General features: G+C 39.0%; 7 protein-coding genes and 1 non-coding gene across 10 annotated transcripts in view; 3 read left to right on the top strand and 5 right to left on the bottom strand.

Moving 5' to 3' along the window:
* Positions 1-13594: 13594 nt before the first annotated feature.
* LOC104420468 (methylesterase 10) lies at positions 13595-14706 on the bottom strand. The gene is made up of 3 exons (XM_010032308.3): positions 14431-14706; positions 13958-14080; positions 13595-13876 (listed from the first exon to the last, which is right to left on the bottom strand). Exons 1-3 carry the CDS (start codon positions 14704-14706, stop codon positions 13595-13597), a joined length of 681 nt encoding a protein of 226 aa, XP_010030610.3.
* Positions 14707-15752: 1046 nt separating this feature from the next.
* Positions 15753-20089, bottom strand: LOC104418616 (L-ascorbate oxidase homolog). The gene is made up of 9 exons (XM_010030001.2): positions 20001-20089; positions 19709-19892; positions 19253-19362; positions 18877-19147; positions 18631-18730; positions 18169-18514; positions 17001-17366; positions 16550-16628; positions 15753-16147 (listed from the first exon to the last, which is right to left on the bottom strand). The coding sequence occupies exons 2-9, from the start codon at positions 19853-19855 to the stop codon at positions 15950-15952; spliced, it is 1617 nt and encodes a 538-aa protein (XP_010028303.2). The 5' UTR covers positions 19856-19892; positions 20001-20089; the 3' UTR covers positions 15753-15949.
* A 14097-nt stretch (positions 20090-34186) lies between these two features.
* Positions 34187-37958, bottom strand: LOC104418615 (L-ascorbate oxidase homolog). 2 transcript variants are annotated; one of them, XM_010029999.3, is made up of 9 exons: positions 37801-37958; positions 37532-37686; positions 37317-37426; positions 36593-36863; positions 36026-36122; positions 35557-35902; positions 35113-35478; positions 34950-35028; positions 34187-34524 (listed from the first exon to the last, which is right to left on the bottom strand). In XM_010029999.3, exons 2-9 carry the CDS (start codon positions 37673-37675, stop codon positions 34321-34323), a joined length of 1617 nt encoding a protein of 538 aa, XP_010028301.1. In that variant the 5' UTR covers positions 37676-37686; positions 37801-37958; the 3' UTR covers positions 34187-34320. The 2 variants fall into 2 exon arrangements, with proteins under 2 accessions (XP_010028301.1, XP_010028302.1); XM_010030000.3 differs by having other exon boundaries at positions 37774-37840.
* Positions 37959-43411: 5453 nt separating this feature from the next.
* Positions 43412-44388, top strand: LOC104420467 (reticulon-like protein B13). Its single transcript, XM_039302449.1, has 4 exons — positions 43412-43460; positions 43552-43738; positions 43896-44107; positions 44204-44388. Exons 1-4 carry the CDS (start codon positions 43412-43414, stop codon positions 44386-44388), a joined length of 633 nt encoding a protein of 210 aa, XP_039158383.1.
* A 224-nt stretch (positions 44389-44612) lies between these two features.
* TRNAW-CCA lies at positions 44613-44684 on the top strand. The gene has a single exon. It is a non-coding gene; the product is annotated as a tRNA-Trp (tRNA).
* A 3661-nt stretch (positions 44685-48345) lies between these two features.
* Positions 48346-52627, top strand: LOC104420466 (probable disease resistance protein At5g66900). 2 transcript variants are annotated; one of them, XM_039301497.1, is made up of 5 exons: positions 48346-49291; positions 49823-50223; positions 50434-50795; positions 51332-51546; positions 52040-52627. In XM_039301497.1, the coding sequence occupies exons 1-5, from the start codon at positions 48643-48645 to the stop codon at positions 52207-52209; spliced, it is 1797 nt and encodes a 598-aa protein (XP_039157431.1). In that variant the 5' UTR covers positions 48346-48642; the 3' UTR covers positions 52210-52627. The 2 variants fall into 2 exon arrangements, with proteins under 2 accessions (XP_039157431.1, XP_039157430.1); XM_039301496.1 differs by having other exon boundaries at positions 51635-52627.
* A 5975-nt stretch (positions 52628-58602) lies between these two features.
* LOC104418614 (probable disease resistance protein At5g66900) lies at positions 58603-62959 on the bottom strand. Its single transcript, XM_010029997.3, has 5 exons — positions 61886-62959; positions 60947-61350; positions 60417-60772; positions 59719-59933; positions 58603-59613 (listed from the first exon to the last, which is right to left on the bottom strand). Exons 1-5 carry the CDS (start codon positions 62616-62618, stop codon positions 58772-58774), a joined length of 2550 nt encoding a protein of 849 aa, XP_010028299.1. The 5' UTR covers positions 62619-62959; the 3' UTR covers positions 58603-58771.
* Positions 62960-67929: 4970 nt separating this feature from the next.
* Positions 67930-69759, bottom strand: part of LOC104420465 (probable disease resistance protein At5g66900) — a 4481-nt gene continuing 2651 nt past the window's right edge. The window contains exons 4-5 of the mRNA XM_039301522.1: positions 68960-69174; positions 67930-68852 (exon numbers count right to left, since the gene is read on the bottom strand). Of these exons, the coding sequence (XP_039157456.1) occupies positions 68017-68852; positions 68960-69174 (1051 nt within the window). The 3' untranslated portion in view covers positions 67930-68016. The remainder of the gene's footprint in view (positions 68853-68959; positions 69175-69759) is intronic.

Here is a 69759-nt window from a genome sequence, read left to right as displayed (position 1 = left end):
GCTCGAAGGTTTCCGGGATTAGTCGACACATCGGAAATGGGACCCGAGAATTGAAAACAACATCGTTGCATTTCTTATATTTCTTTTATTGGAAATGGGACCCGCATTGCTTCGTTTTTTTTTTTTTTTTTTTTTTGGTCGGTCCTACTCTATTCCTACTCTACACTCACTTGCAGACTTGTGCCCTGCCTCTTGCAGGGCGTGGGAGTCGCAACCCACTCTCAAACTTACACGTCCCTGCTCCCTCTCAAACTTCGTTGGAGGACATACATTTTTATTGAGTTCTCCATTTCCATTCCCATGAATCTATAATTTTATGCCAAAGTAATTTCATCCAATTAATTTTGGTCTAAAATGCTGATCTAAGCACCGGTCATCTTATATAACACTGCTAGCATTGACATTGATATTTTTAATAAAAAAAAAAATTGGTTTTTTTTTCTTTTTATTCTTTATTTATTTTATCTTCATTTTGGCTGGCAAGGATTGCGACCCTAACCCGAAGCCAATGGGGCCATAAAGGCCCTAGGCAAGGGCCTTCGAACCCTTGCCCGCTATCGGCAAGTCCATCATGACCTTATTGGCCATGCGCAAGGGCGTGAAGGGCCTAGCGCAGATTTTGTGAGGGCTTGCTAGCCCTCGATGACCAAAATAAAAGGAAAAAATAAAAAAATAAAAATTCATTTTTTTAAATTGTAAAAATTGTTAACATTAATATCGGTTGTGCCATCTAAGACAATTTACATTAACATCAATGATTTCTAGTCAAATTGGTCACAATAATTCAATTGGTAAATTATGAAAAGGTTTATAAATAAATTAACACAATCAAAAGATTTATAAATGAATTAGGATAAATATAATAAGTCTATGACTTTTTGTTACTTTTCCTTGTGAAAATGATCAATGCATGTAATAAAATTAACACCATAAAAAAAAAAAAAACACAAAGCAGTAAATAGTTATAAAAAAAAAAAAAAAACTAAGAAATCTTAGTTGCATGAGCAAGCCTAAGAGAAGCCTCATTATTGACATTTAAATTAAATCGCAAGTGTAAAAACTTGATACGGGTGGAAAATTAAGCACCAAAAGTTTCAAAAGATACACTTAAATGTCCTTTTTTTTTTTAAATTGAGACACTTAAGTGTCAACTCTAGCGAGCTTACCGAAAATCTAATATGCTTACTAAAAGGACATTGTCTTTCATGTTCACTTAAGCATTGTCATAGTTAAAAAAGAATCATTTAAGTGTCAAGTTATGTTGTAAGTGATTACTTAAGTGCTACTTGTGGTTAAAAGTAAATGATCATTTAAGTGCCAAAAATGACGTCATTTAGCGTATTCTTAGGGTTGTGAAAAATATCATATTTTTGGAAAATATTTTCTAGGAAATCATTTTCTAAGAAAATAACTATATTTCCTGGTGTTCAATTGAAACTTGAAATTTGAGTGAAAAAATGTTTTTCATTGTTTGTTGTCTAATTTGATTTTTTGGGAAAATTTACCAAAAAAATTAATTTTAATATATATTTTTTAAACAATTTTAATTTTTAATTATTTGAATTTTTAAAAATCGAATTTTTATTATTTTTAATGTTTCTTTCTTTTTCTTTTCCTCCCTCCGACTTCCTCCTCCTTCCTCCGCCGCCGCATGCCTCAACGTGGCCGTTGCCCAAGACCGACCAAGACGCAATTGCCGGATCCAACGAGCTTGAGGCTCGGCTAATCCGGGCGAGTTGCAAGCTCACTAGCAAACCAACGCGGCTCACCTAGATCAGCCAAGCCTTGAGCTCGTCGACCTTGGCGAAGCTCGGGCTCACCTAGTTCGAGTAAGCGCAAGCTCACCAACCTGATCCTAGCAAGCCTAAGCTCTCGAGGTCGACACACTCATTGCTTGCCATATCCGACGAGCTCGAGCTTCACTGAAGCTAGTGAGCTCACGGCTCCCTGATCCAGGCAAGCCCAAGCTCCGCCAAGGTTGGTGAGCTCGCGGCCCGCCGAATCTTGCCTTGGGCAAGGTTGGAGTTGGCTTGTGGCTGGTTGCCAACTGCCACCGTGGCTGGTGACCGGCCAAGGAAGAAGAAAAACAAAAGGGAAGAAAATCAAAAAGAATTAAAAACTCAATTTAAAAAAAAAAAAGGAAAAAAAACATAAAAATAAAGAAGAAGAGAGAAAACAAAGAAAATAAAAAAATCAAATAAAAAAAAAAGGAGGAGGAGGAGGAGGAACTGAGGGCTTATAGGGGTGTAAGACAAGAGAAATCAAGTGAGGAAAATATTTTCTACTTTCCAAAAGTGGAAAACATTTTCCTCTAGCTTAGAAGAATTTTTTCCCCTCGTGGAAAATGTTTTCCTCAAACAATTCATTTTCCGTGAAACATATATTAGAAAATTCAAAAAAGTTTTCTCAAAAGTTATTTTCCATGAAATGAATGGAGTCTTAAGGTGTGCATGATAAAATTTCTATTTCTCAATTTCTCTATTTTTCTATTGCCCGGAACAGGTTTGGAATAGAAATCCGTTTGGTAATGCAATTTCATTTTTATTTATTTCTAGAACATATTTTTTTTCCAGAAATAGATTTGAAGTAGAAATTAGAAGTTAAAATTTTTAACTTTTCTATTTCTGAAACAGAAATGAGAAATCAAAATTTTCTCATCATTCACTCTCGTCACCACCCATCGCTCACTTGTCGCTTTGTGGGATGCCGGATGCCCGTCGATTCTTGACCGCCCGCCACCAGCCCGGCCACCGTCACCAACTGCCGGCCACCAAATGTCAACCGCTGGCCATCGAACTTTGGCCACCCGCCGCTGATCACCGAACTTGGCACTAGAAGCCGAATATCGGACTTCGGACTTCACCACCCGCCGCCGATCACCGAACGTTGAACGCCCGGTCGCCGAACGTCGGACTCCGACCACTGAACGCCAGTCATTGCCGCTCCTAGAAATAGAAATTTTATTCTATTATCAAACAAATTTTTATTTCAGAAATAGAAATTTTGAATTATTATCAAACGAGTTTCTTTACTTAGAAATTCGTCCATGAAATAAAAATTGAAAAATCAATTTCTTGCCAGAAATTTATTTTTGTTCCATAAATTTTGTCATGTGCGCCCTTAGTGTCTACGTGGACAATCTTTTTAAAAGAATCGTCACATTAGTAACAATTTCATCGGAAAAAGCCACATAGCAATTTGATTGGAATTTCTCATTATCAGCACTTAAGTGTCACTTTCCTCTCCGATTTTGATACTTAAGTGTACTTTTTAGAAGTTTTGACATTAAGTGTTCATCCATGCTAAGTTTTGACACTTGGGATGTCTAGCACTCATTATTGATCATCGAAGGAGGAGCTTCTTGGCTAGGACTATGGGCACCGAGTGAGATCACAAAGGGGTGGTGACCGAAAATGAGAGACATCAAGGGGGCGACGCCGCTGGCAACATTGAGTACCCTTAATTCTAATACGTTGTCAAGTGAAGTCAATTAACTAAATAGGTCATTTTTATGTATTTTATCTTCTTCTCTTTTGAAGACACTGAGATATTTATAGTCCCTTCTCTGGTGGTTCTATTTTCTATTTTTTAAACTCCTCATTTTTTTAAATTCTGATCATGTGCCTGTCGCGACCAATTTTTTCGGGGTGTGAACCACCTAGGGTTTGGCTAATGGATTGTTAAGCCTAGACTTAACGCGGCTCTCCCAAGCCCATACCAATTCGCGACTTAGATTCAAGTTTTTAACATGCAATTGATTTTCAATTATGAGTCGCCACTAATCAATTTATGGTAGGTCGATTAGACACCTAAGTAAAATAATGGGAGAATTATTTTACTTCTACGAACCAGAGATTCTGGGTTCGATCCCCAGCAGAGTCGCCAAGCTGTCGCGACCAATTTTTTCGGGGTGTGAACCACCTAGGGTTTGGCTAATGGATTGTTAAGCCTAGACTTAACGCGGCTCTCCCAAGCCCATACCAATTCGCGACTTAGATTCAAGTTTTTAACATGCAATTGATTTTCAATTATGAGTCGCCACTAATCAATTTATGGTAGGTCGATTAGACACCTAAGTAAAATAATGGGAGAATTATTTTACTTCTACGAACCAGAGATTATGGGTACGAGGACTTGGTTACACTAGATTTCTCTAATGCCCTTTCGGTACCATTCTTTTAATTTTGAAAATGTTTTTGCAGGCAGCTTGAATTAATTTTAAATTCTAGCATATGAGGTGACCATGCAGGTGCGCAAACCATCAATTTAACACACAAGAAAGCAAATGAATAAATTGCAGGACTTACCTTATAGCAACGAAAGCATCTGCGTTGTTAGTTTAGAATTCACATCAGAGTCCTAGATATGATTTTTAATTAACACGCAATTTTTGTTTTGTTTTCACTTAATTAATGAAAATCATGCAATATGCAATGCATGCCACTAATTTAACATGAAATGATATGACATGGCAACATGACTTAGTTATATGACCTAAGCAATATGACATAACTAAGCATGTAGTCTATCCTAAGCATGAGATGATTTATTCTAAATAATAATTTTTTTGTATTTTCTATGAGATTCGAAATTAAAGAAATGCAACATTTAAATATGCAATCTAAATTAATCTAATGACCTAATTCTAATGACAGGCAATTTCTAATTAAATGCATCTAACAAAAATCACTAAATGACGTGCATTGTATGAAACTAATTCTATATGACGTGCACATGATTTTTATTTTCCTAATAAGCATGCAATCTATTTAGGAGAAATTATCTAAACCTATAATATGCAATCTTAGCATGCAATGACGTGCAAAGAATGCTCTAATTCTACATGACATATGCATATGACATTTTTTATTAAAAAAAATGCAATCTATCTTAGAAATTGCAACTAATTTATCCTAAGACAAAATTTTATGAAATTTTAAATTATCTATAGCTAGATTAAGATTCTATCTAATTTAAACTAGGGATTAAGTCATATTAAATCCTAATTTAAATCATGATATATCTTAACCTAGCAATCTCTAACCTAAGATGCAATTTATCTAAAAATCAATTTAAACTCAAAATGAGACATGCAATATTATCCAATATGCAATGACGTACCAAGAATGTCCTAATTCTGCATGACATATGCATGATGACCTTTTTTGTGTTTTTGTTTTATTAATTTCGAAATTAATAATTATCAAATTATTAAACCTGCAACCTAAGTCAAAAAAACTAGCAACCTAAATGGATTGATTTGATTTTTTATTTTTTTTTTTTTTGGATTCGAAATAAAATCTCTATTCTAAATATGTAAGATAACAAGAAATATTCTAAAACAATCCTAATCCTAACTCAAATATTTTTTGGATCTTTTTTATTTAACAAAATAAAATTGATTCAACTAACGTGACGACAAATTAGATAAGATAGTATCGATATCTACAAACCGGCAAACCATATCTCGCGCATGAGATCGGGCGGCCATTTTTAAATAAATCGCGAATCGAATCTCGGGCGAGAGATCGGATTGACGATTTTTCAAGCGGTGCGGTGCGAGTCGGATTTCGGACGCGAAAATCGGACTATCAATCACAAATTTCACATGCTGTTTCATATCGAACACCTCATCATCAAATAAAGAAACAAAATGAATAATAAAAACTAAATAAATAAATAAATAAAAATAAAATAAAATAAGAAATCTACCTAATTAGGGTTTTGGCCTCTAAACTAGGGTTAGCCGGCGGCTAAATGGATTGCCGTTCGGAGCTCCGGTGAGGGCGGCGGGTGGACCGGCGGCAGCAACATTAACCTGCGGGCAGGGGGGCTGCTGTCCGGCGTTTTGGGAGCAAGCCGCAGCTGGTTCGTCGCTCGGGTGTGCATCGGGTCGGATATGGCAGAGCAGCACGGCGGCAGGGTTCGGGGCCTGCTAGCGTCGAGCGGACCACCGGATCTGCAGCAGCGACTGGTCACGGACCGGCGCGGAGGTGCGGGCTACAGGGGACGCCGGGGCATCGGATGGGCGTATAGTGGCTCGGGCTCCAGATCTGGAGCGGTGCTGCGAGCAGGGGCGGTGGGTCGTGCGGCGGTGGCGTCTGCGGAGCTGCGAGCAGAGATAAAAGGCGGGGGCGCCTTGGCCCGGTGACGCTGCAACAGAGGGCGAAGCGACCCAGGCGTCGCGGATCGACACGGCGACGGCTTCGTCGGGCTACCGGTGTCGCGGCTTGCGCGGGTGGCAGGGACCAGCGTGGCTTCAGCAGATGACAGCGAAGGAGATCGGCACTGGAACAGCAGCAACGAACAGGGCAAGTGACGTCGGGTCGTCGGGGCAAAGGCGAAGCGGCGACGGCGCGGCGTCGTGTCTGGACCTCGGGCGGAAGGCGCGGTGGCACAGTGCTCGCGGTTGAGTGATGTGGGCGCAGCTGCCGGCGGCGGCGGAGGTTATCGGTGACTGGAGAGGCGCCGGCAGAGGGTCCAATGAAGAAGACAAACAGTGGTTCCTCTTTCCCCTCAGCTGCACGTCCGATCACTTCTTTCTGCAAAGCACTGTTGCAGCTGTACCTTCCCTGTTTCTTTTTCTTTCTTCACGTTTCCTATAGCTTTTCCCCTCTGTTGACTTATCAATCGGTTTTTTCTTTTCTCGTGATCTTCTACGAAAGAAAAACCACGGTAAAGACTTCCCCTTCTTCCTTTTTGCGATTTTCCTTTTTACTCGAGAGAAAACCAAGAAGAAGTCCCTCTCTTGTGTGGCCGTATATTCAATGTGTGTGGCCCTCACTGAAACCCTACGCGAAAACCTTTTTATAGGCTGAAGATTAGGGTTTTATTTTCCTTTTCAAATCAGCATCCGCGAAGATTTCTTTTTCGCACGCAATATCACTTTTCTTTTATTTTCCACATCTCCCGATTTTATCACCTAAAGATAAGATTGCAACCCGATTTTCTTAAATTCCAAAATCCACCGTAATATTATTTCAAATCTCAATTTAGGTAATTCTTGTCATTAAAAGAAAACAGGCTCGGGCCAATTTACTTGCTTCGTGGGCTTAGTCCGACCTGCCAAATTAAAGCTTAGAACTACTAAATCAAACCCATTTGTCACCGACCCAATGTAAATGCAAATTAAGAAACAAATGCACCTAAAACTATATGCTATGCAATTAACTATTTTTTTCGGAATAAAATTAACCCTTAATTTTTTTAATGCAATAAATGACTAAGCGGGTCGCCAAAATTTAGGTGTCAACAGCGCCCTTGTCAATATAAAACGCGCAGCCACCTAATTCGATTGTCTCACCAAGTGCTCATCTTTTTCTTCAAGATATCTGACCGAGTCCCTCTTAAAATTTTCAGTCTACAAAATTCCTTCCTTAACCAGTTGTGCATGGAGGTGATCCCGGGTGCGCCGGTCCATGGGAGCAATCTTGGAAGCCCAGGTGAGAGCGCGTGAGGCGCCGAATGCAAGGCTTCTTGGGCGCGCGCAATCTTTCTGGTTGATGGACGGTCAAGATTGGGCCAACTGCTGATGCATCTGCTATCTTATCCACTTTATCCAAATTTGAGCAATTTCCCATAAATTTAGAATTATCATTTACCTTATCCTATGAAATCCCAAAACTCTAAAGCTATGTTTTACAATTTTTATAGGATAATAAAATATCCTATTCAGTGTTTGACAACATCCTCCATATTATATATCCAGATAAAATGCCGGATGAGATATCTAGACTAGAGGATGAGATAAACCCAGATTAAATAATAATAATAATAAATTAATAAAATAACTTAACATTTATCTTCCAACGATTGAGCAATGCATCCGGTTTTGCCAATCACCGCATAAGGACCACCTCCACGACAATCAATCATTATTGCCTCCAATTGTCGCCGATCGTCTTCATCAGTTGGCTAATCTTGTTCCAACAACTAAAGTAAAAAGGAGAAGTCATCGCCGATCATTGTCCACAATGCATGTCTACTCATAAAACGTGACAAAAATAATATCATCTCTATTAGCTCTAGCGATGCAAATAGATTGGTCACCACAAATTACAACAACGAATTGTCGCTACCATTGGTTATCCATGGTGGTACAACAATGGTGACTTTTTGTCTCCGACAAGGAATAATCATATCGTAATTGCATTATCTCTAAACCTCAACTTGCCAAAATGATCTTGTACCGGCCTGCAATCTGGTCCATTAAAACCAAATCTAAGATATTCAGCCTAAGTAAATTATAGATCAATAATCAAGAATTTTTGAAATTTTTGGTGCCCCTCGTTACCCTCAGATCGGCTCCAATGTCAAGTGGCGTCTGAACTTCGCATGTGGCATCCACCACCTTATTGCCACCCTTTACCTCTACATCATTTCCTCCTACCTCATCCACTAGATCAGTCACCTAGACACCTACCGTGGTCGCTCTATGAGGCCCTCGGCGACTCGAGGCTTGTCCTTGCCGACGTTTGAATCGCCTCCAACACAACGATGTTAGCGAGGAGTACGGCCAATCAATGGATATGGCAAAGTCAACGGCGAAGGATGCAAATCAGAGGGAGCTGAAGAGAGTGAGTTTGATGAGCTGGTGAGGAAGCTTAAGAGGTAATATCTAAATATCACAGGAGATTGCGCTTGGCAAATGAGATTTTCAAAGATTTTCAAATGTTTTTAATCCTACCTTGGATTACTAAACATATGATGAGACTTTTTATAATCCGGAGAATATTTGGAAAATTTATAATCCTATTTTATCGTATAATTTCTTAATTTTAATCTGAATGACCAAACGTAACCTAACAATTTTGAATAGAGCTCATCGAGCCATATTTGAGCACCCAACCTAATGGAGATTTGATTCATGATTGGCCTCACCTCTCAGTCTCAAGTTTAAGCTTCAAGAAAGTTGGAAATTGAAGTTTGGAGGTTACCTCTCAACTTAAGCTCCAAAAATCTTGGAAATGTCATTTCGAGCTTATCCTCCTCACATTAGTCCCATTTGAGCTCATATCTTTCATTACAAATTGGATTTGAAACTCTCATATCATGCCAAGTGACCTCTCGAGCTCACCTCTAGATTCCTTCATATGTGTTGATCCTAAAATGCAATGAAATGCATGCTAATGCGAACTATGCAACATTGATACTTTTATTAAGGGTCGAATCCGATTCCTAATTTCTTATGCGATTAGTACTAAATGAAATGTCCAAAATTTAGTTGTCAACATTGCCCATATAATTTTTCACAGGCCATATATTCCTCCATCATTGATTAGAGAAAACTTCCTCCAACCAAGTCAAGTGATTGGAAATTTACAACTACAAACATCACCCACATTTAATTTACAGTAAGTTTGTATGGGTATGATGTCAATAACTTGTAACCCATTTATTATAGGCATCTTCCTTCTATCGAAAGGAGAAAAAGCCAACAATTTTCAGTGTCAATTAACTTTATAAGGACATGTAAGCCTTTCGTCTGATAAGTCTTCTCACTTTTATTAAATGCATTGAACCCAATTTGTTGGCCATCAAGAGGTCTCTAAAATGTTAGGGTTGATTGCACGATCACAAGAAAATAAAGCCTGAAAGTGAGAAAGAGAATATATATATACCCATTAGCTATTCATGGGCCTAAGCCTAAACTACTAATAAAATATAGGCTCAAACTATAAAAGTCCTCTAGCAGCTCAATTCAGGATTTGCGTGTCATCCTGTTGATGGAGAGTATAAACCAAACCCCCGCATAAAAGTTTGTTGGGTAAGATGAAATGCCTCTCACAAGGACTTGTTTCTCTCAAAAGCTGAAGGGGAATAATAATTCTAGTACATTTATCTTACTCTTCCATGCTTGAATGCTTCATAGCATTAATGCTCTTGGAGATAGTGGCATGATGGGCAAAGGAAGGCATTGCTAACTTAGCAAGAAGAGCCTTGTGTGAGCTGCCATGATGAATCCAACTCAACGTTGTCTTAAATTTGCTCTCCATAAGTCCTTGTAACGAACATAGAAGGAATCCTAGAAGAGAAGTTGAGCATAGATTGAGTGGAGCTTATTTTCAAGAATCTTCGCTAATTAATGAAGATTAATTTTCTTATGCATATGTTAGTTTCAACCCATTGCTGGTGTTGAAGATATTTCTTGAGTTTGAATTGGTAAAATAAACTTGATCAAAATAGAAAGTATTCTAGTTTGAGTAAGTTTCCTATATTGGATCAAAATCTTTTATGTATAAAAAGTGAGTCTTTTTTATGAAGAGTATCTACAAGAGCTTTTGGCTATGATAATTAATTGCACGGCATGCTTATGAATTACATCCTGAGTGTTTGAAGCAGTGAAAAATCTAGTATTTGGATCTTGTGTAACTCTTTTGTGAGATTAAGATATTGTTTCGCGAGAAATTATGAGGTCTAGACACTGTGTAAATTGTTGGATGTAATTGGGGGCTAGAAAATATTGAGAGTGCTTGAGTAACTCGAGTATGATTGTAATTATCTCCGTATCATTTAATTTATAGTAAAATTTTGTATTGCTTTCCCCGTGAACGTAAGTCACATTGATTGAACAATGTAAATCCAATATACAATTTATTTTATTGTTTTATTTGATTGCTTGCTTTTCGCAATAGTTGGAACCCTCTAAGATCATTACACAACAAATCCAACTCCATTAAAGTTTAGCAAGTCCAAATCACAATCAAGGTAGGTTTTGCTGGAAACACTTGGTTATAGTGATACAAATGATTTTGATTGGGATGAGTCCCAAAACTTACACATCGTTAAGTCCTAAATTTGTAATTTCGATGCACTTAAGTCCTTCCATTAAATTTGTCTGCTTTAACTAGACGGAATATTTTTTTATGACTTTTTACATCATACCTAATCATGTCAAATTTCCGTCCATTAAAACCTAATGGAGTTAACCAAAGGACTAAAATTTTAGGACATAAATCCATGAAACGAAAGGTTTAGTATACAAACACATCATTGTAAATACTTTTAGGAATCCTGTTGTAATATTCTAGATGGTTTTGGCAGAGGAAGGTACAGTTTAGCATACTATAAATCTGCTTAACAGTTTGCGAGTCTTTTGATTTGAGTAATTGACAAGATTTAAATGAAGAATAGAGCTACAAAAAGCAAATGTAAGCAATTGTGAGACTTTAGGAAATACTACCATTTTATTTAGTTCACAGAATTAGAATAGTAACAGTATTTTGGCATATTGTAATGGGGTGAAATGCGAATTGAACCAAATCACTTCGTACTCTATATCTCAAATGTAATTCTTAGCAATGTCCTCAAAGCATTGACAAAGCTCATGGGGCTTGGAGAGCACGGCCAGGTGATTGGTTTCTCTGATCGGCTTCACCGCCTTTGGAGGACTCTGTCCGATCATCCGTCTCTAGAACTCCACCTCGATGGCTTTGTCCTCTCCACATACCACGAAAACTCTTTTCACTCCGTCAGGAGAGATTCGTTCACCAAGTCCTCCATGCTGGTGTCAGTAACATCTTTGCTAATTCCAGGTGCTGTAGTTTATGTGATTCCACAATATACATCGTTAAAGAGTAAATGGCACTTGGTCCAGTTACCTTAAATTGACAAAAATGCCTCCACACTTCATGAAAATTAACACAAAAGAAAGCGAAAAATGAAAAATTTTGATTAAGTTTCTTCCAATATGTAGTGAGAGCAATGCAAAGCAAAGAGTATGCATTGGCCTTAAGAGACTGATTGATTGATTTTGAAGGAAACACTTGAATTGGCAATTAGCCGTGATGGAAGCTAATAAATATGAGTAAGTGTTAAATGCATCCATGTTGTCCAAACGCTTACGCCGGCTGGTACACACCTAAATAACCGAATTCAATAAGTGTATGATGCCAAGACAATTATTATATACCAAACTCTTATGCTGAAGAAGGTTCCTCGGTGGAGAATTTCATATGCCATCGCCAGCAAAGCCATTGATTTTCACGGGCACTTACCTGGCTTTTCCTAGTCAGGTTGCCTTAGGAATCAATGACGCACTATACTTTTATTGCAAAATTGCAAACGTATGCTTGACTTGCTTGCGGCTCTTTCCCTTCGTTTTGTACTAGTGCAGGACACCGTCTCCAAATATGATGATCGGAATTCACTAGTGTACCTTCTCCGTGTGAGAAATCAACAGCTACAATTTCTACTATTTATTGTGGGGTGCGTTTAGGATTGCATTTTAAAGCAGTTTTGAGCCCTTAGATCTCTAAGTAGAAATTTTGGCATTTGATTAAGCATATGTCCGTTTTATCCCGTTGTTGGACCCCGATAAGATTTTCAAGGAACAAATTTTAGCCGATTACAATTTAACAAGTCCAAATCACAGTGCCGATCAGCGTGTGCATGGGTTCCCCATTGAGAATGTGTCTGAAATTTAAGCACGTAAAAGAAACCCGATCCAAATAAGTTTTCTAGTTTGAGTAAGTTTTTTAGCCTGAATAGGTTTTTAAATGGGGTTCCAATTTTTTTATAACAAATATTATATATGTAAAAGATGGAATTCTATGATTTTTATACACTAGGGCAAACAAGAGAAGTGTTAGGTTTTTCTCTTTGAGAGTTTTCTTATTGAGCTTTCGGTGAGAGATTGTGATTTAACAGTGGTGGGTTTTCCTTTAGTGTAATTTAGGATTGGGAAACACTTTAGCAATTAGCCATCATAAACTTTGTATTTTCCATATTCATGGTGGATTCGTTGACGGTTGGAGCTCCCCATGAATTGGTATTGACACTTAGATGAACCACATAAATTATTATCGTTCCTCGTCATTTTTTTGGTAATTTCTTCTTTTCCCATTATATGTAAATTGTAAAGTTTGTTAACTTCCACATTCTTCATCAACAGTTCCCTCTAAGAAAAGGCAAGTGTAAGCCAATGAAGAAGGTGCTGGTGCAAATGCTTGATTACAATGATATTAAGGTTTTTTTTTGGGGTAAGTCCTAAAACTTGTCTAAATTTTAGAATTTTTGTTATGTTTTTAAATCCTAAGCACTTGTAACTTTGATGCCTTTGGGTCTTTCCATTAACTCCATCAGTTTTAAGTGGACGAAATATGTCACTGGTCTTTTTTATGATTTTTTAATTCTACATGACCATTAATAAAAAAAAAATGTCACGTAGATATTCCGTCCACTAAATCCTACAGGAGCCTAAAGAGGACTAAAGTATACATCTGTGACAAGTCTTAGAACATAAATGCACAAAATTAAAATTTTAGAATACATAAAATTATTTAGGACTCTTGCGTTAATTGTCACATCCGGTTTAGGACTCCTGTGGTGATTGTCCCATTCTGTTTTGGCAGAAAAAATGGTACAGTTTAGGATTTTACGAAAGTGCTCAATAGTTTGCGGAGTCTTTTCACTTGAGTAAACAACAAGATTCAAATCAAGAATTGAGCTAAGAAAAGCAAAGGTAAGCGAATGTGAGGGTTTAGGAAATACAATCCTATTATTTAGTTCCTAGATTTACTATAGTAACGATTAATGCGGCAGATCGCTAATGGTGCGAATGCAAATCGAACCAACTCAGTTCATACTCTTTTTCTCAAAAGCAATTCTTTGCAATGTCCTCCAAGCATTGGCGGAGCTCATGGGGCTTGGAGAGCATGGCCATGTGATCGGCTTCTGCGATCAACTTCACCGCCTTGGGAGGATTCCGATCAATCATCCGTCTCTGAAACTCCACCCCAATGGCCTTGTCGTCTCCACATACCACAAAAACCCTTTCGACCGACCCAAATCTCTCTTCCGTGAGGGAGGATTCGTTTGCCAAGTCCTCCATGAACATCCTCACCGGTCTTGGTAACAGCCTCGCTAATTCCAGGTCCTGTTGTACATGTGACTCCATAGTATACATCGTTGTTAACTTAGTTGTTATGTGAGAAGAGTAGTAACGTGCGAGTCTCACCTCTGGTGGACAGTTTTGGTACAGCTTCTCGGCCAGGTAATCGTTTCCCTTCCCACGATCGTGGTTATGATCAAATGTATAGTTTTCACTCATTGACGTCTCCAGTTTGCTTTCTCTGAAGAGCTAATTCGAACAAAAGCGTATGAAGAACTTCCATCACTAGACTGTATTCCCTATAATAAAGCTCCTAAGAAAATGTTATTATTCACGTTGATCGACATGGTCTTTTTTTTATTTTTTGGAGAACCCAAAACAGTAAAGGAACGGCATTAAAGTGCAAATTGGATACGCATGTGCGAAATCTTTCAAAGTCCCATCAGGTATAGATAATGTTAAACCTATGTAATTGCAAAATGGTTCGAAGTCATGAGCTCTGTCCCGAAACCATGCTAAATAAATGAACTTCTCCCAGAAAAAGTTGTGCTATTTTTAGGACAATGCCAAAGATATTAGACATCTTTGTGCCGTCGTACCTCTTGCATGAGAAGTGCAGCCGGGATTTTCGGTCTAGGGATGAATGCTGCAATATAAACTGCCACTTCGACTTTCTCGGGAAATCTCTCCATGGCTAGCGAAATGCAAAACCCTCCGTAGCTGTGACCTACCAATATAACCTTCTCATCCTGAGGAAGAGAGGCCATCAGTTCCATCAGTGGTCGCATGAAGTCATGTATCGTCGAGATCGTGTCCAGCCCTGCGCCACTCAGATCTAGGCCGGTAACACGGTGGCCAGCTGATTTGAGCCGCATCGCCACCTTGTACCAATACCAAGCTCCGCCTCCGGCACCATGGACCAAAACAAAATGTCTCTTCCTATCCATATGAACCTGAAGATAACCCTTGAAGCTAGTAAATATGAGTGTTTGTCAAATGCATATATATTGTCCCAAACACTTATGCCGGCCGCCACACACCCAAGTAACCGAATACAAGAAGTGTATGATGCTAAGATAACTATGATATGCCAAATTCTCATGCAAAAGAAGGTTCCGGAGTGCAGAAATTCAGATGCCATTGCCAGCGTAGGCTTCGATTTTCACGGGCACTTTCCAAACTTCTTTTTTCAGGAAAATAAAATAAAATAAAATAAAAATTGGGCAGACTTGTAAAGGTAGAAAATTTATTAAATCGCAGCATCTATGCATATCGGGCTTACCTATTCTTTTTATGACGGATTGTGCCACGCTTATTTGGGTTTCCTCATAGGAATCAATGACACTACTTTTATTTTGAGATTCTAAAACGATCTTGACTTGCTTTCGTCTCTCTCTCTCTCTCTCTCTCTCTCTCTCTCTCTCTCTTCGTATTCACAGTGGGATATATTTAGGAATGCATTTCAAAGCAGCTTTGAACCCTCAAAGACATTAAAGTAACAATTTTGGCGTTTCGTTAACGTCTGTGGAATGACGCTACATCGAGAATACTCAAAGCCCATTGCACGTCTTCCTTGCTTTAAGCTTCTCAGCACTCCAATTGCTTTTTAAATAAAAAGAGATATAACATTTTAATTCAACTTAATAATTGCCAAAACAATGAAACAGTCCAATTACATTGGCAACATCCGCATCATAGCAAAGAAAACTTTTCCAAAAATCCAAAGCCTTAAATTAGTGTATTCAAAGTTCAAACTTCCTTAACCAGTCAAGATAAACAAGTTCCCTGGACACACTTATTAACACACAACTCTAATTTATCGTCATAGTATAGCACAGTTTTTCGAAAAGAATAGGTCCGGACATAAATAGTATCACGAAATGCACAAAGATGGTCATTGAGAAAATTATTTGAATATTGTTTATTTTCAAGATACAATTGGAGAGAAATCAATCATTTCAAACTATCAATCATTTCTTTCCTTCCGACACCAACATTTACAGTCACCCCATCGTGACTGAAAGCTGAATATACCGAGTCCATATAATAAAAAAGTGGAACCAGAAAGTAAAAAAACAACGAAATTTAAGGGACTAAAAATGGGAAGGGAGATTCTTTCTAGGAGCTCTTGGCTTTGCCGCAAAGCAACACGTTTTGTGGGGCGTCGTATTCGGTGTAGGGGCTCTTCTCGTTGTTCCAGACCCGGATGTAAAGCTGCTGCCCCAGGTACTGCTTCGACCAGATCGCTGACCTCAAGTTCCACATCCCCTTGTTGTCCAAGGACACCAGTATTGCACTCCACGACAGAGGGTATACCTAGTAATTCCCAAGCATTTTTCGTTTACTAGGCTAAACAACAACAATTTATTCTAAACCTCAATCGTAATTGGTCCGCAATAAAGCCGATTTCATGGCTGGACCATGAAGTTGAGGCTCACGAAGTAATCGGTTGAGCTTCACGAACATGATTGCCTGGGCTCTGATTCAAGATCGAGCTCTACTAGGATGAAATGCTTAGGCTTAGTCTACACAACAAGTGCATTGGTAGAAAAATGTCGGAAGTGTTTTTCTATAGTAAACGTGAACGTGAACTCGAGTTTTAATGTATAATATAAGTCGAGAATATATTGTATTCACGTCTTTTACCTGTAAAGGCTGCTCACACTTTATTTAAACCTAATGGTAGATAGTGTATGTTTCTCAAGTAGGTCATTGTACCTGAACAGTGTCTCTAGAGACCGCATCGGCCATGTTGTACCTTTTCCGCATATCCGGCGTCCACTGGCCGGAACCATATCTGTATAATCAAACATATCAGATGGTGTTAGAAATAAAGCATACAAATATTCTCATGCATCAACCATGGTCGACTAAACTTAATTAACAAAACAGTGGGATTCACAAAGGATCTGCTATCCATCATCCTCTAATTGATTCTATCACGTCGCTTATTTAGTTGAGGCCACCTTGTAGAGTACTTTGTAATTGGATGTTGTACAAATAACCAAGCAGGAATTTAGTTCGATCATGATTCGTGACAATGATGAATTTACTATATTAGGGATCGTCTATAATTGACTTACATATCTGCGAAGATCCAATCTATTCCTTTTAATCCAGACTAACATAAAGAGAAATTATATATTAATATATACGCATAGCATCATACCCAACAGTATAGAAGCTGTAGCCATCCAAGTGCCAGGACTGTATAGCCTTCTCAGTGTTCTGGAAGATGATCTCTACAAAGTCGTGGAGCGTCGTCCCGACAACTGAGGTGCCCAGCGCGTCCGGCCCTGAGGGAGGAGTGTCCTTGATGCTGTTCAGCGTGAAGACCCCGGGAATGTTGAAGTAATCGGCCAGCTTGAGCGGGGTGTCCGGGTCAACGTAGGAGACGTTGTTCACAGTGTACCTGAGCGTGCCATTTATTTTGGTAGGGGCGTTGGCCAGGATGAGTGTCCTATTCACTTGGATTGTGCCGTAATGGTAGGAGCCTTGTGGGTTCGGCCTTGCGGCATTGGCCGTCAAGTTCGTCCTTCATCACAAAAAAGAAAGAAACACCAAACAAAAGAAAACCGTTAATGGATGCGCCCCATATATAGTTTATGTAAGTCAGAATTTCTTATGTGGCTTTTGAGTACATGATACATCGAGAACATAAAAAAGTTACAGAAAAAAACAGAGAATTTAGAGAGACTCGCGGGCATGGCCACCACCACTGAGGCCCGCCACCACCTTGCGGTGGTCGGTGCCTTAGCGCGGTGGTCGTGGCGAAGATCTTCGCGGATCTCGGATTCCCCAAAGCCTACTGGTTCTTTTGCCGAAAGATTTCATGGACAGAGCATAGATTAGCTTGGCCCACTGCTTCAATCTCGATGTGTGAACACCAGATCCGAGGTAACAATTAAGGTCTTTCAATTGAAATTGAAATTCCCAAGAGCCAAAAAGAATAATTTCCAGAGGGGTTGACTGACTTATTTTATCAAATTCCTGCAATTAATTTTGAACCAATTTGCTTTGCCCGCTTGAAGTCTCACCGTGTAATTTTAAAACAATAGGTTTCGAGAACACCAAACCTTCTAGATCGACTTTTCGTACTTCATTATTCTAATCTGGCCGAGTAACATACACTAGTTCAGATTTTCCTCAGCATCTGGCTGGCCGGAAATTTCAAATCTGGCCCGACAATGACCTAGCTAACACTAGCCAAAATGTGCACATTTTGGATTCTGATCTGCAATCTTTAGGTTCTCTTTTTGCCTCATGGACGGCATTGGCATCATTATTGTTATGATTTAAATTAAGGAATCACAAGAAGTTTGTGAGAATTAATTTACCTGAGGGTCCTAGCTTGTTTCATGGACCAGTGGATTTGGTAGGTTGGACCAATTGGCAGAGGCAACGAGGCTGGGGTGTTAGATCCGTCGTAGTGAAGCAGTGCGGTGGCATTTAAGATAGGCTTTGTGAACCGGGACGAGCAAACCACAAAGTAGTCCTTGGGCGACCATTGCAATGTGACCAGAACCGTGACGGATTGCCCCACATGGACATCCAGCGATTCGTACACCTCTTGCAGAGTGTGACATCCCTCAACTTCGACCAAGGTGATATTGTGGCCTTGAATCCTGAAGTTGATCGAAGTAGCGATTCCCACATTGGAAACCCTGAACTTGTATGTTTGTCCTGAAATGTCCGTCAAACATTAATTCCGATTATTCCTTTCTCATTCATTTAGATGTTAGCAGATATTTTCCATTTTCGAAGGTGCATAACTTCAAATGATGCAGATGTTTTTTTACCTCTTTGACCGGTGAATGTGAAACCATTAGGACGTCCATTGATGATAATACCGTCAGGAAGAGGAAGAAGATTGCCCTTGTCGAGGGTTTGCTGTAGGGCCTAGAACGGCATGGAGTGAAAATAAATAAATAATTTAATTTAATTTAATTTAATTTAATTTAATTTAAAAAAAAAAAAAAAAAAAAACATAGGCTTATAAGTCATAAATTTTTCCATTAAAAAAAAGTGAAAATAATGCAACATACCTTGTGGTCGCTCTTGTACCAATCACCAACAAGAAGAGTGAACTCTCCGAATGGCGTGGGATATGGAATTGGGATGACTGATCTCTGCGCGATGTTCAAAGCTCCGAAACCTCCGTCAGCTCTCTGAAGCCCGATTGAAGGGAAGTACATGAAGGTCCCGATCTGATCCTTCAACTGGAACTTGTAGGTCCAGTTCGTGCCCGGTGGGATCGGGCACTGCGTCCCGAGCACTCCGTCTTGCCATGAGTTCTTCCGCTGCTGGACCCCCTTCCTGATAGTCAATGACACACGGACATAATTAGCATCATCATCATCATCGTTTTACGATTAATAATTGAGATATAAATCGAATGCTGAGATTTATTTGCTACGTTACCACGTGAGGAGGAAAGGTTCATCTAGCTTGTTAACCACGTTTAAGACGATGTTGTCATTAGTGATAGCTTCAATGGGTGGCCCAGGAAACTGACCATTGATTAGGATGCCCTGCAAGAATTATTGGAACTAATTGATGAACAAAGGCTAACTTATCAACTTTCCAATGCAATCTTTGACTCTCTAATATCGACCTCACAACAAGCTCATCACTATTAGATATTGCTATTATCACGTCGTACATAAGATTTTTGTGTAAACGTAATGGCCTAATTTTAACTTCATGACAGCCCATCTTAGCGTCAGCAGAGGCTAGATAGCTCTAGTCCGGGGCATGAGCTAACTGCACAACATTACTGTTTTTGCAATGGAAAGATGAGCAGATGTCAATCATTTGGTATATAACAAAGGTTTTTCTTTTTTTCTTTTTTTTCCTTATTGCTTTGTAGTAAATTACCTGTTGAGATACACCAAGAGGAGAAATTGTTCCGTAAGTGACCTCCCAATTGAAGTACCTATACGGGTCTTCAGCATTGGCGAAGAAAGCACCGAGCCATGCCAAGGATACAACGAGAAATATGTGCAGGAATCGGGCCTGCCTCATTCCTGCCACAGTATTGTATGCTCAGCTGTCCAGATATCTGCAAAGTCCGATTATAACTCCGTAGTCAAACCTTATTCTCCTAGAACTTCCATGTCAAGAACAGGAGGCAAATGAGAAGCGCAGAAAGCCTAGTTCTGAAACGTACCGATATGGAGAGAAGCAATCAGAACTTTCCTCCACCAAATGGAGGGAAAATGGAGCAAAAGGGTGCGAACTCGACGATTTGTGCGGTCACTGTGTAGTATCAAGAGTTAAACCTATGCACGTCTTTATATAAAATGAGCCTTGCATGAAGAAGAAGAAGAAGACTGACAAACGTAATAATCAAATTGAGCTCGAAACGTAGGATCGACCCGGTGACACATGAAAACTCGTTTGGCGGCGCACTTCACGGTCGAGCTCGAGCTGGTTACGCCCTCGCATCACAGCTCACTCAAGCTCATGCATACCCTAATAAATTTAAACAAGCTTAGTCTATAAAGATTAAAGTAAACAAGCTTTGACTCGGCTTTTCTCGGGAATCTTGATTCCACACCCAATTGGATGCTTTGTTTATTTGACTTTGTTGCGTCCGAATCAAACTGCTTTTGTTAAAAGCATAAAAACATGTCAACTGTTGGGGCTGGAGTCCGGCTTGTCGGTGGCGGGAAGGGAAGATTCTGGGAGAGACGCGATCGCGTCGCAGCCGAGAACGGATCGTAATTTAATGCGTCGGAAGGTTTATTCGAGAATTGTTATACATATACTACTTAGACTCTGTTTACAAAAATGAGTATACAAAACAATCAGAGAGCCTTTGGCTGTATGTTAAACATTGCCAGCTTATTTCAAGATCTAATTATATTTGACCGGAGAAGTGTGGAAAAAGTTCTAAACCTTTTGTATTTATACCAATTTAATTATAAACATTTTATTGATGCAAATTTAGTCGTAAACATTTTCATTTTGTACCAATTCAGTCATTTCCGACTAATTTTGGTCAAATTTTGCTGACTACACACCGGCTGACTGACGTGGCACAATCGACGTTGACGTGGACAATTTTTAATAATATTTTAATATTTTTGAATTTTTATTTTTTCCATTTCATTTTCTTTTTCTTTCTCCTCCTCCTTCCTCCAGCTAGTTGCCAAATCTCGGCAACCAGCAAGAGGCGACAACCAGTGAGATTGAGGTCAACCTCGCCGGAGGCTACGATGGCTACCTCACATTGGGCGACGAGGCTAGCTCGAGGCTGGGCAAGGCTCGAGCCCTCGCCAGAGGCTGTGAGGGCTCCCTTATATTGGGCAGCAAGGCCAACTTGAGGTTGCGCAAGGCATGACCTCATTGGATCTAGCGAGGTTGAGCCTTGCCCATGGTCATCGAGGCTGTCCTCACTGCCTAGGCAGCCTCGGTAAAGGCCAAGTGAGGCTTGACCCTCGCCAACCCAGCGAGAGGCCGCTCTTGCTACCTAGGTGGCTTCACCAGAGGCCAAGCGAGGCTCGACCTCGCTAGCCCAACGTGAGGCCACCCTCACCACTTGGGCGACCTCACCCATGGCCTAACGCGAAGCCGTCCTTACGGCCTCTGGCGAGGACTCGAGCCTTGTCAGTGGCTGGTGAGGTGGACCTTGACCTCACTAGCTATTGCCTCTAGTTGGTCGTCGAGGTCCGGCAACTAGCTGGAGGAAGGAAGGGGAGAAAGAAAAATGAAAAATAAAATAAAATAAAAATTAAAAAATATGAAAATATTATTAAAAGTTATCTACGTTAGCCAACTAGCGCATAGTTAGCAAAATCTAGTCAAAATTGATCGAAAATGACTAAATTGACACAAAATGAAATTGTTTAGGACTAATTTGACACCAATAAGAAGTTTAAGACTAAATCGACACAAATGCAAAATGTTTAGGATTCATTTTCCCTATTTTACCAAATCAGTCAATAAATGGCTCTTGTTCTATCAAGCATTACCCTTGTTAGTGTGCATTCTTTTGGTTTTAGGATGAGAAAGCATATTTTACTAGGCATCTAACTTTTTCATAGACCTTCATGGGTGGCATAGTTAGTTGAGATGTTAGGAAGTATGGTAAGTGGATGTCGCATGTTCAAATTTCATCAATTGCGGGAGAACTATTATAAAAGTCACTTGTATATACCAAATGTACAAGGTGTTTTACGGGGTTTCCAAAAAGTTGGATCTTTTCCCTAATGACCCTAGATTTTTTAAGACACATGTTTTACTAGGAGAATACTTATGATCCATTTATTTTGTGGAAAATACATAATTTTTTGAAAAATATTTTTTAGTAATTTTGGCTGAAACTTGAAAAAGACCTGAAAAGTTTTTGTCGTTCGATAAGAAAATTATAATGGGGATAATTATAAAAAATTTCATATTTTTAATTATCTTTTATTTTCTTTTCTTTTTTTCTTTTTCTCTTTCCTTGGCCGATCACTATCCACGGCAACAGAGGTGGCGATCGGCCATAGGTGAGCTCAAGTCTCACCCAAGATTGGCAAGGCTTGAGTTAGCAATAGGGCATGAGCTCGCTTGATCTAGTAAAGCTTGAGCCTCTAGCCGCGAGGCCGCAAACTCAAGCCTTGCCTACAAAGGGCAGGAGCTTGCTGGCCATTGCTGGTCTAGTAAGAAGCCGAGAAAGAAGCAAAAAGAAAAATGAAATAAAGAAAAAGGGAAGGGAAGGAAAAAAAGAAAAGAAAAAAATTTAAAATATTAGAAAAATTTCAAACTTTTTAAAAATAAAAAATAATTATAAATTAAATTTTTTAACAAAAATATTTTCATAAAAACAAACATTTCATTATACAAGGACCTAAGCCCAAGCACCAATAACCTGCACATGGCTTTTGCAAACCCAAGCTTGAGGGTTGGAACTAGAGATCAAGCATCGGGGACTTGAGACGGCCTTGATGGACTCAAGTTCGGGTGTTGAAGCACGGGGAATGGCCATTAGGGGTTTAGGCCTATCCTCGAGCACCAACCTAAGCTTGAGCACCAGAGTCCCGAGCCCGACCTCAATGGACCTAGGCCTAGTCGAGGGAGACTTAATCCTGAATGCCGAGACTCAAGAGTCAACTTTAGGGTTTCCATGCCTAAGCATAGAAAGCGCCAATACCTACTCATATTTTAGAAAATATTTTCTGTTTTTTTTCAAAAAAAAAATCATTTTCCTGAATTTAAGCATTAGTGGGAAAACCTTTTCCATCAATTCATTTTTCTAAGCGAACGAAATGCTAGAAAATGAGGAAAATGTTTTTTTTTTTTTTTTGGGAAAATCTTTTCCGTGAAAGGATGGACCTTCGGTACTTCCGTAGTAACTTTATTCATAAGGTAAAATGCGAGGTAAAAATCATGACGTCATTACTAAGATTATTGGCACTTATAGATTTGTAGGAAATCGAATTTACACAATATGATATTCTACACATTATCTCCTCGAAACGACGTGGTTTTTGTGTCAATATGTTTCCGGGTTGAAATTTAACCACGTATTTGTTTGATATTTTAATACTCGTGCTTATCTAATTATTAATTTTCTTGTCGATTCAAGAAAGCGCGTACATGAGTTGGAACCACATACTACCTTGTTTTCCACTTCACCTTGGTTATTATACGAGTAGGACGAAGACAAACCATAATACCAAGTTTTCGACCAAAAAGGAGGCTTTTACTTCCCCACCTTTTTAGTACATCCATTATTTAGAAGTTAATCAACTTTATGACAGTGAACATCGTCAGCCTTCCTACTCGGCTACGATCGAGCTATCTCCTTTTGTTAGTCCACCAGCCTTTTGCATGAATCGCAGAGAACACATTTCATCGGCGGGTACAATTTTCACTCTACAATAATCATATTCGAATTCTCAGGTTAAAGCTTGGAGCTTAGAGAATTTTATGGGTCAGTGACACCGTACCTCCGTAGACTTTTTCTCGTTCTTCAACTTAGTCTCAGTCTCATTCTTTCGTTAAATAGGTCGCTGAGGACTATTGATGTGCTAACTGGCGCCATAAAATGACCGTGAAGTATCCAAGTTGGCAGCTCATGCATCCGATCGAACCCTCCAAATGCTTTCAAATTATCTTATTTTTCCATTTGCTAACACTTAAAAACTTATTTATTAAAAAGGCCAACTCAAATACTTAATTTATTAGATTGAGGAAAACCACATGAATATAAAGAACGTATAGAATCCGTTGACAAATAATATGAGACGATAATTGATACCTCAAATATGAGGTCGTGGCACCTTAGAATCCAGAGGTGATGGGTGCCTAGTGGATGGGAGAGATAGGGGTGATGGAAGGAGATGAGGCAATGGTGATACGTGGACTCTCTATAAGAGGTGATCAGTTTTAAAGTGGGTCAGTTCTTACTTTGAAACTGAAAACTAAACCAAAAAGGCTGATTCCCTATTTCGGGAATTGAGAACTAGCCTACCCAGTCCTAGACCCGGGGTTATGGGGGTGTTGGACGAGCTGCTTATCATCAGCGCCACGGTGGAAGGAAATTGAGACATCACTGGGATAGGAGAGAATCACCAGAAAACTTGCAAGAAGAGAATAACTTGCTGATCTCATTAGGACTATTGGTTGATTGCTATAGGTTTTCATCAATCTCGGGCAGGAGATTATCATAAGTTTGGGCGGTTCCTTTTACTCACTCCTACCTTTTATATCAAGCTAACGTAATGAGGACGGTGGAGGAGGGAAACCATTAAGGAGGAGGACGAGGAAGAATGGAGCCAAAAGAAACGAGTAACAGTTAATAAGGGGAAAAAAAAGTATTTTTTTCTTTAACTTGGAGAAAGAGATGGCATGGCGGTGCACATCATTGTTGGGGCTCTTTACTACTGACTTTTCAAATGATGTCACTAAAAAAGAACGTCATCTGGCGCTGAAGTTAAGAGAATGACGAGATGAATCGATTTTGGAAAGTATAGAGACCACAATGACTAAAAGAATTTTAAAGACTACATTGAATAATGAATAAAAATTCTAGGATCTATAGTGTCATCTCCCAATTTTCTTAAAGAGATAAATAATTGTGACCTAGTATGTTTTTATTTTTCTTTTTTGGTTCGAAAGAAATTGCTCAATAGCTCTAGAAATATTTATTTGCTATTGCTTGCAGATTTTGCAAATTGTTTTTTGAACACATATTTGTGTTTCCTTATTCACCTCTTGACTTTGTGTCTATATATATATATATGCGATGGGATTTTGATCCTGAAAGTTCCGAGCACAGGGAAAACCAAGAGGGAAGGAATAAATTAGTTATTAACAATTTTTACCTCTTCCGAGTGTTATTTTTTATAGTAGAAGTAATAATGAAGGCAGCACAATTTGAACCCCTATCACATAATTGTGGTTGAATTAGAAAAGCCGTGACTAGTATCTTTGGTGATACATAATTTAAATATGTAGCGTATGAAAGCTGGGTGAGGCAATTTCTTAAAAGTTGTTCTTGTAAGGACCCGGGCCTCCCACTGTATAACATTATCCGCTTTGGGCTTTCGGCCCTCACGGCTTTAAAATGCATTACACAGGTTAGAGAACCCAAGTCTTATAAACTAGCTTAGGATTCCCCCCCCCAACTAAGCGATGTGGGACAAGAGACACGCCCCCTCCCTACGCATATCCGGGAATAGAGGTGCAAACGCACCGCCATCTCTCCTCCCTGCACACCGCCGCCTAGGGCATAGGGAGGAGGGATGATAGTGCATCCGCACCTCAGTCCTGAACGTGCACAGGAAATGAGTCCATCTCTTGTCCCACATCGCTTAGGGGGGATCCTAGGCTAGTTTATAAGGCTTTGGTCCCTTTAATCTGTGTAACGCGTTTTAAAGCCGTGAAAACTCAGTGTTCAAAGTAGATAATATTACACAATAAGGCCCGGGTCCTTACAAGTGGTATCAGAGCCGACTCCCTACCATGTGTGAGGCCACAGCAAGAGCGCTGTGTTCCCAAGGGAGGAGAGTGTGACGACTCAGGCGGTAGTGCGTGGGGAGGAAGGATGGCTGCCCAACTCCCGATCGAGTGTGGAGCCACAGCGAGGGCGTTGTGCTCCCAAGGAGGGAGAGTGTGACGGCCCAGGCGGAGGTGCATGGGGAGGAGAGATGGCGGTCTGACTCCCAATCGCGTGTGGAGCCACAACGATAGCACTGTCCTCCTAAGGGGGGAGAGTGTAACGACCTAGGTGGCGGTGCGCGAGGAGGAGGGATGGCGGTGTGTCCACGCCTCTGTCTGTAACGTGTTTTAAAGCTGTGAAGGCCGAAGGTTCATAGCGGACAATATTACACAGTAGGTGGCCCGGGTCCTTATAGTTTTATACTATTTGCAGCTCTAGAGTTGCTATAGCTACAAGGTACCGGTCAAGAATGGTTGCAACTTTGAATTTCCCTTGTATATAATGTCTTTGAGGGCCGAAGGCCCATAACGGATAATATTACACAGTGTGAGGCCTAGGTCCTTACAGTTCTATACTATTTGCAACCGTAGAGTTGCTATAGCTATAAGGTACCAGTCAAGAATGGTCGCAGCTTTGAATTTCCCTTGTACATAATGTCCTTGAGATGGTCAAGCTCCTTTCTTGGTTATTTTCCATATTGCTTACCAAAATTGAGCAAGACACTTAGGTTCCGTTCGTTTTGCATAAAATAATTTCCAGGAAAATGTTTTTCGAATTTTTCAGATTCGTTTCACGGAAAACGAATTCCTTGGGGAAAACGTTTTCCATGAAAGGAAAAAAAAGTCTTTTAAATTAGGGGTAAGTGGAAAACATTTTCCTCAATTAATCTCTCTTATCTCACACTTCTACAAATCTTCACTTCCTCCTCCTCTTTCTTCTTCTTCTTTTCTTTTTTTATTCGAATTATTTTTTATTTTTCTTTTTCTTTTTAATTCGAATTATTTTTAATTTCATTTTTCTTTTCTTTATTTTCTTTTTTTTCTTTTTCTTTTATTTGTTTCCCATCTTCTTCTTTCTTAGCTAGTCGCCTGCCATCGCCAAGCGAACCTTGAGCTTGTTGATCTCAAGCTCGAGCTCGACGCTCACACTCGCCAATCTAGTAAGTAGCGAGCCTCATGCTCGTCGACAAGCTCAAGGTTTGCCGGTGGCAGATCGCAAGCAGTCGCCGTGGCCGGCAACCAGCCAAGAAAGAAGGAGATGGAAAACAAAGAAAAAAGAAAAGAAAAGAAAAGAAAAGAATAGATTTTAAAAATTAAAAATAATTAAAAATCGATTTTAAAAATATGAAAATTTCATTTTAAAAAATAAAATAAATAAATAAGAGTATATGGAGAAAAATATTTTCCTTACTAAACAAAAAAAAAATATTTTCTACTTTATTTTTAGGTTTCATCCGAACTCAGGAAAATAATTACATTTTCTTAGAAAATAACTTCCTAAAAAATATTTTCCAGAAATGCCATATTTTTTGCAAAACGAATGAAGCGGTAGTAATATATAATTTGCAATTACATGCTCTATTGTTATTAGGGTTTAGGAATCAATGTGGCATTCCTTATTTGGCATGATTGGGATTCAATGATGTAATTTTTATGATTTAGAAATGAATTGACCAAATATTATCTTTGCCCCAATTGCAAAATGACAAATAAAAAAGTTTAGAAAGTACAATGTACGTTTTCCCAGCATCGAATGACAGTTGGAAGCATGTGGTTGCCCAGTTCAGTGTCACATCGACGAACACTCGAAAAGGAGGAGGGTTGGAGATGGAGCCTCACGCGGCCTATATCCAAGCTGGTCTCGTGTGACGATGCACTTCATGTACTCTTAATTTAGAAAAAAGATATATTTTTAAGAGTATGTTTGTTTTATTTAAAATTTTATGATATGAAATAATTTCACAATAATCATTTTAAAGGAAAATGGTTAATTTTCATTTATTTTATAATTTATAGAAGCTTGTTTCTTCTTGTCAGAGTAGGAAGTTATTTTTCCCCCAATTTAAATTTGTTATTTTCAATTCATGAAAAATGTTCTCTGTGAATTGATTAATTTTTCATCATTCAGATATCAGAAAATCAAAAATCAAATTATTTGGGAACAATTTTCTTTCAAATAAAAGAACCCTTAATCTTCTCCCCCTTCCTCGGCTTGCCGCTCATCACCATTTTGCCTTTGTCGTCCATTGTCGTCTCCAACACCACCTGCCACATGGGGGGAGAGAGAGAGAGATTGTCAGGGTTTTTATGCAAGTGTGGTTATTCAACTATTATGTGTTACCTACCGATGTAATAATCCACCAATGATAGACTTGTTTAGAGGTAATACTAAGACAAATCAATTTGGCTATGCTTCACGCGACAAGAACAACTTAAAAAGTCGAGATTTTCCATATTTAGAAGTGTATAAGTTCCACATAGGAGAACTAATATGATGTTGAGTAATTAATATATCATAATTGACACATAACTCATTAACTTAAGTTTTGAGTAAATATAGGTTCAATTGAATATGGGCTTAAATTTAAGCTCTCATTTGGCATCTCCTTGAAGAAGGTATCTAGACTTTTGCTGTGTATATGCCATATTTTTTACTAGCTAGAAATGCATATCAGTTTGACAGTGATGAAAGGAAAAAAGTCAAGTAGACACCCTAGATTGTTCGCGTGAAATGATTGTGCAATCCATTATTTACCTTGTGTGTTTTATCTGCTTTTGTACTCTTTTTGATTTTACTATCCTCTCCAATCCAAAGTATTATTTTGTCCAAGTACACATGTAAAGGTGTTGAGCGGAAGAAATTTCACATTAAGGAAGTGTTGTATTGAGAAGCAATTAAGATATCTTAGTTGATTCGTAATTTATTGATTTTAACTTCTAAGTAAATGTAAATCCAACTTGATATTTAGTAGATTCAAACTTGAGCTCTATCTTGCTGATCTCCTTGAATGAAGTATTGGGTTATTACTATGTCGACTCTTTGTCAAGATCTTAAAAGTGTACTTAATAAATGGACAAAAATATCTCGGACACGAGTATCATCTTCATAAATCCAGCCATGTGAAGATTTTACGAATTTCTCAGAGAACTTCCGCGGGCCTTCCGCTCTCTACTCCGGAAGCTAATGAAATAACATATAAAAAGATGTGATGGACGATGTTCAAGGGCCAGTGGATCTAGTCATTCATGCAGCTGAAAAGCTAATGGAGTGGAACAATAGCCTTTATTGATGAGCAAGCAAGTCAACTTATTTTCTAAGCGACGATGGTATCGATCCCTAGGACAGATCTCATCGGAAATGCCCAAGTTTCTTTAAATAAGCATGTGAGAATTAATTGACGGCATGTGAAAGCTCACGTTGCATTCCGAGGTTGTACCATTTGCTCGTCTGACTATGAACTCGTCCTGGTTTTGAACTGAAATTCATTTGACATTCTCTTCTTCTGACGGAGCCTATTAAGCTCTCTCTCTCTCTCTCTCTCTCTCTCTCTCTCTCTCTCTCACACACACACACACACACATTTTCGCTTTAAACTATACAGCATCCATGGACAACTTGAGATTTCTTCTTATTCAGTTAGTTCAGCATCAATTTAATTTCCATGTACAAGAGAACTGGACCGGCTTTATTTTGTTTTCACATTGGAAGCTTCCTAGAGTCACGCATGACGAAGATCATTCTCCATCTATTGTTCCTAAAACAATCTTAATACTCTGATCTTGATTCTATATATACAAGTAAACTAACACCCTAATCCGTTCTTTCGGCTTGTTTTTATTGCTTTTCACACTATTCCGCAAATATGGTCCTCAAGCTGCAATGTCCTGTTGTCCTAGCAATCCTGTGTCCTTGAATGTCGCCTTACATCTTAACTTGCAAATGACACAGCACAGCCAGATCAGGAAAATTCTCTCAATCTTGCCCCCAAAGTCACCGAGCAAGTTGACACTAATTACGCAATTAAAAGGCATAATCTTTTTAATTTCTCATTTAAAAGATGATAGGTGCATCTTGTTGTTTTTGGCTTTTTATGTCATTATGATAACAATTTGTAGCCACTACTTAAGTCGTTTTTGGTGGGGCATCAAGACTCCAACAATGAACTTCACACTTCTCATTATTGCATGGATCAGTCTTAGTTCTCTTCTTTATCCCTCGTTTTCATTACTGAAATGAATAAAGAAAAATGTCCAAGGGGAAATCTTTAGGAAATTTTTATGCCGTTATTTAAACTCTCTTTGGATATAGAGGAACTGAAGTGGCTACCTTTCTCGCGCTAAATTAGAAAACATCATCTTAAAAAGTGAGGGAAAAAGGAATGCTATTGAGACTCAAATTGTTTCATGAAAAACAACTTTCAAAAAATAATTTTCCAAATTTTTTAGCGTTTGCTTCACAAAAAAAATAAATTAATTAAGAAAAATATTTTCCATCAATAAGAAAAACACCTTCAAAAGTGAGAAAAATGAAAAGAGAAAATCATTTTCCCTCCTCTTCCTTTTGATTATTTTTATTTTTATTTTTAAAATTTAAATTTGAATTATTTTTATTTTTTATTTTCTTTCTTTTTTTTTTTAACTTTTCTTCTTCTTTAACTAGTTGTCGGCCACAAGCGAGAAACGAGCTCACTCGAGACCAGAGAGGCATGAGCTCGTAAAAATCTAGCAAGCGCAAGTCTCGTTGGCTTGTGGAGAGGCTTGACCTTATCAATTTGATGAGGTGGAGCCTCGCCCAAAGTTGGCAAGGCTTTGCTCGATCATATGGCAAGGTCTGAGCCTCACCAACCTTTGGCAAGCTTGAGCCTCAGTAGCCTCGGGGAAGCTCGTCCCTCACCTGTGGCTAGTTGTTGTGTTTAGCAATCCGCTGAAAAAGAAAGAAAATAAAATTTAAAAAAAAAACTAAAAAATTTGAATATTTTGATAATTTTTTTTTTTTTTTGGAAAATCAAATCAAATTTTCCATACTAAATGACAAAAAAGATTATAATTATTTTTATGTTTCAGCTAAATATCAGAAAATAATTTTCTTTTTTGGAAATGACCTTATGGAAATAATTTAAAAATCACATTTCTCGTTAAACGAACTAATCCAAAAAAGTAGACAAACACAAATTGTCATCATTTTCAATCATGAGTAAAGTTTTAATCTTCGCTTTTTCCCTCACTGTTTACAGTTCCATCCGATGATTTCACCCGTCAATCTGGCCTCTATTCTTGCTAACCGCCCACCAATTGGATTCTTTGTTGTCTGTTTTGCTTTGGCTAATTCGTTTCTCTGTCTTTTCATTTTTTTACTCCTTTTTCTGCTAGAGAGATTTATCATTCTTCTGGATCTTCTACGATTACTATGCACATTCTTCTGATTCTGGTCTGAAAGTGGTCTCCAGTCAGATTTCAGCACATTTGAAGCCGAAGATTAATTCAATATTTGATCTTTTTAAAGTATAATTTTCGGGACAATCCCACAGGAGAGAAATTTCTCTTTTTCCTCCCTCCCTTTGTATTTATAAAGTAGAAGAAGCGCAAGAAAAGGAAAACATATTAGTTTTTAACTCTTAGGAATTAGATTTTTAATGGTTAAAGAATATAACGTGCTGCAACTTAGTACAAATTTTGTGTAGTTCTTTCATCCTCGTGGACAATGATGATTTATATGAAACGAAGAAAGTTATAATATTCATGTCTTATTGACATTATTTATGAAATGGAAAAATTGTCCAAAAAGTTCTAAACTTTATTGTATGACAACCAATCTAGTTATAAAAATTTTCAATTATGGCCCAATGTAATTTTGGACCTATTGCACAACAGCCAATATAGTTCTAAACATTTCAACTATAATTTTGTTTTAAACCTGTTGATAATTTGTCAATTTAGTCTTAAACTTTTTAACAATTTTTCAATATAGTTCTTCTAGGTTACTTTGGCTAGAAATCACAAATGATTGCATTGATAAATCATTAAAAGATTTAAGATTAAATTAATGTAATTGAAAGGTTTATGAATAAATTACTCGCTCAACAATAGATTTAGGACTGAATTGTACAATTGAAAATTTTAATATTGAATTGGCCACTGCATTGCGTAATAGATTTGAGACTTTTTGGACAATTTTCCCTTTACAAAGAACTAAATAGCTGCTTTATCTTTTGCGAGCATAGCTCTAAGATTGATAAATCAATAAATTGCCACACCCTAAGATTTCATGTGTTTATATCACTTGATTGTAATAACTTGAATATTTGTTTTTGTTTTTCAAAGTTTCAAAGTGTTCCTCCTTCATTTTCACCATCGTTACCATCTACAAGAAGTAGATGAGATGGCAATGCGCTTGAGATTTTGTGCTTCATGAAATGCAAGGTCTTATATTCGATTCCTATCATATCTACCTCTTTGGTGACTGAACAATTTTTGGTCGGGTTGTTACGAAATGATTTCTCATAAGTTCCCTGTAATCCCAATTCGAAGGCCTGGCTTTGAACAAACTAAAAAGAGATAAGGTCTACTGATTGAGGAGAATACCGTATTTGGGGAAGATACACTTTGGCCTCATGCAACCTGATCTCAAGGGACCATGTAACAAATAAAAAAGAGCGCTTCCAAATTCAATATTAGAATAACTGAGTGTATTCTAGGAAAGTCAGCACCATCGGCCATATGATGTTAATTAAACATCGTGAATCATCATCCCGTGAACTTCGCCATGGTACAACCCCAAAGATACTCTAACGCTCGTTCTATGCAGAGCAAAGTTGACATTTGAGGCCTCGTACAACTGTTAAAAAGCTAAAGATTAGCTATGTTCCATGGGTTTTTGGCTTCGGTCCAATGCATTTCGTTGCCTTAAACTTGAGATATCAAGTTTGACTTTTTCGGGCTGTGAATGAGTGGCGATGATGCGTGATTTGAGAGAGAGAGAGAGATAGTCATTGCCATCCACGTGGAGTGTTGAGGGAAATCGTGGAGGTAGGACTCAGTAGTGGGGAATCCACAGAATGACATCGTCTGGGGAATCGGGTGAAATAGATTCGATGTCATCATTACAAAGCGATTGATGTTTCACACGGTGATGGGCGACCTTAATCTCCTCTAGTGGATGTACAAATGTGTTGCATCTGAGGGGCATCGCACCTCTTTCACACTTGCGTGGTTGTAAAAGTGAAGTTATAATAACCGCATAATAAATTATCAGTTGAAATATCGTACTATCTTTCACGAGATAATAATTTTGAATCATATCATGAATGAACATTTTATCCACTTATATCCTGAATATTGACTACTTTATGAGAAGAGACTTTCTGAACAATTATAGAGTTATAGTGACACATTCATGTACTTACGTAATGGCTCAATAGTTGACTCAAATCAAACATTTTATAAAAAATCTTGGATAGGTAATGTCTAAAGGGAATAGTTGCAGTAGTTGCCTCTCCCCTCCATTCTTATCTATCAAAACAAGTAAAATTTACAAGGACGGGGTATGATCATATAATACTTTTGTCATATAATCAATAGGGCGCATCCTCCTTAAAAGGCTCATAAGCATTAATGATGCCTGTACGTTAGCGGTCATGGGTGTCGAGAAGAGTTTGCCATCGGCATTGGGTGGTGGGCCGTGCAACTTTTTGGACATTGGGCTAGGTCTGGCCCACACCATAATGGACCGGGCTAGACCCAACCGATTTTCGGTCACATGGGCCCAATTTTTATGAACTTTTGGGGCCTCGGATCCAAAATTCAGTGATTGGATCAGTGGTCCATGCAGCCCCACGGCCAACGATTGGGCCTTATGCCGGCAAAGGATTGGGGCAAAAAGTTCTGTTTTCGGCCTCTAATATTTTATTATTCCTCAATTCACACTCACACGTCACTTACAAAACTCTTAAACCGTTTGTCAAATTCAATTATTTAATTTCTTCTTATAACAGTTTAGTCCATTTTAAGCGTGGCAACGAAGAACAACAATAATTAAATTCAATTGTCCCAATCTAATCCAAACTTCATTGTGCAATTGACACCGGACTCCTTCAATGAGCCGTGCCACAATATTGTATATGTGTCAATTCCCACCCTGAAAACAACCAAAGTCAAAAATGATGGGACACATGTAGATTTGAGGTGTTATTAGCTGGCAGCTACCTGCTAGTTTGCCAAATTTGTTGCGCTACAAAGTTATTAGGTGTAATTAAAAACCGCACAATACTGAAAGTATTTGAATAACTTGATTGTGATTATGATGTTATATCGCTTAGTCAGTACTAGAATTCCGTAGAGTAGATCTCACTGACTAAGCGACGTAAATCCGCTGCCTAGTTTATTTTCTCATTCTATTCATCTTACTTGTTTTTCACAACACATCACTTGCAAAATAATATAAATATATATTAATGTATAAAAAGCATCCGTCAAATTCATTCCATTCACATTCTAATAAACAGGACAGCCAAACTCTCGTGACTGAGTAAATAATCTGCAAAGCAATACCCAAATATTTTTCAAGGATGATGTCCCACGGCTTTGCCGCAAAGCAGAGCATTAGAAGGAATGCCGTATTCGTTGGCGAGGCTGTGGTCCGGGGTCCAAACCCTCAGGTAGAACTGCTGTCCGAGGTACTGCCTTTCCCATGCCGCCGACCTCAAGTTCCACATCCCTTGGTTGTCCAAGGACACCAGGATGCTCGTCCACGCCCTCGGATACACCTGCATTAAGAACAAGCATGCCGATGAAGGGAAAACGTTAGGTTCTTCATTCATGTCCCGCCGTCAAAACTTTGGCTAAGGTCGATGATTGAGGAACTATTCTATTCTGGTGATTGCAGTCTTCAGGTTCCCTGTCGATTGTTGTAAGAGTTTTTGACAAAGTTCTCGATGCATCAGTGTGGCTAAACACATTTTTCGTGTAAATTTCATGTTTTTATCGCTCCATGTTCATGTGCTGTATATGCAGTTTCTATATATGTGTGGTAATTTGAGCGTTTGATTTCCTACTCCACTGAAATGTGGTTTATCCATACTTATACTATGAATCGGAACTGCTGTTTGTCCATCTTTTCAGCGCAGAATAGAGATATCCTGAATGGAATTTATTGGAAGAGGAATGAATCATAGGTGTATATTTACTGTACCTGAGCAGTATGCCTCGTCGGGGCATCGACCAGATTGTAGATTTTCCGACTGGCCGGGGTCCACTGTCCGAATCCGTAGCTGTACATTCCCACATGCCTAAGCGTTAGCAACCGGCTAAACACTAAGAGGTGAAAAAAATCTCAACGAAGGACAGAGAGTTACCCAACAACCCAGAAATCGTAACCATCTAGATGCCAAGACTGAACTGCGTTCTCGTTGTTTTGGAAAACAATCTCGATAAATTCGTGAAGCGAAGCTGGCATGACCGAAGTGGCAAGACTTGCAGAGCCGCCTGAAGGAACGCTTTGGAGGGAATTTGTGCTGAACACTCCAGCGATATTGAAATAATCAGCGAGCTTTAAGGGTGTATCGGAATTAATGTAGGAGACACCATTAACCGCATAGCGCTGTTTGCCATTAATCAAAGGTGCCGAGTTGGCCAAGACTATTGTCCTTGAGATTGCAATTTTTCCATAATGGTACGATCCTTGGGGGTTCGGCCTCGCTGCACTTGCTGTCAAGTTCCACCTTCAAGGAAAGAACATCCTAGATTATATCAGCTTTGAGGTTTATGATCAGACCAAATTTTCGCAGAAAATATCATACCTGATTGTTCTTGCTTGCTTCATGGACCAATGTTTTTGGTAAGTTGGACCAGCTGGTAGTGGCCCGGAAACTGGGGTAAGCGAGTTGGTGTAGTGTAGCACTGCAGTTGCATTGAGAACCGTCTTGGTGAACCGGGTGGATGCGACAATGTAGTAGTCCTTTGGAGGCTGATTTAAGGTCACTAAGACAGCCATGGATTGGCCCACGTGAACATCGATTGAATCATACATGTTCTGGACGGTGTGAGATCCTTCAACCTCGACTAGCTTCAACGTATGGCCCTGAATTCTGAAGTTCAAGGAGGTTGACATTCCCACATTTGAAATTCTGAACATATATGTTTTACCTGAAGGACACGACGATGCACTCATGAGGATCAGCCATGGCAAGCAGCATGCAGCAAACATTCCATAGTATTGAAAAATTAGAAAGCGGCTTTAATTGCACAAAAGTTCAGATAATGAGTGACCTTGATCACCGCTGAAGGTTGTACGAGCTTGGCCATTAATGAGGATACCATCAGGAAAGGGGAGAGATTTTCCTGAGTCGAGAGACTGCTGTAGCGTCTGCAATAGTCATGAAGCATAAGAATAAGTAGTGCAAAATAGAGCATAAAATGTTTTTGAACATGGTGTGAAATGAAGAGGAGAGATGTTTAGAAACATTTAGCAATAGGATGGCATTCACTGTCGGAGCAGATCGCTGATACTAGCAGTCCATGTCATATTTGCATTTTGCCACATATTTTTCCGGCTAAGTAATGGGAAACCTTTCTACTATTACATGAATCCGATTTAATACTAATTACACAATAAGATTGCATATTTCCACCTATTTCCGATATGTGTTCGAGGAATATTGAGCATAAGTTTCTTGCAAATGTGCAATAAATAGCGGGACCTTACTAAGCATTAGAACTTGAGTTATAGTGTATCTAGCAACACAACTAAAACAAAGACCAATTCAAGTGCTTTTACGTGCCACATCTGAGATAAACCAGATCATTTCTGCAACCGAACAAGAATATATCTGTTACCTTGTGGCCAGTCTTGTACCAGTTCCCGGCGAGTAAAGTGAAATCTCCAGCAGGGGTTGGGAAAGGAATAGGGATCTGAGGCCTTTCGTAGACATTGATTGCCCCGAACCCTCCGGCAGCTTTGTGCAACAATGTGGAAGGAAAATATGTGAAAGTCCCGATCTGATCCTTGGCTTGGAACCTGTATGTGTAGTTCGAGTTTGGAGGGATCGGACAGTTTGTGCCCAGCACTCCGTCCTGCCACGAGTTCTTCCTCTGTTTGATCCCATTCCTGACTCCGACCACAGCAAACAACTACAAGTTAGTGGTCAGTACAGTGCTGATTATGAAAGATGAAATTGCAGTAACATCTTTCAGTTTGTTAATGACAAATTAAGCAGAGCATGTCCACATCTACAGTGTCCATGTCCTTCTAGAGTCAAATATGTTTGTACTACTAAGCAACTAGTATGTTTCCCAGGCCATGTCCGATAATTTAGTTAGGCCTGATTTTTCTTTGGTTGAACACAATCTCTTGGGGAAGCATTGAGAACACAATCCACAATCCAGTAACACCTAGCCATGCAAATAAACAATGTACTTCCAAGACAGAAATGAGAGCGGGATTTGCAAAAAAAAAATGGACAATTTTTTTTTTGCTCGACTTCCAAGTTAAGAAACTAATGCAGCATTATGCAGCAAAAATCTCAAAGGTAATATCTTCACTGTAAACTTCAGTTCTAACCATGTCAAAAGAAAGGGCTGGTCCAGGTTATTGATTAGGTTGAGGACTATGTTGTCATTGGTCACCACCTCGAGCTTCGGCCCGGGAAACTGCCCGTTTATAAGTATGACCTTCACATCGAAAACAAAATGCACAAAATTAAAGCATTAGTCATTAGACAGAACCGAACAAGTGACAATGCATACTGAAAATGCAGCAACATGCCACCCACCAACCTGTTGAGAAACACCCAGAGGAGCAATTGTACCATAAGTCACGGTCCATGTGTAGAACCTATAAGGGTCATCAGCAACCACCGCAGAAGCACTGAAAACAGCCAAAAAGCACAAGATCAAGCTGATCACGCCTACTCTCGCCATGTCTATCTAACCTGCAAAAGACGACCCACATTGTCGTTCGCACGTTAATTTCGTCGCAATGAACAAGAAACCTCAGACGCGGCAAGAAAGAAGAACACCAGAACAGAGAAAGATTGGCAATGCACCAGGATTCGGGCCTCCGGCACGTCAAATTCTGGCTCGGTTTGTTGCAAACGGTTGCTTTGGTAATGAGTCTTTAAATAAAGAACGACGAGAGGAAAAGAACTGCACCGGATGATTTATGATTGCTTTCTTTTTACCTTTTGACCAATTGGGAATTTTCGCCCAAAAAGTTCGCGTGACACCCTTAAATTGCTCCGTCAGTGACTCACGGATTGAGGTGGGCACCGCGCATGATTTCCTGGACGCGCTTACGCATGATCATATTAAATCATATAAATGACCAAATATCAAAACTTGGGTCGGTCCAAAAGGTCAAAAAAAAAAAAAAAAGGATATTGAGAAGGGAGGCGGACGCGGATTGTCATCATTTTCAATCATGAGTAAAGTTTCGAGCTTGGCTTTTTCCCTCGCCGTTTACTGTTGCACCAGATGATCCCACCCGTCAATCTCGCCTCTGATTCTTACTCAACCACCCACCATCGGATTCTTTTTCGACTGCTTTGCTTTGGCCAGGGCGGTCGTCTGTCTTTTCATCTTTTACTCCTTTTTTCCGCTTGAGGGATTCATCATTCGTCTGGATCCTTCTCTTCCACGAGTAGTATGCAGATTCTTCTGATCCTCTGATTTGAAAGGGGCCTCCGGTCAGATTTAAGATAATTTGAAGTAGAAGACTAACTCAAAATTTGATCTTGCGAAAGTACAATTTTCGGGACAATCCCATGAGAGAAACTTCTTATTTTTTTTTTTTAACCTCCCGTTATATCTATAAAGTAGAAGAAACGCACGAAAAATAAAACATTTTGGTGGGATAAGATTTTTTATGGTCAAAGAATATAATGTACAGCAACATTGTGCAAATTTTGTGTTGTTCTTTCATCCTCGTGGACAATGATGATTCATATCAAAGAGAGAAAGTTCATCAACTTCACGTCTCATCGACATTATTTACGAAACTAAATAAATGATTTATGTTTTGTTAGCATTTCTTTGTGATTGATGGACCAATGAATTGCCAAACCCTAAGATTTCGTTTATTTCTACCGCTTGATCTGTAATTAACTCGCATACTGTCGTTTGTATTTCAAAGTTTCGAAGTGTTTCTCCTTCGTTTCTTAATTATAGTCTACAAGGCATTGATGAGACATCAATGCAAGCGAGACTTTTTTTTTTTTTTTGGTGATCCAAGGATCCCGTACACCAAGAGCAGTGGGTAAACCCTAGGGAGGACACATGGAAATCACCACCATGTGCCCCGGGCAAGGCCTCCAGCGACGCCCAGAATTTAAACGCTCGACCTTTTGCGAGAGGAAGAGTGCTCGCTCCAACAACGCCACCCTAAGGGGTGGTTCAATGCGAGCGAGACTTTGTGCTTTATGAAATGTAAGGGTTTAGATTCTAGGTGTGATAAGCTCACAGACCGGTTTGGTTCTACTTAAGAATCGGGAACCAAACTAGGAGGATCAATTCCCAATCTTTGGGATTGGGGACTGCACTAGACAATCTTAGGACTAAGAATCGGACTGAACCAATGGGTCCAATTCAATGGACCCAATCATTTCGCCGAATTTAAAAAAAAAATAAAAATACTATAGTTATTATTATTCTAGGATTTATTGCTATTTTTAAGACATAAAAGAATATATTAAAAAAAAAAAAAAAGTCCGTCCAATCCGTTGGTTAGTTCGGTCCAATTCCCCCGTGGAACCCGATCGAAGGTCAACGGGTCCATAATGGAACCAGGAACCAGACCAACATCCTCGGGAGCGAGACCAAACCAACATGCCCGGTTTGGTCTGAGTAGTTCTTGGTTTGGGCAGTCCAATATGCGCACCCCTGTTAGATTCAATTCCTATTATATGCACATCTTCAGTGACCAACTGATTCGGTCCGGTCATAAAGAAATAATTTCTTGTAAGTCCCCTCTAATCCCGCTTTGAAGGCCTACTTCCTAAACATACTAAAACCATAAACTTGACCTAATTGAGGCGGATATCGTATTTGTAAAAGACCCACTTGGCCTCTCATACAACCGGATCTCAAGGGAACATGCAGCAAATTAAAAGGAACACTTCCAAATTCATAATTCGAATAACTAGGCATATCCCCAGGAAAGTCAACATCATCGGCCATACGAGGTTGATTTAATATCTCATATCACCATCCCATGAACATAGTCATGGTACAGCCCCGAAGGATCTCCCTCCCCTGAGCGTTCCATGCAGAACAAAGTTGACATTCGAGGCTTCGTACAACTGTTGGACAGCCAAAGATCTGCTATGTTTCGTGGGTTTTTTATTCGCTTCGGACCAGTGCATTTCGTTGCCTTAAACTCGGGACATCCAGGTTGACTTTCTCGGGGCGTGAACGAGCGACGATGACCCATGATTGATCGAGAGAGAGAAAGTTAATCATTGCCATTCACGTGGAGTGCTGGGGAAACCATGGAGGTTGGACCCGGTGGCGGGGGCTACGCGGAATGACGCCGTCCGGTGAGCCGGAATGGAATAAAGTAGAATGTCGTCATCGCAAAGCGAGGGATGTTTTTCTTTTTTCTCCTTTCCTGCACGGTAGTGATCGGTGACCTTGATCTCCGCTAGTGAATGTCCGAAGTTTCTCATCAAGTTGGTCCCAGGAAAGTTGCGTTCGTGGAGTTAAAAAAAGGAGCATTTGCACCTTCTGGAAAAGGAGACTTCGCACTTACGCCACAACAAAAGTAGAAATAGGGTGGTGAAACAACAGTAAAGAGAGCACACATTCTTTTACGAGATTACAAATTTAAGTCATGTCATGAGCGAACCTCTTATTAACTCGTATCTCAAATATTTGTTACCTCATGTGAATAGATTTCCTAATTTTTAGAGAAATTGTGAGATTATAGTGACGTGCTGGTTTACTCACAGGAAGACTAAGTGGTTTCGATTCAAATCAAACATTTTATAAAGAATTGAGGATAATTGTACCGGCGCATCCTCCTCAAAAGGCTCACAAGCATTGAAACAATGAAACATGAAAGCCAGAAAAAAGGTACAACATACACCAAAGCCCAACTAAGCCCATGTGGTGGCGGGCCGTCCCCCTTTATAGGTCTTGGGCCTGGTCTGGTCCATAGGCCTTAATGGAACCAACATGCATTTTGGGTAACTTGGGCCCAAATCTTTATGAACCTTTAGGGCTGTAGACAAAAAAATTCAGCCATTGGATCAGTGACCCAAGCCAGCCCAAGCACCGATCATTGGGCCTTCTGCTGGTCGGCCATTGGGGCCAAAATTCTATTTTTATGGTCTCTATAAATTGGCTCTCTTTCATTTTTCATAATTCCTCAATTTTCACTTACATATCACTCTGAAATATTTTTAAACATTTTTCAATTTCAATGATTTCAATTTTATTTATAATGGTTGAGTCACCTTTTAAATACCATAATGAAGAACTACAATAACAACAGTCAAATCCAATCATTCTAATTAAATCGAACTTCATTGTGCTATTGATGTGAGATTATTCAGTGATCTCTACCACACTATCACATATATGTTGGCTATGCCCCTATAACAATCTGAAGTCAACGACAGTGAGACACACCGACCCCACGTTGTAAATTTGAGGTGCCACTAGCTAGCGACCACCTGGTTTGCAACATTCAATGTGCTGCAATGGAGTGTTGGATCTTTGCACGAAGTCCTGAACATCTTCCAGGTTTTCTATAAGATGTCTCTAATAAAATTTAATCTCCAGGAAACTGAAATATATACATCCGGAGTCTCCGTTTCTCAGTCGGAAGAAATGATCCAAGTAAGTGGATTCAAGGCTGGATCTCTCCCCGTTCATGAACTTCGGTTTGCCTCTAATATCTAGGAAACTCTCTGAGAAGGATTGCCAGCCATAGACAAAATTCTGCGTAGAACGGAGAGTTGGTGAGCTATGAGGCTGTCGATGCTGGCACATTACAGCTGGTTAATTCTGTCTTATATAGTACTGTGTCTTACTAAAATTTGAGCGAATTGGCCAGGGAGGTCGCTCGGCTAACTCGACCATAGATCTGAGGTTGTGCGGCGTGGGCGATCTCCATCGAAGTGAATTGACAGAGGTCGCAACCTCCATGTAGAGAGAGAGAGAGAGAGAGACTCCAAATGAGTTAAGTGGGCGAGAAATTGTGTCATCGGTGGACAGTGGTGCCATGGTGAGGGCTTGTAGTCTCACTTGAACATTTAAGCTAATGGGTTATACGAGACTGAACGTAAATCGAACAAAAAATGAATATGGAATTGAAAAGTGGATGGCCTCATACATGAAATAAATATGGGATAAAACCCGACTCTAATACCATGTTAGAATGTTCAATGTAAAAATTTAATCAAATAGATAGAGACAAGCTACGTAATTATGTAACTCATTGAAACCGCATGAACAAGATATATGAGATACTCTACCAAATGCCATGGGGAAGAACACCTAAAAGAGACAAAAAGGAAAATGGATAAAGAGCAGAGAGAACACATCTTAGCTATTGAACTTAAAAACTTAGTCATCCAAACAACTGAATAAAAATACTAATGTGAATGTGATCGCTTGAGATGAGAATCCACTCATGAAATATTTCTCAATAGAACCAAATGAGTATGAAATTGTGACACCCACGTAAGACATAACTAGTTTATTGTCAGTTTGTTTTTGCCAATGCCCCATGTTTTCTTCATTCGTATTATAGGAATTTTTTTTATTAATGGGTTACAACCTCAATATCATCTACATATATCACATTACGTATTCGGTCAACTGCAGATGTACAATAGCCCTTTAAACAACATCGTAGTTCTCCGCAAGTGTTTTTTTCTTTATCCTTTTCCTGAGCTTTTAATGACTTGATATAGAGACTGAAGTGAAACTCTTCTTGGATTAATGAATAGATCATCTTTGCAAACGGTCGTATATATAAAGAGAAATACTTAGTTAACCGTACCGTCAGCTTGAAGAATGGACAGTAAATCCTCAGCCACACATCTTAGATGAGAGAGAGGGAGACCTGTGTTCTCCTTGGAAACTTTATAGTGCTTGAGTTTGAGAAAGGAAGCATCTTTGACCGTCGTACCGTGAGACCAGTTATGTTAGCAGCACTTTATATATAAATGACATGCGCCAGTCTAAATTGGTAAATAATTTTTAGAGAAGCTTATTCAAGTAAATAGTTTAATATAATAATCTCTGCAGTCTCTACTCCACAAAAACTCCATTAATGCATGAAATGATTATGCCAATACAAAGTACCTTCGTCGTAAAGAACCTATATGGCTACTTAGGAGATTCAAAGAGTTTCAATATGTAAGAAGAGTCACATAAGGAAAACAAAACCTAAGTGAAGACTGTCACTTTGTACAGAAGTCGCACGCGACAGGTGCCTTCTTGACGAGTTATCTGCGACGAGGGGATGCATGGGCTCCACGTTTCCTTCAACCCCCTCACACGCGTTGACCCTCGGTCCAACCCATCTATTATCCTCATCACTCTCCGAACTCTTCAAATCCCAAAGAGATCGCAAAACGCACATCCATATCGTAGAACCGGGAGAACATCTTCTTCTTGAGCCTCGAGCTTTTCCAGCAGTTTTATTCTCCGATGTCTGATACTCCTGAATATTCACCAGGTCCAAGCCCGTCCACCTCAGGTGACGTTTTCTGTAATCTAATTGACAACCCCCCTCTCTCTCTCTCTCTCTCTCTCTCTCTCTCTCTGAGATGCCCACTTATGTGTTGCAGATGTTGTGAAGGACACGTTCCTATGGAGGAGGAAGAAGCTGAGCTTGATGGTGCTGGTCATGGCAACAGCGACATGGGTGGTCATGGAGGTTTATCAGTTCAACTTCGCCACTCTCGCTTCCTGGTCATCCATCTTCATCGTCACCTCCCTCTTCCTGTGGGGCACCACCTTGAGGCTTCTCGGGAAGTAATTAATAAAACCTCCTTCCTCATCATTCAAGAGCTCAAATTCTACGATTTGATATAAAAAATCTTAACCCATCATAACAACCCCTTTGTTATTTGAATATTACACTTAGTAAAAGAAAGGGACACGGATTATATCAATTATGGTGACTTTGCAGAGAGGAGCCGGAGTTGCCGAGGATGGAGATCTCAGAGCAGACGGCAATGGAGATGGCAAACTCAGCCCGAGCGTGGGCCGAAGAAGGCATCAGATGGATGTTCAGGGTGGGTGCCGAGAGGGACTGGTTCACGTTTGCTGGTGTGGTCGCCGGCCTGTGGGCGCTTAGCAAGATTGGAGGCTACTTCGACTTGCTGACTCTTGTCTACTTAGGTAAACTACGTCGGCCAACATCTTTCTGGTTCCGTTCCAATACCCAAAACCATGACCCGTGACGAAGCATCCCTTCCTATTTTTCTTCGCTTGCAGCTGTAGTTTTGGGCATGACGGTACCTGCTCTGTACGTGAGGCACGAGGATAAAGTAGCGCAGCTCGGAGAGAAGGTGAAGGCACGGTCGAGGAGCTTCTACGAAAGGGCGGACGAGAAGGTCATCGGGAAAATCAAGAGCAAGTTTCATGGGAAAGAGGAGACGGAAGAGAAGAAGACCGAGTAGAGCACAGCTAGCATTAAGAAAAAAGCAAATGGGCATGCTTTTTCTAGCCAAACAGATTCCGATCATAACTCGTTGAATCGAAAATGTTACAGGATCATGTTAAGGGCGTTTGAATTTTTGGCATGAAAATCGTGCTGTAAATTAGATCAACTCGTAGGCGGGGCTCGCAGATTCGCTTATATTTAGTATCAAATAGTATAAATTGTGATGACTTTCAACGAAGTGGATCCGTGGCGCAATGGTAGCGCGTCTGACTCCAGATCAGAAGGTTGCGTGTTCGATTCACGTCGGGTTCAATCCCCGCTTTGTTTTCCCTTTTGTCTGAAAGTCTGAAAAGTCCTAGGCAAACTCATGTTCGAGGTCTTGGTCGGAGGAGCTCCTACGGGCCTATTTCAGCTCTTCTGAGCGTCTCATCCGCATGTCTCAAAGCATGTTTGCTAACTGCTATTTGATTTGTAGCCATCAATTTTACATAAATGAGTAGGGTGCGTTTGGCTCGATTGTTTCTATCCTTGCATATGTTCAGGGGGAGTTTATCATGCTAAAAATGCCCATTCCATGAGATCTATGACCAAGTCGACATAAAGAAGCATGCATGGCATTATTTTTCGTTTTACATGCTATTGGTTCTGTTAACATCCGAATTTTGTCCTTGACTACATCAAGAACATATAAACTTGAGCATATAAACTTCCTTGATAAATGAGATGGGGTACTCTAACACTCCCTATCACCCTATCACGTGTAAGCCGGGTTAGTAATTAACAATGTCTTCTCGTGTAAGTCGGATTAGTCAGGATACATGGAATTTGCTGAGTGGGGATTGTACTTCCGAAATAAACAAGAGTAAAGTTTGGTTGTTATAGAATATGCATTGCATAATGATGAGTACATGAAGCATTTATAGGCTTTATAATGTAACATTATATTACAATATTAATTACAATTAATTATGATCAATCAAGGATATGCATAATTAAGGGAGATAAATGCACAATCTTGTAAGATATGGGAAATCAACGACAATATGGAGGATCTCCTAATTATCTCTATCATCCCTTAATCTCAAGTGATGTAGAAAAAGTCACCTAGAGCTTAGAGGAAAGGTTACCAAAAAAACAGATAAAATGGGTGGATGTGCTTTCATGAAGACTTCAATATTCCAATCATCCAATGAGTGAAAACGGTCACGAAGTACATGATATTATATGAAATGACAATTTATCTTAACGTGTTTTGTTTGGTCATGAAATGCAACATTATTCTCCTATTTGAATAACACTTTGATTGTTGTAGCAAATGACTATCCCACCATTGAGACAGACTCCCACGCCATCTAATAATTATCACAAACGCAGTAATTTCGATGGCATATTAGTAAGAACACGATGCTTCTATATTAGATTGAGTGACTACAATCTGTTTCTTGCTACGCTATAAAATTAGTGACTTATCTAGAGAGAAGTAGTAGCCTACAGTGGAACGACAATCAAAAGGGTCATCGACCCAATCAGTATCAAAATATGCTCGCAACACGTAGGTAAAATGAGGAGGAAAATTGAAGGCCATGAAATAAGGCACCCATCACGTAGCAATGAATCCTAATAATTGCAACAATGTGAGTTGTATATGGTGCAATCATGAATTGAATGACAATGGGAATGACAAAAGCAATGTCAGGACAAATAGTAATAATATATATGAAAATGTCAACCAGTTATCAATAGAGTGTAGGATTTGGAAGAGAAATCTCATCATTGTCATAAAATTTGGTAATAGTCTCACTAGGAGTTTTAGGGCATTTATGGTAATCATTTTGTTCTAGAAATCAATTTGTGGCCAAAAATAGATTTTTCTATTTCTATTCCCTTTGTGAGTTTGTGAGCAAAAATATATATTTTATAACAATATAAAATTTATGTTCTTTGAACAAATATTTATTTGATAAATACATAAAATTTCCCCCTCCTGAGAGGCCAGTGGGCGGACGGTGGGTGGCAGGTGGCGGGTGCCAATAGCTAGTGTGCGGTAATAGGTGGTAGTGAAGGCGAACAATGAGAAGAACTTTTATTTCTTATTTTTGTTCCAAAAATAGAAAAATAGAAAATTTTCTTTTCATTTTTGTTTCAAACTTATTTCTAAACTAAAATTTGTTCCTGAAATTGCAAATTGAAATTATATTACAAAATGGATTTCTGTTCAAAACCTGTTTTCGAGAATAAAAAAAAAAGAAAAAAGAAAAACAAAGATATAGAATAATTATCATTCACGGCATGGCTTTAACAATCTTATTATCAATAAGTCTGCCATGAGAAAAAATATTGAGGGCATATTTCATTTGAGAAAGATAACAACCAAACAATCCGAACGATCATCCAAGGAGTTGTCTAAAACCCTTTGTCTTGTATAGTTGATTGTTTGCCTAAAAAACAAAAAATTGATTAAGATACTATTGGAGTAGTGGTCATTGCCAATATATTCGCATGGAGGGAGACCACATGCATATGAAAAGCTTATAATCCAATAAATAAGCTATTTAAGATACTTTGACACTCCTCTAATGTGTAATCTAAATTAGAAACACACATGAAATTAGGGGCAATAGGTGGAATGCGACAGATAGAGTCACATGTGCAAAATAAATTGGAGCAGAATCTCGGTGGATCTCGGTGGATATTATGTCAGAAGGTCCAAGATACAGACTTTAATAAAAATGAAATGATCCATTCATGATCAGAAAATAAAAAAGCATGGCTCATTTGCGTTTATCCAAACACGCTTATCCAACATGGAAGGGGGGTGGGGGGTTCGAATCCCCACTTTCTCAGGTGATTGAGGTGGAGACGAATTAATTTCAGGTATGAGTTTCGACTCTCACGCCTTACAAGGAGATATGGCAAAAGTCTGAGAGTGGGAGTTAAAATAGGAATATAGTAAGACCGACCAAAAAAAAAAACACGATGGACGAAACCGGCTTAGGATAGCTTTGTCTTAACAAGCACTCTAACCAGTGTTCTTCACAGCCTAAATCATAAATTAAAGGAGTACTAGAGCGAGGCCTCCAATGGTCGCTCTTCCTAAAAATCTCTCACCTTTGGGTTCATCTCATTCTCCGTTGCTGCTTCTGTAGGAATATAACATGTGGAAATGACATGATCTTACAATTTACGTCAAGACAAAATCACTTGAGAAATAATAAGGATACCAGAAATTTACGTGGTTTGATCCGAGTATCAGTACTTACATTTACGATGAGAGCAAGCAGTAAATAATCCATTATAATCGGAGAATCAAAATTTACAATCACTCACACGCTCAAACGTTCCCACAGCTAGATTTAATTTCAAAGTTAAAATGTTTATAAATAAATAATTCACTTGAACATAAATTCATAATACAAAATTATTGCGCATTCAAGCTCAAAATAGAAACGCTTTACATATGCCGAAAAACAAGAACTCTAGCGTTTTTTTTTTTTTTTTTTTTTATACGTACGTATGGCTTCGCTTCTCTTCAAAGGCTTGGAGCGGCTTCTCTTTCTCTCATACGGTGCAGTAGCTTCTCGCGGCTCGTACATACATGATACAGCAGTCCCAAAAAAGAAAAAAAACTTATGCCTTTTTGTTTGTATGTGTGTGCCCAAGGTCAAAAGTTTGACGTTGGGCCCCACCACTTTGGATTCTTCACGTGCAGGACATCTTTCCTTTTACCTTTTCTTTTCCTTCTCTACGTGCAAGGGGGCTCGGCAGCTTCACTCCAAAAGGAAAATTCCTTTTTTTTCAATTATTTCCTCCTTACATTAAGGAGTCCAAGAAAATTAGGTTTCTCTGTCCAATTTAAAATTTAAGTAGAAATTATTTATTGATAAATTCAATTTAACATATCGTTATCTGAATTTAAATTTGAAATATTAATTTAACAGCTTCAAAAATAAAAAAACTCCTCTTCCTTCTTGCCTCTGTGAAAAACCCGGATAAACAAAACAGGGAAAAGCGTCATCTACAAATCTTGGGACGTGGGTTTCAGTTGTTCGAAGCATCCTTGGAGACCGACAGGAAGAGGGAGAATCTTGGGACGTGGGTTTCAGTTATTCGAAGCATCGTTGGTGACTCAAGAATCTCTCTCGCCTTTTTGATTATCTCATTCTCCATTGTTGCTTCACAAACCAAGAAGCTACTCTTCCTTCTTGCCTCTGTGAAAAAACCCGGAAAAACAAAACAGAGAAAAGTGTCCTCTGCAAATCTTGGTCTGTGAATGAAGAAAGAATCAGTAATGCCAGTTGATTTCGCAGAAGCTGTTCTGCAAACGGCATTCAGCGAGCTGTTCTCGCTGGTTAAGGACGTAGCGAGAACCGGTGCCGCGTTTGGTCCACAGATCAAGAAGATCAAATCCACTTTGAGCAAAATAGATCCAATCATCACTGAAATCCACGAGTACAACAAACGACTATACTGTCCGAAAGAGTTGGGGGCGATCAAGGACTTAATGGATGAGGGCAAAAGACTAGTCAACAAGTGTTTAAGGATCCACCCCATCAACTTGTGCAAGAAGTATATGTACTTGAACAGGCTGACCGAGTTTGACGCAAAAGTCCTAAGGGAGTTCCAGATTTACATCCAGCTGCTGGATGCGAGAAATAACGGGGATATATTGTGGGAGATAAGAGAAGTCAAGGAGTTGACAGCGTGTGGCAGTTCTCTCCAGAGTGGGCTTGGGGCTTGGGGCAACCTCGCAGCCCCTGAGGCACCGGATTTCATTGTCGGGTCGAAAGTGGAGGAATCCTTTAGGAAGATCAAGGAGCAGTTGCTCGAGGAGGGAGTATCTGTGATTCTTGTGACTGCACCACCTGGGTGCGGGAAGACCATTCTAGTTAAGAAATTGTGTCATGACGTGGACATTGAAGGTATGTGTAATTAGCGTTTTGATTGATTCAGAACTAACTAAAGTAGGTATGAATTTATTGATTGATCCTTTCCAGTTGGTCACCTCAAATTGCCTTTTGGCAATCCAGTTATGTGTATTGGAGCGACAATGTTCTACTTTTGCACATATTTGAATGATTGAATCCCATTGCCTGTTCTCTCTATCAAGCAATACAATCTCTTGTAGTTGTGACTGTTTGCACAAAGAATTACTTGGGCTTTATGCAGATGGATGTTTCATCAACTAAAAGAATCTTTTTCTCATTTTTTCATTTCGGTTTTGGTATAATGTCCAATCTCACAGATTTTTCCCAAGATTTTAGATATGCAAAACTTGCCTCTGTTTGATTGCTGAGCGCTTTTCTTAATCAGCTCCCCTTCTTAGGACTTATTATTTCTGCTATCTGTAGCTCTGTTTCTCATCCCACCAAGTACAATAAACTAAAAGTGGCGTGGCAAATGTTCACTCTTTGCAACCGATGGGAGTCAGAATAACTGTGGTTTGCATATAGGTAAATTCAGAAACATTATGTTCGTTCCTGTGAAGAAGCCCAACCTGAGAGACATTGTCCAGAAAATGATTCAACATAACGGTTTTGCGGTACCCATGATTGAAACAGAAGATGATGCAGTTCAATACCTGCAGCTACTCCTCCAGAAAATAGGACAAAATCCTGTGTTGCTTGTGCTTGACAATGTGTGGACCGAATCACAATCTTTCCTTGACAAATTCAAATTCAGTAAGATAAAAGACTACAAAATTGTGGTGACCTCAAGATACGAGTTTCCTGATTATCGTCCTGTACATCACCTGAACCCACTGACTCATGGCGATGCCCTGGAACTTTTACGTCGAACTGTTACTGTTGATGATAGCAGCATGGATCCACCAGATGAAAAGCTTTTGGGTCAGGTATACTCTCTCTTGCGTGTATCCATTATAGGACTTCTTATGGTCATCAAAACTCTCATTTCATTTTTTTTCCCTTCAATGAAGATGTTTAATAAAATCAACCAGCCTATCCTTACTTTCGCCTCTCTTTTATCAAAGAGAGGCCTTGTTGTACTAATCATGATGCCTATCAAAATCCAATAATAGTTTCCTTTTTTTCCCTTGTGGCAGATAGTGAAATCCTGTAAGGGATTGCCATGGGCTCTTACAGTCATTGCCAAGTCTCTCCAAGGAAAGGATCGTTCATTCTGGATAGAAAAGCTTAATGCATGGTCTGAGGGTCATTCCCGTTTGAGCACAGACATTGACATTCTAAATTGCCTCAAAAAGCACTTGGACAACTTGGATGGTGACCCTTCAATCATGGAACGTTTCATGGACCTCAGCTCGTTTCCAGAGGATTGCAAGATCCCCGCCACCGCCCTAACTGATATGTGGGTGGAATTGTATAAGCTAGACTTTGATGGCGTGCACGCCATTGCGGACCTCCATGACCTCGTTTATAGGAATCTAGCTGATCTCGTAGTCACTAGGTATGGCTCTGAAGTTCATTTTGTTCTCTTATTCCAACTTCTCTATTTTTCTACTGCTCTGAAAGTACCTTTCCGATTCTAGTTGGCATCTAATTAGTTTTTCCTGGTGGCGACTGGTGCATGTGTAAAATGGACAAAGGCATGTGAGATCTTTGCACCGAGATTGAGAGGGTAACTTGTGTTTTTTACTTTGTTTTTTATGAACCATGACTAACTCCTGAAGTCTAGTTTTTCTGGTGCGCTACAAACTATCCTGTTTCCCCAAAATTGGGCATTCTAGATGTTTTGAACCCACATCACGGTTACTGCACCTGACCTTCAGCTATAGAGTGATCTGCATTGGAAAGGTCAAATGATTTATACAAAGACCGGTGAAGAACATTTCTAACTTCCAGACTTAATTCATCAAAAGTGAGAAAGATTATATGTCTTCTTTTGCTATTAAGTTGGAATCATCAAATGCCTGGCACTAGATTTTGGCCCAAGATACTCTAGCGCAAATGCTTATATCAAAGTATTTGATTGCATGCATACAGGAGAAATTCAAGTGACGATGATGATAAATCTTACAGCAGTCACTATGCTATGCAGTATGGTCTGCTCAGAGAGCTGGCTATCATGGAGTGCAACCAGGGGGAAGTGGAAAAGAGAGAGAGACTTATTCTAGAGTTAACTGAAAATTGTTTTCCAGACTGGTGGAGCAGGCAAAAGCAGCAGCCTCTCGGTGCTCGTCTAGTGTCCATCTCCACAGGTTAGGAACTTGGTCTCTCTTTCTCTCTCTCTCAATTACTTGTAGGGAAAAATTCAACTGGTTGGTCTTCCTTCTACTCACAATGCAGATGGAACATTCTCAACACCCTGGCCAAATCTTGAATTGCCCGAAGCTGAGGCCCTTGTCTTAAACTTTGTGATCGACATGCAAACCAAAACTTATGCTTTGCCTGAATTCATCGAGAAGGCAGATAAGCTCAAGGCCTTGATAGTAACAAACTATAGCTTCTTTTCGGCCAAGCTAGGCAATTTACACGTAATTGGATCCAATTTAAGGAGGATTAGGCTTGAACGCATCATAGTTTCTTTACCAAGCATGGGAAACCTACACTTACACAGTTTACAAAAGATATCCTTTTGCATGTGCAAAATCAATCAGGTTTCAACGTTGAATGACGCCAAATATCTCGATGCAATGCCAAACTTATTGGAGCTTGAAATTGAGTATTGCGACAATCTTGTAACATTATCAGATGGCATCTATAAGATAAAGTCTTTGAGGAAGCTTAGCATCGCAAACTGCCATAATTTCTCTATTCTTCCTCAACAAATTGGGCAATTGGCGTCCCTTGAAGTGGTCAGACTTAATTCACACGGAACTTGTCGCAATTACCGGACTCTATTGGAAGCCTTCAAAACTTGAGATTTCTTGATATATCTGATTGCTTGAGCCTGAGCACCTTGCCTGATCAAATTGGCCAAATGGTTAGTCTCACGAGGATAAACATGAGAGGATGTATTAAGTTGTCTGTGTTGCCACCGTCCATCATGAAGCTAACGAGCTTAAGGAAGGTGATTTGTGACCAAGAAAAAGCGGTCACATGGTGGCCTCTCAAGGAAAGTCTCAGTAGCTTGCAGGTAGTAGTGTTTGAAGAAGAGCCCAACTTAGATTGGCTGCGAGACTAACAAACATTTCTTAAAGACCTGGAGAGACTGAGCTTCACAACCTAAATTAGGTGCGACCCAAGAAAATGAATGTGAACATGTATTAAACATTTCTTCTTCCTTTTCATACCCATTTGTCCTCATTTTCTCTTTAATGCGATCGAGTTTCTTTTTTATTTCCCAACGTGTCTATGTTAACTTTAACTTTTAACTTTTATTTAACTTAAAAGTGCATCTGAGGTAATTTTTGCTTATGAATTTATTTTAAATCTTGGGACGCATGTAATTTGACTTTTTTTAGTCCTATTTACATGAAACTTTCACAATTTACAGATATTTACACCTAAATATACATATAAAGTTTCTATAAATTTTCAAAGTTTGAATAACGTTTTAGATTTTGGTGTGAAAGTAAAATGATTACTCTTTAGTTTTTTAAGTTCAAACAAGCAAACCCTAAACCCAATGGTGCACAGACTTGAACTTTTTCTAATTAATTACATTAGACTTTCACAATATATAGATATTGACATGGAGATTCACATCTATAGTATGAGAGGTCTGTGATATGTGAAACAAATAAACTTGTTTATATTATGCCCGAACCCTATAGTATGAGAGGTCTGTGATACATGTGAACAAGTGCACGCGCACAAAAATCTACACCGTTTAATTTAGTATGATCTCCTAGGTGTACAATGAAATTAATCAAACTCAATAGTTAAGAGCAGGGAGAATACTTTTTGGGAAAATGACATAAATGTTCCCAAACTTCAACCCATTATGCAAAGTGGTCATTGAAATTTAATTTGTTCAATGCGATCCTTGGATTATGGGTACGTGTTTAATTTAGTCCCCGAACTATATGAAAATATTGATGTTGTCCTTCCATTAATTCAAAATCAAGGAGAATATAAAATATTTTCATATAGTTCAAAGACTAAATTAAACATATACAAAAATTATATGGACCACATTACACATTTGGTTAAAATTCATAGATCACATTAGATAAAATAAAAATTAAGGGATCACTTTACACATTGGGTCGAAATTCATGAACCATTTATATTATTATCCCATACTTTTTTGGTGAGAAAATTTTCTCATTAATTGCATATTAAGTTGAACTTATTTGTTTCAATAACAAATGTTTAAAAAGTTAAAACTCTAGGTAATAATGAATTGATTTGTTCAGAAACTTATTTTTGTCCTATAATTTTTTCAGGTGTATTTTCTTGATCTGTTATGGAGATTTAAAGGAAAGAAAAATAAAAATAAAATAAAATAAATTCAAAAAATATTTTAAAAAAATTGCAAAAATTTCCCATGATAGGGTCAGCCATTGGTCGATGCTAACTAGACTACCATGTCAACTGTTGCAACTATTAGTCTTTGTTTTCTTGATCTACCAATTTTTAGTAAAATTGGCTAAAATGACAAATTAGCAAATTGTGAAAAAGTTTAGGAGTAAATTGAAAGGTTTATGAGTAAATTAGCAAATTTTAAAAATTTTAAGACTAAATTAATACAATTGAAAAGTTTAAGACTGATTTGACCATCATACAATAGGTTTGTGATTTTTTGGACAATTATCTTGTTCTACGCTTGTAACATAAGGATAATTGTACTCTTAGGATAGCTAGTGAAAATTAGTCTATTTGTGTAGCTGGAGTTAGAAGATAGGAGTAGGTACACCCAAGTTGAACTTCTATAAATCTTATTTGCAATTTATCTTCCCTTAAAACTCTTTAATTCCCGCTGTTCATGTTGTTGGCTCATTTTGCGTGTAGAAGTGTATATTTATCGGGGTTGATTTTACAGAATTAGGTTGTGTTCTCTGTTTTTTTTTTTTTGAAAAAAAAAAAAAAAACCAATTCACCCCTCTCTTGGTAGCTCATCCAGGCCTAATAATGTTTACCTCTTAAATTTAGCGAACCTTGGTCCCCGCATTGATCATATATTTCTCTCTTGCAATAACTTGACTTCTTTGATTCTATGCATCATTGCATAAGAATTCATTTTTCGAGTTGCAATTTCCACTAGTTTGAAGAAGAGATGTAGATTGCGGAAGGCCACAACGTTCCCGGCTCTGCAAGGCCTTGCATGTCCAACGCAACTGGATTACATCTGGAAGACGACCGCAGCCGCTTGACCCTATGCATAAATTTCATCGGTTCATACCATGAAGTTTTTCAACTTAAGTAGGTCGTTAAAAGGCTCGATCTTGGGCCTTGCTCGAACTTTAGAGTTCTTAGGATATAAAGCAAGTAGAGGATATTCTCACCTCCCATTGAAAACAAAAAAGATTTGGGGAAAATTTAGGGTATCAGATGTGCGAGTACTGATATATTAAAACTAAAAACGCATCCGTGGAGCACGTGTCCCCATCCTTGTGAGAGTCTTTGCTGCTCCTCTTCACGTTACACTCTTAATTGAATATCAACGATCCACAGAAGATCCACGGTTTGATTGTTTCTCTCTCTCTTCTTTTCACACCAGTAGCCAATTAACGATGGTCCAATCAATCCAAAATGAAGAATAAACTAATCAACGTTCACACAAAAGATAGGAAATTTCTTTCAAAAGCAATCAAGTAAAGAAGACAGTAATTCATAGTTATATATATGAGTTCACAAGCCCACGGGCCATGTTATCAATCAGATCAACATGACTCATTTAATTGAATGGGTCTTAAGGTTACAAGGGTGAAAATTAAATATAATACGCTTATTAATGATGTCAAACTGGTTGACAATTTACGCGATTATGAAATGGACACCTTTAACATTTTCCCAAATACATTAACTTTGTCTCGCTTTAAAGTTGTGTTATCATATCAAGTCAACTATCATTAACCCTAGTTTAACAATGTTATATGTGTTGACTTATTTAATATGTTCAATAAATACATCATGTTTAAATTGAAACTAAATTCTACATAACAAAAATCGGGGTGCAAAAGATTTTAAAAAATTTGACAACTTAGGTTATAAACTTATGATCAAGAACCTTTTTTCATGGTAAATCTGATGGCGCCGTTTTCATTAAATTTACACCATATTGCTGTATTGTCCTAAGAACTAAAAATTTAATACAAAAGCAAAAATTGGTACCAGTTGAACTTAACGCCGGCACAGTAGAACATTGAACCCTAGACTATGTCTAATTGAGCGTGTATGACATAAAGCTTAATTGTTTTTGTTGTTGTTAACTGGATTATATCATTTGCGTCCATTATAATCCATTCCAACCAGGGACCGGGGGGCTATTGACCCCACCGACGTGCGACAATTTTGACATTTTTTGGCTAATGGCCCCCATTAAATTTCTAAAAACATTTACTTACTCAGGTAAAAATCTAATCTTCTTTTGTAATTTCCCCAAACAAATCAAGAAAACACACCTGAGAAAATTGTACGATGAAAACTCAATTTCTAGACAAATTTATTCATTATGAAAAATTTCAAATAAAGGCCCGAAATAGATTAGTTTTCTCAAAAAAGTTTCAAAAGTGAAAATTTTCTCAAATAAGGATATGAAGTGTTCAATTAGTCTTAAATAAGGGTGTAAAGTGGCTAACATAGTCCAAATAAGAGCCTCAACTCACAGGCCAGCCAAATATTATTTACTATATGAAGTATTTTTGTCAAATAACTTTGTTAATATTCTTTTTCTTTTTTCAATTCTTTTCTCTCTTTTTCTATTTTTTCTTCATCATCCGCATGCCTCCATCTTCTTCATTCTGCATATCACCTTCTCTAAAGTGCATATTCTCACTGACCTCGCCATCGACGCCCTCAGCCTCGTTCGCCACCAACCTCACAACAATCCCAGCACCTTCGTCGAAAGATGGATGTCGATTTGAGCCCACTAAATAAAATAGCAGTAGAGCAAGTAAAGTACAGGAAAAGAAAATGGCACAAGCCGTATCACACAACATTATACTCCGCCTTACTAAAAGGGCCCAAGACAGGATCCCTGCGAGTTATGTATTAAATAGACGTGCATTAAACTAACATATAAGCATAAATTCCCTAATCTAAGTGATAAAAGATAAATGCTAAACACAAGTAGATTAAAGTAATAATAAACTATACTGATCCTATAAATGCAAGAAACACCTAGATGCAATCTAGATGCTTTTCTAATCTTTTTATTTTTTTTATCCTTTTTTTATAAGCAATAAGCCCCATTAAATAACTATGAATAAAGTATAAACTATACGTTGAAATACAAAAGGAATCTAAATATTGCACAGTTTACCAATATCGATGGAAATCGATACTTATTTCGATCCTCCGCTTACACGCATCGCGAAGGAGAGATTAGATCATAACCGTCGCACAAATATTGAATACAATTGATGCTGGAATTTAGAGTAAAAGCGAACCTCTACATGAATAAATAAGTGCTAAATGATGCAAAAATCACATAAGCAAACAACAGAGATGGTCTAGGACCGGTTCGGGGTATTCCACACGACCATAGATGGGTTGGACGTCCGCTATCCAGACAAAAAATGATATGGGCAGCAGACAATCATCCCGTTCTAGGCTCTAAAACGGCCCTGAAGCTGGTCTAAACCATCCCAGAGCAATCATGGGCCACAAGGACCAACAAAAACCGATCCGGGAAGCGTCGAACGGGCCTAGAGTGGCTGGACACTCACTGGACACCTGGCGTTCAGCCCCTCGCCGACTTGGAGACGGCCACCAAATGAGATGCAGACCAACTCAACACAATTTCATGGTAGAAAGATCACCGGGGACCAATTCAGGAACGTACGAAGTGACAAAATGTGGGCTGGACGCTTACTGTTCCGACCTTAAGCAGTCCCAACGGTAGCTGTCTAGCCCTGTTTTCGGGCCTAAACACTCCTAAATCGTACCTCCGCACTCCTCAAACTTATTTATATAACTGTGAGCAAAATTATCGAAAAAGATGAGCCAATCAAGGGCTGTTCACCCTCTGTCCAAAGCTAGAACCAACTGGACAGAGGGTGAATGAGGCGAAAACAAGCTACACCGATATTTCCTGCAATGTACATGGACGATAATCAAAGCAGTTCAATGCAAAGGGAACAAGCTAAACCATTCGAGAAAATTTTCTTTCCTATGTATTTTTTTTTTTTTTTTTTGAGCAATCTTTCCTATGTATAAAGGTTAGCATTTTCAGAATAAAGGGTTAGGAACGAGCATCGCCTTCTCAGCTTCTTTCATTTATAGTCGCCTTCCTCTTTGCCCCTATTCCTAAATTTAGGGTTATGATCTGAATATTTGTGATTTAGCCCCAATTCCTTAATTTAGGGAAAACAAATGTTTTAATCAACGTTGTCTAATACCAAATTATGCTGGCTCACATTGCTAGTGAGCCATGTCAGATGGATTAATATTAAAAAATTGCCACATTAGATTTTCTAGCCGCATAGATTGATGATGGTATGAAAGTGATTGTCTTTTTATAAAGATAGCACTCAAATAATAATTTGAAAAGTTTTGGCATTAATAACACTTTTAGTGTCATTTTAAAAAAAAAAATCAATTTACATGTGTCGCAAGATTTTTTTTTTTTTTAAGCAAACAGTCAAAAGTAAAAACTACTTTGAGAAAATTTTTAAATTAAGTGAAAAGCTAAAAGTAAAAGGGTAACTTAGACTCAGCTCGAAAAAAAGTAGGACAGATTGTATTAAAGAGCAAAAGAGGAGAAACGGGAGTAATAAAAAAGCAATGACACACACACACACACACATATTCATTTTCTGGGGCCACAACTATTTGTGACACTCAATCTCTCCGGGTCTCTAAGATATGTTTCACAATCAAGAGTAACCACACAGTAAGCTCAGATTCGAGGTTGCAACCTTTGAGTTAAGGCCGCCACGACCTCAAATATGAGGTTGCAGTGGGCTCGAGTCTGATTTTGCACTTCAGATTTGAGAGATAGAGAGAATCTTGTGGTCACAGAGAGGGGGGAAGGCGATGCTGAAGTGGTCGTGGTGGTAAGGAGCCGCGAGTTAGGCGTCGGCAACAAAGGTGATGGTAGGCACGCGGTGTTTATGATTTGCAGCCGACTTGTTGGTGTTAGACGAAGGAGAAAAAATTCTGACTCAGAAACATTAAAAGAATGATGTGGCACTACTCATCAATTATTTGGTCCAGTAGCAATGCCTCTGCCGTTCACATTATAAAAAAAAAAAAAGTGCACAGTCCAGAAAATAAATTCAACAAACAGCCACAAAAAAGAGAGTAAATATAGTTAAAAAACAATATTTAACATGGAAAAAAAAGTTCAGAGATCATAGGTTGATCGCCCTCTTCTTAATCGTTTAGCCAATCTAAGTTAGCCTCTTCTTCTTCAGACGCTATTATATTCAAGCTTTTGAGAGTGGTCTGGAGAGGCTCCCACAAGCCTTCATTTTCTTTGTCACAGATCACCTTCCTCAAGTTCCTCAGCTTCATAATCGACCGTGGCAGCTTAGACAATCTCGAACATCCTCTCATGTTCATGCTTTTGAGATTAACCAGTTGACCAATTTGATTAGGCAAGGTGCTCAAGCTCAGACAATCAGATATATTGAGAGACATCAAGTTTTGGAGGGTCCCAATCGAGTCCGGTAACTGTGACAAGTTTGTGCAGGAATTAAGTTTAACCACTTCGAGGGACACCAACTGCCCAATCTGTTCAGGGAGTGCGGACAAATAATGGCAGTTTGTGATGCTAAGCCTCTTCAAAGGTTTTATCTCACATATGTCATCCGGTAATGCCATAAGATTGTTGCAATAGTCGATGTGGAGCTCCACTAAGTTTGGTATTGCATCGGAGATTTTGGGATTGTCTGATGTTGAAGTCTGACTGATGTTGCACATGAAAAAGGATATCTTTTGCAAACTACGCAGGCGTCGCTTTCCCATGCTTAGGAAAGGAACTGTGAGGCGTTCAAACCTCATCCTCCTTAAATTGGACCCGATGACATGGAAATTGTGTAGCTCAGCTGGAGAGAAACTATAGTTTGTCACTATCAGGACCTTGAGCTTATCTGCTTTCTCAATGAATTCAGGCAAAGCATAAGTTTTGGTTTGAATGTTGGTCTCAAAGTTCAAGACCAGAGCCTCAGCTTTAGGCAACTGAAGATCTGGCCATGGTCTTGAGAATGTCTTATCTGCATTATGAACATTGAAGGTTGAAAGGTGATTTAACTACCGATCAACTGAATTTTTCCGTACAGGTCATTGAGAAAGAGAGAGAGAGGGAGAGAGTTCCCAACCTGTGGAGATGGACACTAGACGAGCATCGACAGTTGGTTGCTTTTGCTCACTCCACCAATCAGGAAAATTATTTCCAGTCAAGTCCAAAATAAGTCTCTCTCTTTTCTCTACTTCCCCTTCGTTGCACTCCAAGATAGCCAGCTCTCTGAGTAGATCGTGTTGCATAGCATAGTGGGTACTGTAGCATTTGTCTTCGTCCTCATTTGAATCTTTCCTGTATTTATGCAATCAAACACTCGGATATAAGCATTTGCACTCAAGTTTCTTGTGCTAAAATCTAACGCAAGGCATTTGATGATATCAATTTAGTAGTAAAGAAAGACATCTGATCCTTGCCACCTTTAAGAAATTGAGTCAGGAGATAGAAACGCTCTTTACAGGCCTCTGTATAATCCATTTGAACTTTACAATGCGAAACATGTTATGGCTGAAGGTCAGGTGCAGTAATTGTGGTGTGGATTCAAAACATCTAGTATGCCCATTTTTCTGGAAACAGAAAGTTGGTTGTGCATTAATTACTCTCAATCTTGGCACAAAGATTTAGTCACGCCTTTGTCCATTTCACATACGCTTCAAACTGTCACGTATCAGGAAAAACTAATCATACGCCAACTATAATCTGATGAGGTACACTTAGAGCAGTAGAAACTAGAAAAGCTAGAATGAGAGAACCAAACAAACTTCATCAGAGCCATACCCGGTGACTACGAGATCAGCTAGGTTCCTGTAAACAAGTTTATTGAGGTCAGCAATGGCACGCACTCCGCTGAAATCTAGCTTGTACAATTCCACCCACATATCAATAAGGGCAGTGGTGGGAATCTTGCGATCCTCCGGAAACGAGCTGAGGTCCAAGAAACGTTCCTTGATTTCACCATCCAAGTCATCCAAGCTCTTTCTGAGGCAATCTAGAACGTCACTGTCTGAACGCAAAAGGGAACGACTTTCAGACCAATCAAGAAGCTTCGTTTTCCAGAATGAAGGATCCCTTCCTCGGAGAGACTTGGCAACGACTGTAAGAGCCAATGGCAATCCCTTACAGCGATTCACTACCTGCCACGGAGGGAAAAATTAGTACAAACCAAGGCCTCTCTTTAATTAAAGAGAGATGAAAGAGAGGATAGGCAGGTTGATTTTGTTAGACATTTTCTTTGAAGAAAAAGATTAACTCAGAGTTTCTATGACCATAAGAAATCCATGAATGGATGCATGCAAGCAAGAGCATACCTTCTCCAAGAGATCATCTTGTACAAACATGCTTCTATCGGTAATTGTAACAGATCGACGAAAAAGTTGCAGGGCTTCACCCTCATTCAGTGGGTTCAGGTGATGCACAAAATCAACATCAGGAAACTCATATCTTGATGTCACCACAATCTTGTAATCTTTGATCTTCTTGAAAACAAATTTATCGAGGAAGGATTTCGATTCGGTCCAGACATCATCCAGCACAAGCAACACAGGATTTTGTCCTATTTTTTCAAGCAGTTGCTGCAAGTACTGAACTGCAGAATCTTCTGTTTCAATTGTGGGTACCGGGAAATTCTTATGTTGAATCATTTTCTGGACAATGTCTGTCAGGTTGAGCTTCTTCGAGACACGGATGAACATGATATTCTTGTGGAATTTGCCTATATCAAACAACAGTAAGTCTGACTGCTATCGCTTGCAAAGAGTATCAAAATTATCCACTACACTTTTAGTATATTGAATTCGGTAGGATAAGAAACAGAGCTAAGTAGATACCATATAGCACAAGTAATAAGTGTGAAGCCTACCTCGTGTGAAGAGAAGTGTTCAGCTTATTAAGAAAGGTGCTCAGTGCAACCAAACCGAGGTGAGTTATTGCATATCAAAAAGCTTGGGAAAGATCTATAAAAGTGGACATGACACACAAATTTAATGATGAGAAAAAGTTTCTTTTACTTGATTCCATCTGTATAAAATCCCAGCAGTTCTTTGTGCAAACATTCACATCTACAAGAGGCAATGGGATTCAATCATTCACATATATGCAAAAGTGGAAGATTATTCAGGCAACAACTCTTATATACGTAAATTGCTAACCAAAAACAACTAGAGGCGACCAATTTGGCAATGAGCAATCAACAAATGCATCCCTACTTTAATTAGCTTTGGATCCATCAAAACGCAAGTCACAATTACCTTCAATGTCCGCGTCATGACACAACTTTGCAACCAGAGTGGTCTTCCCACAGCCGCCCGGGGCGGTCACAACAATCACGGACACTCCCTCCTCGAGCAACCGCCCCTTGAGCTTCCTCAAGGACGCCTCCACCTCTGACCCGACAATGAAGTCAGGTGCCTCAGGGACCGCGAGGTCACTTAGCTCAAGCGCACTCTGTTGAGCCCCGCTGTTCGAATGCATGAAATTTAACAGCTCCTTCATGCCTCTCCCGATCTCGTCCACGCCTCCCCGGATCTCGTTCACGTTTCCCCCCATCTCCTTCACGTCTTTCCCCACCTCCTTCACTTCTACCCCCGTCACCTCCACGCCTTCCAATATCGCCACGGTGTTCTTCACAGTCAGCAGCGGCAAAGTAATCTGGAACTCCTTGGCAAGTCTTTCGTCGAACTTGGTCAGCTTTTTCGAGTACTTATACCTCTTGCACAGCTGGATCGCCTTGATTTTCAAGCACTTCTCGACCATGTCTTTGCCATCGTTAATTAGGTCCTGGATCTGCCCCATGTCTTTACAATCCATCCGTCTGTTGTACTCGTCGATGTTTTTCATGATCGGGACTATGGAGTCCAAGGTGGATTCGATCTTCTCGAGCTGCTCACGAAACAAAGCAATGGTTTTCACTACTCCCTTAACTTGCACGAACAGCTCGCCGAATGCCGTTCCCACAGCAGCTCCCACGAAATCAACTGACATTTCTTGGTTCTTTCTTTCTCCACAGACCGAACAAGCCAAGAAAATCCAATCCCTTGATGGGTCACCAAGGATGCTTCAAAGAACAGCAACCCACTTCCCAAGATTCGCAGAGGACGCTTTCCCCTGTTTTCATATTTCTGGGTTTTTTCTCAGAGGCAAGAAGAAAGAGGACCTTTTTGGGTCTTCGAAGCAACAATGGAGAGTGAGATGAAAGATCAGGCGAGAAAGATTGTGGAGCAATAGATAAAAGAGGCAAATTTCCTCGGAAGAGCATCTATTGGAGGCCTCGCTCTGGTGCTTCCTTTTTCCATTATTTAAGGGTAGAAGAATACCTGTTGTTATTCGTTGACTATGTCCAATTCGCACGCTGCACTGCGAGAGCCCTGGTTTAAGTCTTTGTTTGGTAAAGCTACAGGCACGTGCTTTGTCCGTGTCGGCCAGTTTCATCCAGCCCGGCGTTTATCCAGCGAGCTTGGATTGACCCCGAGGTAGAACAGCGGACAGAACGTTGAAAAGTGATGGACGAAATTACGTTGCGTAGCTTTCAGAACAATTCGCTTGTCACGGTTAGCACGCACTGCTTAGTGAAACTTCTTTGAGCCAAGCTCCCTCGTTTTCGTATCATGCATGAACCGATCATTCATCGGCATGCACTATAATCCATTTTCGATCAGGATTTTGATCGGTTGTGTGGTAAAATTAATAGATCCCACAATAAATCGAAAACATTTTAACCAACCAAGTGAGCCTTTCAATTAAAAGTTGGTATTTGATAGCGATGGCAGATACGGCACGAATTTTTCCAATGAAATGTTTGGTGACGTATTTAAGATAATATGAATTAAATTTGTAAAATAAAATCTGAGGTACAAAGAGTGGAACAATTTTTCAATTGGGTGGGATATGAAAATTTCGGTGAAGGGCGCAAGAGGGTGATGAACCCCACTAGGCAGTCAAAGGCCCCGACAGATGACCATTTCGTGGTTTTTGTTGTAGTACTTACTATTTAGGGTTGACGAAGACCCGAGTTAGCCGTTGACCATGTCCGTATTGGAAGTTGCCCTGCAAGCGCCCTGGTTTGAGGGTTAGGTGAAAGCCATCAGCGCGTACATCCAATCGACGGAAAGTTGAAAATAAACGGATGATATTAGGTCGGGTAATTCTCATCCCCGTTTATTGCAGTCAGCTCACATGTTTAGTAGCGTGTATGCGTCCGTTTTCGTCTCATAAATGGATTATTTCATTTTCATGCACTAGAATACATTTCAATCATGATTTCAATCGACTTTATGGTGGACTTGGTGGATCCCACTAAAAATTGCAAACATTTTAACCAATCAGAGGAGCTCTGAGATTAAAAAGTGGGTATTTGATATCAATAGTAAACACAACATGAATTCTCCTAATATGTGTTCAATGATACATTTCAAGTATATTTTATAAATAACATAAAAGCAATTTGTAATACAAAATCGGAGGTATAAAGAGTAGGATAATATTCCAATTGGATAGGATACAAATATTACAAACTTTAAAACATTCAATTACTAAAGGGCGCGAGAGGGAGATGGAAACCTTTAAATTCCTTTTCGTTTGATTTCCTAAAACATGAAGACAATCTTTCTTTGTTAGGAGACATGATGAATCGAAAGGTTTACATTACATCACGCTTCAGAAATGAATCAGTGTGCCACATGTACTCGTGCATTTTGAAAACATGAATGTGCTTTTGCATGATTATGATGTAGCATATGCGACATGTAATGATATGTCATTGTAATGGCGCTTATGCAATGACACATATATGACAACTTGCCGAGCGAGTAGTGTTGTGCAATGTGATGCTATGTCATTTGATGGCATGTCTTTTGATGACTTATCGTGTGATTACTAGTTGTCATGTGACGGCAATATAACAATATATAATTTGACAAAATGTTGTATGATGAAATAAAGGCTTGGATCTCAGCTTGATTTATATGTATGTGCAAGTGGCTATAAATTTAAAGTTTATAATAAGTGCACCGAAAGTCATAAAACTTATTGTGAAAATACAATTGAGTCCTAAAATTTTCAAAAAATATAACAAAGTTCTAAAACTTATTACACAAGTGCAATCGAATCCTAAAATTTTCAAAAAGTGCAATCAAATCTTAAAATATGTCGCAAAAGTAATTAAGTCCTAAAATTTTCAAAAAGTGCAATCAAAAGAAAGACTTAGATTGAACCAATTAAACAAGAGTTAAGACTTAGCTGTACATTTTGAAAGTTTTATTACTCAATTGCACATCTTGATAAGTTTTAGAGTTTAATGCACTTTTAAAAAAATTTAGGACTCAATTATATTTTCTTGATAAATTTTAGGACTTCCACTGCATTTATCCATTTAAATTTTCATTTGATGATGCATGTAGGTTTTGAAATGACGGAGCTATTTTTATTACTCGGCTTATTCGGGCATGCAGATCTTCTTGGACGATAGAATGCCTTTTTAGCCAATTTTATATAGTATCGATGTTTAGAGAGCTGAAATTAGTTTTTGTCAAAGTAGTTAGTCTTTTGAAAATACTTTTTATTGAGAATATGAGCATCCATCGGGCCTAGATTTTCGTATTAATCGGTTGGCTTTTTGGCTTGATTCGGTTCGACTATGTAATGGCCCAATATAATGATGACAGCAAGTGATCATTAGAGCAATAGGCCATAGGAGCTCCTCGTAGCAGGCATCGTAAATAGCGAATGGGATAAAAATAAACGAATCACACACCAAATAGGAAGACATGTTCTTTAATTACATAAAATTAAATTAATTCATAATATGTGCCTTTTAACGTAATTACAATATTTAGAATTGATACTACAATGTTAAGTGTGCTTGGTTAAAAGCACCCTGAAATGCTTGGAGACTTCATATAGGTATGAGTAGATGCTATGTAGTAAAATTCAACTAAGTACGTCATCTCATTAAGTTCAAACAATGATTCAATAGGTTGACAATTCATGCTTCATTAATGGGTCCTATTAAACGTGCATTTCGTGCAACTATAGGCGATTTCTTAGGATTCTTGATGCATCAAAGGGGACCAGAAGCTGATGGGAACACGGGAAAGGTGATCATGGAATTGCCAGCTCCTATGATGAAGAATCTTTGAAATGTTAATACCAAAAACTGATATTTTAATGAAGTTCATCTCAAACTTGTCTGGCAAGTTGCAAATTTTTTTGAATTTTGGATATCCCAGTCCACGCATTATTCATACATCCCTCTTTTCCTCGACCTTGCTTCTTTCAAATGGATTCATCATTGCATAAGAATTTTCTTTTTGAGTCATAGTTTTCATTCAAAGTTTGAATTGGATTAACCATGAATTAAGGCGTATGATATGATGACGTTACGTGCTGCTAAGCCTTGCGTGTCCAACGTAAGCTGGATTACATCAAGAAGATGACCTCCGCAACATCGCCTTTACGCTTGGACCCTACGCAGAAACTTCATTAGCTCATGCCAATAAAGTTTCGCAGTTTTCTTCTTCATATATTCTCTTCTTCTTTTCACACAGTAGCCAATCAACGACGGTCCAATCCATCTAGAAGGAACAATACTATAGTCAAAAGTTCACACGAATGACGATAAATTTCTTTCAAATAATTTCCGCAGGAAGCAATATAATTTTTATTCAAGCATGATGTTTACCAGCACTTGACAAAAGTGGAGGCGCATTAATAATTGGCTAATTAGTTAGATGCTTCTTTAGAAGCTAGTGCGATATACGAGTGAATCCAAGTAATGAACTTATGGTAAATTTCAAGGACCTATCTTTTATTCTCCAATCTACATGACATGGCCAAGTAACCTAATATCATGATTGGCCGAATTAAAATTTTATTAATCACTAGGAATTGTCATAGTGGCCACTTTCTCACTTGAGAAGGGAAAAGTAAAATGTTCAAATCCCTAACTTTTCGGAAGTTAGAGTGAGAATGTGTGAATAAGGAAGTATAGTTTCAAAATTTGTATGTAATACACAGCACACATAATGAGTTATAAAATAAATATAGGATATTGACTAAATAAAAAAATTAAAATTTAATTGAACATATTACTTTCACCTCCCTATACAATTGAATAAAATATGAAAACCTTACAATTGCCAAATTAATCAACTATTCCTGGTCAAAAAGGTCCATCCAAAGGTTGTGAGGACATGTCAGATGGCTCAAGTCAAGTGGATGACTGACTGATAAAGATGGGCACCCTGTGAAATAATTAGGGATAATTATAAGTCATTTCCTGTTGAGGAATTTGCAAAATAACTAAATAATCCAAATCTCAAAAAGCCTCATTTTTTACTGTATGCTCCTCTCTCTCATACCTCTTTTTATCATCTACTAGTCTTCCCCCAACACCGCCACCAGTGCCGAAGCAATGCCGCCACCGACCATGATTGTCTGCTGCTGCGCCACTCCGATAGCCACCACCACAACGAAGCCGCACTCGAACACCACCACAAGCTTCGCTCAGATAACATTGCAAGCACCTCTCTCACTCTCTCTCTCTCTCTCCACGACCTCAAATGCGAGGTTGCAGCGTCTCGGATTTGAGTTTGCACTTCAGATTCGTGAGATAGAAAGAATCTTTTGGCCGGAGGAAGAGAGACAGAAAAGGAGATGCTGAAGTGGTCGCGGTGGTAAGGCGCCACGAGTTGTGATTTGCAGGGGGATTGTTGGCGGTAGACGAAGGGGAAGGAGGTAGAAGGCAAGAAAAGAAATGGAAAGAAGAAAAAATAAAAGGAAAAAAAATTCTGGCTCAGAAAAAAAAATGATGTGGCACTACTCATCAATTATTTGGTCCAATCAACCACCCACATCAAAAAAAAAAAAAAGAAAAAGATAATGTTATAAGTAGTCATGGAATTTCGACCTAACATGTAATATAATTTTTGAACTTTTAATTTATCAAATATAATTCTTGAACATTTGCATAATATGCAACATTATTCTTGATCTTTTAATTTATTCAATGTAATCTGTAAGTTTTTAGTATATGATCAAGTTAGTTGATGAAAATGTTTAATGTCATACATTGAATATTTCCATATAATCTAAAAACGTGACTATGTATTAAAAATTTAAAGAATAAATTGAAAATTCAAACATTAGGTTATTGTCTAGGACAATTTTAAACAAATTAAAAATTCGTGGATTATATTATACATTAGATTAAAGTTTACGAATCACTTGTCATTTTTCCAAAAAATAAAATAAAATAAATAGGTACAAAGTATAGGAAATAAATATGACAAACAGCAAGAAAAAAAACCAATAAATAAAAGAGTTCAAAGACTAACACTTTAACATATAGGAAAAGCTCAAAGATCATCGGTTGATAGCCCTCTTCTTAATCACACAGCCAATCTAAGTTAGGCTCTTCTTCAAATGCCATTATATTCAAGCTACTGAGACTATTCTTGAGAGGCTTCCACAAGTCTTCTCTTTCTTGATCACAAATCACCTTCTTCAAGTTCCTCAACCTCACGATTGACCGTGGTAGCTCAGACAACCTCAAACATCCTCTTATGTTGATCTTCTTGAGATTATCTAGTTGACCAATTTGATTCGGCAAAGTGCTTAGGTTTAGGCAATCAGATATATTGAGAGACGTCAGTTTTTGAAGGGTTCCAATCAAGTTTGGTAATTGCAACAAATTTGTGCATGAATTAAGCCTAACCACTTCGAGGGAAGTTGATTGCCCAAGCTGTTCAGGAAGTGCAGAGAAATTGTGGCAATTTGTGATGCTAAGCTTCTTCAAAGGTTTTATCTCACAAATGCTATCCGGTATTGTCATGAGATCATTGCAATAGTCGATGTCGAGCTCCACTAATTTTGGCATTGCATAAGAGATTTTGGCGTCGATCGACGTCGAAGCCTGCCCTATGTCACACATGAAAAAGGATATCTTTTGTAAATTGTCCAAGCGTAGCTTTCCCATGCTTTGGAAAGAAACCGTGACGCGTTCGAGCCTGATCCTCCTTAAACTGGACCCAACAACATGGAAATTGCATAGCTCAACTGGAAAGAAACTGTAGTTTGTTACTATTAGGACTTTGAGCTTATCTGCTTTCTCAATGAATTCCGGCAAAGCATAAGTTTTGGTTTGGTTGGTCTCGATGTTCAAGACAAGAGCCTCGGCTTCAGGTAATTGAAGATTTGGCCAAGGTGTTGAGAATCTTCCATCTGCATCATGAACATAGAAGGTTAAAGATAATGTAACTACCAACAAACTGAATTTTTCCCTAAAGGTCATTGAGAGAGAGAGAGAGAGAGAGAGAGAGAGTTCTAACCTGTGGAGATGGACACTAGACGAGCACCAAGAGTCGGTTGCTTTTGCTTACTCCACCAATTGGGAAAATTATTTCTGGTTAAGTCCAGAATGAGTCTCTTTCTGTTCTCTACTTCCCCTTGGTTGCACTCCATGATAGCCAACTCTCTAAGCAGATCGTGCTGTGTAGCATAGTGGCTGCTGTAACATTTGTCCTCCTCCTCACTTGAATCACTCCTGTAGGTATGCAATAGCTCGGATATAAGCCTTTGCAATGGAGTTTTTGTGCTAAAGTTTGATGCAAGGCATTCAACGATACCAATTTACTGGTAAAGAAAGACATCTGATCTGTCCCACATTTAAGAAATCAAGTCAGGAGATAAAAATGTTCTTTACAGGCCTTTGTATAATCCACTTGACCTTCAAAATGCGGAACACACTATAGCTGAACGTCAAGTGCAGTAATTGTGGTGTGGATTCAAACATCCAGTTTGCCTATTTCTGGGTAAACAGGAAAGTATTTTGATTCCAGCCGTGAAGACTAGTCATAGGAAGGATCAAGAATGTCATATAAATCAGGAGCTAGATCAGTTGACGATGAACAAGTAACAATTGCCTCAACAAAAATTGATGGAATTGGACCAAAATGACTAAGCCGTGCCATAAGGGGTCATTCTCCAAACGGGATGGGGCCAAGCCTTTAAGGTTGTTTAAGTAGATTGGGTGACAGATCGGCCATAGGAGTACTCCGGGATATAAACTAGGGCAACAAATGTCGAGCATACGACGATGCCGTCCCTTTTCATTTCGTGGAAGCCCCTG

The sequence above is a fragment of the Eucalyptus grandis genome, chromosome 9, assembly GCF_016545825.1.
Source record: "Eucalyptus grandis isolate ANBG69807.140 chromosome 9, ASM1654582v1, whole genome shotgun sequence".
NCBI classification, from domain to species: Eukaryota; Viridiplantae; Streptophyta; class Magnoliopsida; order Myrtales; family Myrtaceae; genus Eucalyptus; species Eucalyptus grandis.
This window is presented reverse-complemented; position numbering and strand designations above follow the sequence as displayed.

Excerpts from the sequence above, each read along its gene's own strand:
- LOC104420468 (XM_010032308.3), bottom strand. The coding sequence starts at position 14,706 with ATGCGGCTCAAATCAGCTGGCCACCGTGTTACCGGCCTAGATCTGAGT. Across the intron at positions 14,081-14,430 it reads CTGCACTTCTCATGCAAGAG|CTCTTCAGAGAAAGCAAACT; the intron begins GTACGACGGCAC and ends TGTTCGAATTAG. Across the intron at positions 13,877-13,957 it reads ACCAAAACTGTCCACCAGAG|GACCTGGAATTAGCGAGGCT; the intron begins GTGAGACTCGCA and ends CATGTACAACAG.
- LOC104418616 (XM_010030001.2), bottom strand. The coding sequence starts at position 19,855 with ATGAGGCAGGCCCGATTCCTGCACATATTTCTCGTTGTATCCTTGGCA. Across the intron at positions 18,731-18,876 it reads GGTACAAGAGCGACCACAAG|GCCCTACAGCAAACCCTCGA; the intron begins GTATGTTGCATT and ends ATGCCGTTCTAG. Across the intron at positions 16,148-16,549 it reads TCTCTAGAGACACTGTTCAG|GTATACCCTCTGTCGTGGAG; the intron begins GTACAATGACCT and ends GGGAATTACTAG.
- LOC104418615 (XM_010029999.3), bottom strand. The coding sequence starts at position 37,675 with ATGGCGAGAGTAGGCGTGATCAGCTTGATCTTGTGCTTTTTGGCTGTT. Across the intron at positions 37,427-37,531 it reads CTCTGGGTGTTTCTCAACAG|GTCATACTTATAAACGGGCA; the intron begins GTTGGTGGGTGG and ends TTCGATGTGAAG. Across the intron at positions 36,864-37,316 it reads CAGCCCTTTCTTTTGACATG|GAATGGGATCAAACAGAGGA; the intron begins GTTAGAACTGAA and ends GGTCGGAGTCAG.
- LOC104420467 (XM_039302449.1), top strand. The coding sequence starts at position 43,412 with ATGTCTGATACTCCTGAATATTCACCAGGTCCAAGCCCGTCCACCTCA. Across the intron at positions 43,461-43,551 it reads TCCAAGCCCGTCCACCTCAG|ATGTTGTGAAGGACACGTTC; the intron begins GTGACGTTTTCT and ends TATGTGTTGCAG. Across the intron at positions 43,739-43,895 it reads ACCTTGAGGCTTCTCGGGAA|AGAGGAGCCGGAGTTGCCGA; the intron begins GTAATTAATAAA and ends GTGACTTTGCAG.
- LOC104420466 (XM_039301496.1), top strand. The coding sequence starts at position 48,643 with ATGAAGAAAGAATCAGTAATGCCAGTTGATTTCGCAGAAGCTGTTCTG. Across the intron at positions 50,224-50,433 it reads ATGAAAAGCTTTTGGGTCAG|ATAGTGAAATCCTGTAAGGG; the intron begins GTATACTCTCTC and ends CCCTTGTGGCAG. Across the intron at positions 51,547-51,634 it reads TCTAGTGTCCATCTCCACAG|ATGGAACATTCTCAACACCC; the intron begins GTTAGGAACTTG and ends CTCACAATGCAG.
- LOC104418614 (XM_010029997.3), bottom strand. The coding sequence starts at position 62,618 with ATGTCAGTTGATTTCGTGGGAGCTGCTGTGGGAACGGCATTCGGCGAG. Across the intron at positions 61,351-61,885 it reads TCATGACGCGGACATTGAAG|GCAAATTCCACAAGAATATC; the intron begins GTAATTGTGACT and ends TGTTTGATATAG. Across the intron at positions 59,934-60,416 it reads GCTGATCTCGTAGTCACCGG|GAAAGATTCAAATGAGGACG; the intron begins GTATGGCTCTGA and ends GCATAAATACAG.